Genomic DNA, 71,695 nt, shown 5'->3' with positions numbered 1-71,695 from the left:
TGTGTGTGAGTATACATACTTTTTATTTAGTTTTCGGCTATGAGAGTGTATAGAAAAAGATTTGCTCCCTGACCTATGCAAACCTTTGAACTGTGTAGTATGACAGTGAAAGAATTTAATATACATGATCCTGAATAAATGGATCCAGCTCTGAAGCAGTATAAATTATGCTTATATCAGCTCTTACAGGGGTTCAGAATAAGGCTCTCGGGTAAGTGATGGGAAGCACAGCCCGGCTGGCTTTGGGAGTGGTTTGGGGGGCTTGATGTGCCTGCATTTCAAAGGAATTAACAGAGCAGCTCTGAACTGTAAATATGCAAATCTTTTTAACATTTGTGTTAAGAGATTCATCCTTGTTTGCATACAGAGAAGGAAGCAAAAGTTTTGAGTGATTCCAAGTGGCAACGTTTAAAAATGAGTCTGCTGCAGCCTGGGTTAAGTCACAGCTGTGTTGTTTCTCAGTGCAAAAAGTTGACTTAAAGTAGCATGGCAAGGGCTTTTTTGCATGCAAGGCTGGGTCAGACACATCATCCCCTTCTTTTCTTCTTCATTTTACAAAGCTGAAGAAGGATGCTTTGAGTATTCGAGTGTGGGGAAAGAACGGAGGCAAGCATGGGGCATCAGCTTCTGGGCCAGTTGAAAATGATATATTTTCCCTTTTTTTTTTTAAAAAAAAAAAAAAAAAAAAGGGGAGGGGGGACAGATGTTATGTCCCAGAGTGTTTTCTGGGAAGAGGAGGACAAATGAAAGGACAGGAATAAAAAGATGTAGTGAGGGAGAGCTTGTCAGTCGAAAGCATGCCTGTGCTACAAGGGAGGAGTGTGGGAAAGATGTTAGCTTGGGTTAAAATAGAACTGCAACCGGACAGCCTGGGTTTTAACTCTGCCTAACATGAAATTATCCCAAACTCCCCCACCAGCTTGAACTCGAGACGCTAATCTAAGTAAACCGCTCCCCTTGACAAAGCTACCTTGATTTTATTGGTATTTTACCCCCAGGCGAGGTACCCACGATAGCTTGCCTGGCTTACAAATTAAATAGTCTGTAGTGTAGAAGATTTTGTGCTAGAGAAAGATGGGATCGCGGGCACAGCAGCAGGAAGCAGCTTGCTTTAAACAGGGGGAGAGCAGAGGAATAAAGCCGGCTTTTCACCAGCAAGGAGCCGCTGCCGGTAGCCTGAGCAGTAAACTGCAGGTCCGAGCTTGCCTGGTGCCATGGGACGGTGGGTTCAGGTCTAGGGGCAGGGTTGCTGGGTGGAAAAAACAAAGGTGCTTTAATTTAAAATAGGAAACATGCTGCTCATTTTTGTGCTTAGCCCAAATAGCTCTTAATATTTTTTTTTTTTTTGGGGGTGCTGAGCAGCCTCGGTGCTTCTTGGCTAGGAATGTAGTAGGATTGACACTAGGGAAAATGGGCAAAAATTATCAGCTTGAAAATATTCAAGGAAAAAGGAATTCTTTGACAAAAAACAAAAATCAGAAAAATACAGCGAAGGATCCTCAACTTTCAGGGTTGTATAAAAGCTTGTTGAATATCTATTTGATCTTTTGCCTTAGTATGTACTTAATGCAGTATATCTGATATCTTGCTGTTTTCATAACTGCCTAAGAAATCACAAAGAATAGCAGGGGGCAGGGAGGGGGGACCCAGCCCCAAGAGTATGACATTTTATTTTACCATTGGGCATGACATGGATTTAATTTTCCTTTCCAAGAAGCAAAATGCAGTATCGTACATCGGTACTAAATGGTCTAATTGCTAATATTTGAAGTATTTGTGCACTTCTAACCGAATAGCTGATTGATCAAGGGAGGGATGTTTGACTTTTTGGTGGAGGACATGGTAATTAAGTAGAAACAAAATACTTCACAAAAAATAAAACAATCCCAGGAACAGACCACATAATCGTAGGTTCCAGCTCAGCCCAACACTATACAATTTCATATTTGATTTATTATGTTTTAGCCTGGGAGCTTCAAAAGTGTCTAAGAGTTTGATAGGCAAACCCCAATGAGATTCTCCTGGCTCCTTTGAAAATGGCAGGAATTTTCTATTTACAGCATCACTAGTGATCAATGGAATTTTTGGGACAGTTCAAGAAATATTAAACAGGCTGAGTTTGCTCTTTATGAATTAGTCTAGTGTTTATTCAGCAGCTCATTTTTCATCGAAGCACAGTATTAAAGTTTCACTTGTTTGTTATAGGGTTGTCAGAATGAAATCTATTTCCAAAAATATACATTTCCATCTTCTTGTACCCTTTTTTTCCTGCTGTAGCTAAGGTTATGTCAACACTCCCAATGTAAACCCCCTCATTTCAAAGATTAGTAATGCTGGCATCATCAGTCCAGACTCGAGCACAGCAAAACCATAAAATAACCCCTGTAGGAGCACATTTTGAAATGATTGTTTTCAATGCCTTTGCCTTTTGTGTTAAGCATCCTTCTGTACAGAAAGCAATTGTGTTCAGCCTCTGTTGCAAAGTTACCGTTAAAAGAAGGAAAGTGTGTAGGCCTTGGTATTGTCATTATACCCTTAAACTTCTGAGATGCAAATGCTTTAAACTAGCTGCCCTGCTAAGATTTAAAAATCAGCCCCTACTCAAGCTCAGTAACTTTTTCCATAGCGTTGTTTACCGTGCATTACCGTGGTAACATTACAGGGCTCTTGGATGGTGTACTCTTCTCACTTGTTGCCATCTTTTGGGTCATCCTATAATATATACATTTAAAACAAGTATACAGCTGTATATTTGCTTAATCTGGAAATGTTTTGGCATCTCCCATGGAAAAATAAGAGCCAAATCCTGGATGAGGCTTAGGAATGCCAGTGTGGTGCTGCAGAGTTCATCATTCATTCCTCCTTCCCTATCTGTCTAGTTTCCCATCATCAAATTGGGCTGAGCTGGAACAAGATGGAGATTGGCATTAGCTGTGCCCCCTTTTTGGTACCAGTTAAGTGCCAGAGAAAGCAGCTCTCAAAGCATTGCAGAGGTGCTGAAAGGATTATCTTCATAAAGCACTGTTGTACATGCAAATTTTTTTTGCAAGCTGGAGAGCTCAAGGCTGGGCTATCCAGCATGCCCTGGGGTTGCCTCCCGTTATAGGTGACAAAATTGGTTCACAACACAGCTCAGCTTGGTTTACACGTAAGATTGCGTCTTAACTTCCATGCTCAACAATAAAGCACCATTCTTCCCTGCCTGACAGCAGCAACTTCTCCTTGGCCTATGGGCTGAAGGAGGTCTTCTACAGGCAGAGAGCCTGGAGGCTGGGAGGGTGGAAGTAAATATGGCATGGTGACAAATAGGTCAATGACTTCTAATGCTTCTGTTGCCCTAATTACCAACTAGCTGGGGGTCATACCATTAGTGCAACAAGAGCTAGGGTGAGGAACACCAGATGATGGTACAGACGTGCCTTGACAAGACAATAGAGGCAATTCAGCAAACTTTCATGGACCTCATAACCAGATCCGGTTATGGCACTAATGTCTGGGCCACCAGGTCTTCCTCTTGCAGCCCCCAGCATAAAATAAGATAATAGGCTGGTTAAAGACTGTTTCACAAGCTGGTTTTAAAGGAAGAAGCAGGGAATCATAGAATCGTCAAGGCTGGAAAAGACCCTTAAGATCATTGAGTCCAACCGTTAACCTATCACTGCCGAGTCCATCTATACCATGTCCTCAAGCACCACATCTATCCGTTCTTTAAATACCTCCAGGGATGGAGACTCAACCACCTCCCTGGGTAGCCTGTTCCAATGCTTGACCACCCTTTCGGTGAAGAAGTTTTTCCCAATATCTAACCTAAACCTCCCCTGGCGCAGCTTGAGGCCGTTTCCTCTTGTCATAGGGGATGATAGAGTGGCCTCTGGTGCCATCAGCGAGGCTTGAAGAGGAGAGTGGTACAGAGAAAATGACACTTCACGTCAGAGGATGGCTAAGCCCACCAGACAATCCTGATCTTGAATACATCTAATCAGCCATACTCGGGGAAAAACAATGGAAACTGCAGATGAGGCCTCTGAAATGCAAAACTTTCTTGGGAGTGAGGAGGCAGGAACAGATATTTCAGGGTGAAATGGGAATGTGTAATCATGTAGCTCTAAAAGCTAGTGCTGCAGGAAAATAAAACCTTGTTGAATACCTGGAGGCTCAGAGAAAAATAATCATAGGAGTTGGCAGTTCTGAGCCTGATTAACTTGTATGGGGCCTTTGGTTTACATGAAATTCCCTTTTAGGTGGCTTGGCTCTCTAATCTGAGGAAAGACAGGGAGGGCAGAAGCAGCCACCTCTGAGATTTGCCACCAAGGAGCCAAGCAGGGTGGCACTTCGTAGTCCTGCCTCTATAGGCACTGGACTGAGCCCGCCAGCTCATACAAACGTGTTTCTGAATGCCTGTTTGCTCTCCTTTCTTTTGTTATTATTGTATTAAGTCGAGGATGCCATTTCTAGATGTTCTTGACTGATGCATACCCAGTGTTTTGTACACCGTGCCTGGAGTCTCTGTGATTTTTGCATGACAACAGGATTACATTTATACAATTAATTAACGTTTGCTTGACCACTTTTATCCAATTTCTTTCTCCAGCACATAAAAGAGAACCTGACATAAATTTCTCTTTCAAAACAATTGACTTAGCAACTGCTGACCTTCTGTTCTGTCATTTCGAGGATTGATTGGATATTGTTGAATTGTTTCATTCTGTAGTAATTAAACATAAAATTAATTATGCTAGTAACCTATTATTTCTTTGAACCAAGGACTAAGTCATTTGTTTTTTGCTTGGTTACTCTGTGGGTTCTGACATCAGACAGCAAAACCTTGCTGTTACAAACAAACTAAACAGTATAAAGGGAGCAATTTAATAACCAAAATATAATATAAAGACTTCTAATTTCCGTATGGCTGGCCTATTGCATTAGGTTAATATAATTTGATCTATAAATCTTTTAAACCTTATGATTTTGTAATTTAAACATTTCCTGGATGGCTAATCACGCAGGGAAAGAATAATAATAATAATAAACCCCCCCAACCTAAAACAAAACATGAGCCAAAAATATACCTTAAAAGTAGATTAAAAAGATTAGATAGGAGGAGCATTTGTAGAAGACTTGGTGAGCCCTAGTATGGTTGAATATTTCTGGAGCTTGCTGCTTATACAAGTCTGTCTGCATTCAGTCTGGTGCTGATGCAGAATTTCCTTTGTTATGATGAAAGCGTTGTTAGATATGTTTACATTGCTAGTATTTGGTGTAGAAAGGAACATCAGAATGACAAGTTGATATTATCAAAATGTATGTGCTCATGGACACCAAAATAGTATTTTGTGGTTTTCATTAGCATGGGCCATATTAATTTAATTAACATGATTGAAAGTTGTATCATACCATGAGGCAGATACTGAGCCCTGGCTTATTACTCACCCATGGGCTATAAAACGCTACAGCTGACAAAAGGGGTGCATGTATGTGTGTGCGTTCCTCGTTACAAATTCACCTATGCGCTTTGCCCCGAAGCTGGTGGGGATGGTGTGATGACAATCATGTAAAAGTCAGAATGGGGGGGGAAATAGAAATGGGCAACCAGCCGGCTCCAGCAGAAGGTGGGCTTTTCCCAGGGCCAGGTACCAAGGTCCCTGCGGGTGGTGGTTGTCCTCTTCCAGGCTCACCAGCCTCTTCCTGGGACTCTGCCTCCAGCACCAGCATCACCTGGAGTTTTTACATTCCAGGTTGTAGCACTACAAACAGAGAACTTCTGATTGTGGCTACCAATGAGTCCTGGAGGTGGCTTTGAAGACTGGCACTTTACATCCCTGACTCCAGTTGCCACCAATGGGGCCATCAGCCAGGCTTTGCTGTCATGCAGGGGGAAGGACACCTGGGGAAATGCTCCTGTGCCTTTGTCTCCCTGTCGTTTTAGGCAGCTGCCTGCTTTGCTTGTACCCAGAGCCAGTTCTGATGGAGCTCTTGTAACATCTCCAGGTTGTTCTGTGTACGTGTCTCTCTTTTTCCTCTCTTTTTTTCACCTTGGAGTGATTCTTGCTGGTAGCCATCTTTTCACAATGCTCGAATCTCTCTGGTGTAGAGCTAAACTCTTCTGCTGTGACAAGGCATACGTCAGAGATGTGGAAATCTTGAACATAAATGACTTTTTAATTGTATGACTCCACATAGCCCGTTGCTGAAAGATGTGGTGGGCAAGAGAGAGCAATACTTTACAGACCAAACACAGATACCAATATATGAGCCCTTTGTTCTCATTCCCCTGCCCTAAGGCAAGTAATACACTCAGGTCTGTGGACATCAAGCCTAATTTGATCTCATTTACCCCAGTGAAACTATATTGACTTCGGTGGAGACACTGCTTTCCACTGATATAAATGAGAGCTAACTAGTTCTTCAGGCCAGTAGCTATTACCACTTGGGTTAAGAGCGGCATACAGCAGCAACGGCTGCCTGTCCATCATCGGCTGAGAAATGACTGCTTTGTGGGTATGTCTTTCAAGGCTCATTTTCCACCTTGGTGTGGGGGAATTTTGGCTAACAAGTTTTGTTTTGAGTGTCTTAGCATTTCTGCGGGAGTGGTTTGATGAAGTCCTGCCACTAGCTCGTGGTTCAAGTGTGCAGTCTCATTGCCTGCAGGAGCAATGTGGAAAACTTTCTGGAGGATTCTGTTCCCTAATAATCTGGCTTTTTTTCAAGACTTTGACCTGTGCTGACTCTGGGTGACATCAGTCATCCCCATCTGTACTGAAAGGTCTTTGGTCCTCTCTGAGCTCTGTCTGCTCCCATCCATTCCAGTCCCTGAGCTACGTGTGTGCGTATGCACTTGCTCTCTGCTTTTTAACCTTACGGCTTTATTTGCAGCCACCTCTTCAGGGTAGCCTCAGAGATGATGTTACTCTGTAACTCCCCATTTGTGATTTTTCTGTGGAAAAGCTGTCCTGGACTCTTTTTCTGTCTGCCTGCAAAGTCACTGTTATAATTTAATTCAAGAAATTAGATTCTCAAGCTTTATCCTTACCAAGAGAGAATTGCAGGGACCTTTTCTAGCGTCTTTGGTGGACATAGGTATCCACGTTTTTTCCTCAGAGGCTTTAAGTATTTTTTTAACTTGGTGTCTCCTCCTGCAAGTAGGAAAGCTGGAAGCCCCTTGATTACTGTTTAAGCAATGTTTTTGGAGATATGATTGATGAGGAAAATATTCCACAGCTTTTGCATCTTCAGTCTCAAGAGCCATCTCTTATGCCTAGAAAACCTCTTACATGACCAAGCTTTGCAGCATGCGGTTGTGATGGTCTACATGTTCTTTTCCCAGAGTAGCCTGGGTAGTGGTTTTCTTGCTGTATTTGCAGTCTCTGGCCTTGGCATCTTGAAGGGTACGGCCCTGATGATCTCTTCTGTGCTACCTCAAGTAATTAACCAGAAGGGTATACAGAAATGAATATTGTGTATCCTTGTGCCCACCTGCCCTGTATGTTCTGTTCCACACCAGTCTGCTCCAGCTGCATGTAAACAGCTTAGCTATGAGTTTTGCTTTCCAGCTGACTACTGCTGGTTGCAAACCTTGAGTTATTTTCCTGGCCAAACCTTCCAAAGCTGCTCTTGGTCTTACTTGACGGGAGGAAGAAAATGTGTTAGAAGTTTCCTCACAAGGAGTCATTTGCTGCTCCTTATGGAGCCCTTATGGCTTTTATCCTAAAAGTCCTGACTCTGCTGCTGATCTGGCCCTGATTAGAGGGGCTACTCTGGATCCTCTGGAGCTCTTCCAGGAGGCAAAGCTTGAATGAAGGCACACACATTGCCGAAGTCAGAAATGGAGGAGGACACAGACCACAAACTGTTTTTTGGCAAATATAGATCAAAGTAGGCCTAGGTAATAGTGCATACAATTCAATTCAAAGGAATTGATTGAAATCAGCAAGAAGAAAAGGAATAATGTCTACTAAAGTGAAAACTACCTCTTGTTTTCCCAGTCTTCCTGAGTTTTATATGGCAAACTTCTGCATCTTTGATTGGCCAATGCCTTGAGGAGAACTTTGCCCATATCTCATCTCTCCCAGAGAGGGTGGACTGGGAGAGTGCATGGGGAAAGTGTTGCTGCTGTCCTACACTTCTGCCCTTCCCTGGCCAACCATTTCTGATTACTGCTGGCCAGGCAGACTTTTGATCTCACCCTCTTGGGGCTGTGTTTTTACCACTGACTGAAATTGGGATAGGGCAATTAAAGCTGATGCTGGCAACACAGTAGGAAAAGTAAGTGGTAGGAGAGCAGTAGTAATAGGAGGAATGGTTGAAGAGCAAGTAAGTAGTAATTTCTATAACTTTTCTAGCACAAATTGGGACTTGATGATTGTAGATTAAACGATAGCAGGAAAATACTGGCCATGATGAGAGCTGAGTTTTACGTAAGAATGATCTCTACAGATAGGCGTTGTGGTCAAGCTTAGACTTCTTTATTGCACCGGGTTACAACAGCGCAATCCTCTTCAGGTGTTTTGCTTTCTTACTTTCTTGACCCAATTTGCTTCCTCGTACTGGTGGGAATGCATGTTGCAGTTAACTTGAAGCTGCTGTCTCTTCTAGCCTGATGTCTGGAGCATGCAGTCAACAACTTGGGCAAACAGCTGCTGCATCCCTCCTCATGGTTCTCATGATGGAAAAGCTCACCTTATGTTTTACCACCCATGTTTATGGAGGTGAAAAACTATGCCAGTTTGTTCTCTTCTTGCTTTGTATTTAGTTTCTCATTTGGAATGAAAACATAAGGAAGAAAAATTACTTGGACAGACCTGCTCTGAGAACAAAGCACCTGGGATTTCCCCTCTGATAATAGGCTTCTGCAGAAAAAGTTAGCTCCAAATCAAACATTAATGTGAACAGCGCTCTATGGTGGACAAAAAGAGACCTCAGTGTTACCATGTGGCGTTGGCGTTTTCAGATTAAGACAGGGGGATTAAGGAATTTTACTCAGCAATTTGAGATGCTTTGTTAAGAACGGAGGAGATTTGAGCTGCTTTGTTCTCAAACCACATGTTAGTGAAAAAGCAAACAGGCACTTAATCCTGACAGACAGCAGAACTTGACATCAGTTTGTCCCTGGAGAGGTGACCAGGAGTTCCCCCACGCCCAGCTAAAATGGTCATTCCTTCCTTTTTTAGGAGCCCCATACCACTCCTCAAACACAGGGCTGCACACCTCCATGCACCATGCCTAACCACTGCGGGTCTCTGCTGGGGCCTTACGCTCCCCAGGAAGGGTTAGCGTTTAAAAACATGCACAAGGTGCCAAAATGGTTACTGAACAGAGCTAAAATATGTTCTAACTTAAGGTCATGCCTTTAGTCTTAAACAGGACCATGCCAAAAAAAAAAAAAAAAAGGAGCTGGTGATTTTCCTGTTTGGGACTTTGGCTGGTTTCCTGTAACAATAAAAAATATAGCAGTCGACATATAGACAGCTGAGTATATACATGCTTGTATACTGCCCTCTGACACAAACATTAATGTCTTATATAGGTCTTTGAGGTTCTTTTAAACATCTAGTTACATTTTAAGGTCGTCCTCAGAGGTCATTGATGTAAATGTATTTGTAGAAAGAAACAAACAGCTCATTGAATTTGGTTTCCCATTTTAACATACATCAGTTAAATTACATACGCAATGTTATAATGTCTGGCAACAAACTCATTTTCTGATGTATAAAATTTGACTTTTCCCCTCTGTGTTTATGTCATAGCTAATACACAAAGATAAAGTGCATACACTATACTCTGCATATTTACTGAACTTTGGCAAGTCACTAAGAGCCAGTACTCAAATCAAATTAGAACCACCCAATTTATAAAACACCCATCTAAACTAATCTTATTATATTAAAAAGGAACTCTAGGCTGATACAAAGCCAATCAATAACTCATGCTTCCCACTGTGGAGCAAATATCAGCTATCCCCTTCTAATCTTTGTGTTTTGTCACCATTGCAAACCTGTTGTGAAAAGCTGCCCTGGCGTATTACTTAAATAAACAGTGTAAATGCACCCAAACAAGAATAATCTTGGTGCGTGCTTATTTTCTCTGCAGGTGCTGAGTATCAGGGGGTCTTAGTTTTGTAAAGGGATCTACTCCAGCTAATACAATTGATATTCCAATTTGTTTATATTCCATTTGTAGCAGGCATTAAATTTTTTGGCATGATTCTGCAGTCACCTACTAACCCGTATGCCTCAATTTCAGTGAAAGGATTACTTATGTTGGGAAAGCAGGGTTGGCCTTTGTTTAAATTTTTATATTCTGAAAAGATCTCCCATCTTCCTTCCAAAACTGTGTGTTTGGGAATAGTCCATAACCCGTGCAGGGCTGATGAAATGCTTTTTGCTCTTTGAAGTTTCTGGAGAGCAATAAGAAAAATTAGTTCAGTTTTGGGGGCTAGGAGGCTCAAAGAAAAACTTGACCCCCCTCTTTTAAATTATCATATGGAAAATTAAATTGGTGATATATAACTTCAAGAGTCTTATTGGTATCACCATTCTTTCCTTGTAAACAGCATGGGAAACCTGGCAGTGGTATGGTAGGTTCCAAATAAGAGAATAGCAATTTACTAATTCCCTTTTAAAGACTAACAGAGTTCCCAAACACAGCTTTGGCATGCTGCTTAATTCAGTTGCTCCATGCTTCTATGAAGGTTTATTGACTATATAAGGATCAAATAAGGGGTGAGCTGAAATCAGAAACACAGTATTCATTCATTTAACTCTGCTATAGTAGAGCAAATTCAGGGTGACTCAAGGGACACAATGTCTTGTAAAACATATGTACTTAATATAAGGGTCATAAAACTTATTAAATTAAAAGCTAGGTTAAAAATAGGAAGAAAATTTATGCTGCTGTCTAAAATAGCAATAATTTCCCTTTGGCCTTTCCCTTTCCTACTAATATGGGTTCTAGTTTTCTAAAAAAATAGTCAACTGGTAAAATCTTCATTCTTCACAAGTGAATGCAAGTCACTCTACCAGGTGAATTGTATGACTAATAATATAGCACAATAAATAGAGAAGGAGGGCTGCTGCCAGCTGGGAGGATATATTGCATCATTGTTGACCACACATGAAAACCCGTAGGCACCCATTTACTATTTGGGAAGGAACAGTGGGTTGCTCTTGGCCAACAGAGCACAATGGAAAGCCTTTTTGGCCATGAACGAAGGCTGAGAAAAGCAAAAATTCCCTTTCATCGCTCCACAAAGATGCCCCGTTGCTGGTGGGATGCCAGCCAAGACCCTCTTTCCCTGGCAATTCAGTCATGGGAGGTGTAAGACGACCTTCTTGTGTGAATGTGGAAGGGTTACTTGAGCAAGTGCTCCAGGGGCTGTGAGACACCAAGAAATCCCCTCCTGTCCTTGACAGATGGATCAGCAAAACCAAAGTGGTTGGATGAAGTCAATGTAATTATCCTGCAGTCCTGCAGAATGACAGCAGAATTTAGCTCCTTCGATCAAGGCAACCATTTTCTATTAGAGATGTTGGGGGGTGGTGGTGGTGGAAATAAAGCATTGTGACCTAAATCCTCCTCTCTAACCTCTAAGAAATCAAAGCGATGCTGGGCCATCCTTGACTCATGACACTATCCAGACCATTCCTAGCTGAGAGCCCGTGTAATGTTTGCTCAATGGCATAAGTTGTTAAGGATGCGAAAAGCTCGTGTGCTGGAATTTAATGCTTTTTTTTCAGTCCCTTCTGGTTTCTGAAACCACATCATCATGGTTTTTCTGTTGTTTTCTGAATTAAAAAGAAATAAATTCCAGAATGCCAAAATTGTTTACTTTTTAGCTACCACTTTTTCTGTCTTGGCCAAGGTGAGCTTTTTCTTCCCCCATGCCTATCTGTTTTGTTGTAGTTCCCCATCCTCTCTTGCCTTGCTGTTTGAGTGGGCACTCATCAGGACAAAGGCCACCCTTTTAGGGGTGTTTTTACACCACAGGGTAACACAACCAGCCTTGATTCCCATCCCCTGTGTGCTATGAACATTTTTTTTTTTTTTTGCATGCTGTTTAAACAGTTCTGTGCCCAAATCTGTCACCCGTGACCTCATTAAGTTGCATTTAATCACATGGGGATGCCCATCAGGCCTAACCCCATCATTTCCTGAGGAATTTTCCCCTGATTTACTTAATAGCTCTCAAGTGCTAAGCGGGAGACCTCCGGGTGCTGTTCCCTGTGCATGTTGGGTTACTGGCATTTATACTGAGTTTTAAATAAACAGTGTTTTGCAGGCATGCTTGTTTTGAAAAATAAACTTCTAGGCAGAAGGAGCTAGTTCGCATCTGAGCCAGACTGGTAGCGATTTGGCTTTTGCCAGCAGATGGGAAGAGGTCAGGCTATTTTTTTTTTGGGGGGGGGGGAGGGGAGGGAAGGGGAGAAAGTCATCTTTCCCCAAATAATAGCTAGGATTTCACACCCCCCAGGGAGAAGAAAAGCCTGAAACCAAAGTGCTGGCTCTTCGCAGGGGTGTTTTGGGAAAGGAGGCATGGTAGGACACCTGCAACATGGTCCTGGGACACCTCAAAGAGTGTCCCCTGCTTACCATGGTCTCTAGTGCCAGGGAGTGTGGCTTGGTCTCTTCCTCACTCCTGTCTTCTGCTGGGGAAACTTCGTTCCACCTTCCTTCACGTGTCAAAAAGCTTTCAGAGTGGTAACAGCACTGCCTTTTTTCCTGCCTATCCTGCCAGCTTGGTTGCCGACTCCGCTGCCCACAAAAATGTTTAACTTCTGGGATGGGAACCATGAAAAGGTGAGGGAGGTTCCTGTCCTCTTGGGAAAGGGTCTTCTGCGTGATTCAATATTTTTTTCTCCCTAAATTGAGGTTGTTTTTAGAGAGGCGAAGATAGGAAGGCTAGCCTTGGGTGTCCTCTGTTTCTTTCTAGGACTTCCTATGTGGTTATCATAAATCATTAAACACTGGCAGTAATGAGGCCCCTTTGACTGCAAGCCCCGCGATGGGCTAACCAAGGATGGCCATGGGCAGTGGTGACAGTTTGCTGGGGCAGCAGCGGGACAGCTAACTTCAAGGTTGCTGCAGTGTCCTAGTAATACTGGGCTGGATTGGGGCTGCCTGAGGTGGAGCTACCCTGCCAGAAGGAAAGCCTGAGCAAATCTGTGAAGTGGAATTTACAAAATGGTTGTCTGAGGAGCATGAAGATCCTTTGCGCTTGATGTGACCAGGTATGACTTTGTGCATATATATCAAAATATATACGCCTGTGTTTGTTGCCCAGTGGTTTGCTGCCATTTAGGGGAAGTGTGGTGGGGGAAGGTTCTTCTACTTTTAGAACCACCGTTGTGTCCTAGTGCTGTATCCTCGGTTTTCCATTTGTTCTTCCATGAAAGCCACTAAGCTTGGTAGCACAGTGTGCAGCCAGTGAAATTAATGCAGGTATTTTAGAGAGGGAAACATTCCCACCATGCACTGTCTTGCACATTATGCTACCTTCCTCTGAGATGCTCAGCACCTTGTCCTAACATTTTCAGGAGGATGTATTTTAGATCTGACCTTTCAGTCCTGCTGGTAGGATCACAACACATTCACTTGCGCTGTGTTCGGTGCTGTTTCTTTCTCTTTTCTCTGTTACGGAGTTAGGCCACTGCGGTGGAGAATGGGAGCCCTCCCCTATCCGCCACATCACTGCCCCCTCTGAAATGATGGAAACCATTTATTAGGTGGGTGAGATGAAACAACATCCAGTTGTTTCATTCTCTTTAGTTGTTCTCAATAGCCAGCATTGTCTAAAATTGCTACTGAAGTCATGCCTGCCCCGTGGTACCTCGGGAGGAGGTTTGTAATGATGGTCCTGGTGAAGCCAGGTGGGTGGTGTGGGTGCTTTCATGTTTATTGGATCAGAGGTGGCGTGTCAAAACAAGGTGTTCAAACTTCTGCAAAGATGGTCCTTTGAGAGCCCTGGGGCTGGGCTACAATATGAATCATTTGTCCATGGGAAGGGTCACCAATTAATTAGCAGTTTTATTTAAAAAAAAAAAAAAAATTGAACTGGCAGCCCTTCTGAAATTTAAGCACATTGTTCATGGTGTAATTACAGATGAAATATTAGAGAAGTGGACTAATTACACACAATGCACTTGAGCCCAATTAAAATAGCATCTGCAGTGAACGTAGGGGTATTCTCTTTCACTAATAAGAAATACTTTCTTAACAACAGAAAATAAAATAGCTAAATTGGATATGCAGTTGAGATTATAAATATCCTATTAGCATATAAAATGAGGATTAACCTTATTTAATCACTGCTTGCTTGATCATCAAAAGTCATGTTTCACCTCTATAATGTAGCTGTATCCTCTCTGAAAAAAAAAAAAAGCAGCATATTAATAAATTTAGCTAATTAGGTGCTTTTTCTCATCTGCTCAATGGAGCTGGTGGAGTAAACTGGCTGCCCCTAACCACTTGGCTCTTCCTCATCTTATGTGAAGTTTAAGCTTATTTCCAGGCGAGACTTACTGGTGAAGATGTAGGGCTTACAGTATAGATTTATATATGAGGTTCCGGCCTGTATGGCTTGGTGAGAGCAATCTTATCAAAGGGGACTTTGAGTTGTGAAGCTGATGGGGAGGAGAAAAGAGATGGGGAAGAAGAAAAGGATTTAAAATATGGATTTTATGCCCTGTAAAGTAAAATTCTGCCTAAATATCACCATATGAGGGCCCATTTGAATTTCAGCTCAGTGACTCTGGGGGTCAGGCCGACTTGGTTTACTGTGGGTCTCTCACTGCTGGTGTCCCCGAAAGCCAGCTGGTGCTCAGAGGATGCTGCGCTCCCGGCGCGGCGGGGAGAGGTGCTACCTGCCAGCTGGAGACCTGGCCGTGCGAAAGCCGGCCAAGGGGGCCGGAGCAGTGAATGAAACGATCTGACCTCCAACCTTTTCTATAAATATTCAGCTGATCTGGTATGCACAAAAGGAGAGGGGCTGTAAGTAAGAAGAGGGCTTCGAATTGATTATTTTGGAATGTTTTTGACCAAGCCCTGTAGGAAACGAGCCCTGTGGTATACTGCCTGCTGTATTCAAGGATCTTATTTACAGAGCAGTTTCAGCTCTGGCTCCATCACACTGCCCCTCCGCCGTGTCTCTGTGTGGCAGAAAACAGAGGCAAAGCAAAGTGGGACAGGAGCAATCCTATGAAATACGTGCACGGTTTGATCTAAACCCACGCAGCTCTGCTCCCTGGCTGTGTCCTGTTTCCATTAACATCCATGTGAGTTTTCCTGGCATGAAGGCCGGTGGCTGATAGCTTGCAGAAGCTGAGTTTTAAATGTGCCTGTTGAAGTATTCCCAGAGGAAAGGCTTGTGCAATATCATCCTCGCTGGGCTGAAGCGGGGCCCTGCAGCAGAGGGCATGCGTTCAAGGGCTGGTAGCTGTAATATGGGCTCTTGGTTCCTTGGCTTAAGGTGAATGTTACCCCCATGACCTGCTTCAGCATTACCACAGCTCAAGGGACCACTTTGCCTTTGCTTTGACTGTGTGTGTTTGGCTATGGGCATTGCTATAGGGGGGAAAAAAAAAAACAAAACCAAAACCAAAATCCAACTTAAAATGAGCCCTAGCCCAATCTCTCAAAATACTTGATATGGCAATGCTTACAATGAATAAAGTGGTTGTCTCAGCCATAGCAATTGTGCAAATGGGGATGGAGGCAGAGGAAGTCCCATATTTATTTGCAGCTCCTCTTTATGAATTGTTCCCACTGAGCTACATTGAAGCATCAGCTGGCTGCTGTCCTGACCCTGGGCAGAAGTGCGAATTTTCCCCTCGCTTCCACAAATGCTAGTCAAGTGCACCGAGGGATGGTGGTTTTATTTATCGTATTCAAGGAGCCACAATCGGATGTTTCGCAACAAACTGGGCTCAGCCTGTGATTTACAGTAATGGGGAAGAACGCTCTGCTGGCATGGCCCTGGTGTTGCCAAGTCTTGTGATGGTTGCAATGATTTTTCCTTACTGCCACAGTGCCTGGAGCAAAGTGTTCATAAGTGTTTCAGCTTTTTTTTTGTTGGTGGTGGCAGTGGAGGGCTTTGTTTTCTTGTATTAAGAGCAGCTTTCCATCCCTTAGGGCAGAACAAAAGAGCTTGGAAGCATGTTCTCAGTGTCCCCACAAAGACTCAAAAGGCAGCAGGATTTTTTTAAATTTTTTTTATTTTTTTTTTAAAGGAACCCCCAATTTGTTTTCCCACAATTGGTTTAAGTCACTCTGGCGTGAGTCCATTCACTTTCTTGCCTGATTCATGGATGCTGGAGATGGGCAAGAGCATCAGAAGCAGCAGCAGCTACCTCCCTGCAGCTCCTGCTGAGCTCTCCAGGACAGGAGGTGGGGGGATGCTACTGAATTAAGTCCGCAGAGGGGTTTGGGCTGATGCGGTAGACGTAGACCTTTTGTTGCTGCTGTTCTCATCTTTAAATCTCATTTACTACTTATGGGGTTAGGATTTAATATCAATTTTTCTCTTACCTGGTAGAATAGTGTTAAGGGAACTGAAGTGTGAATGTAGCTCGAAATATGAAAATCAAGCTCACGGTCCTATTTCAGTTCTCTTCAGAACTCCCACTTCCAGGTACTCCTGGCAGTGGCACAGGCCACCTTCTCATTTGTGGCCTGCCACTTTCCTCCTCCCTTGCTTTTGGTCCTAGAAATCACATTCAACTAAACCCTTCAGAGAAACACCAGAGGCAAATTGAAAGTGACTGGGAATAAAATAGACTTTGCCACGCGGGGGGATTTGAGGTGTTGTACTGTCAGGGAGGGCTGTGGGTGAAGTGACTGAATCCAGAAACATACGGAGAACGGAAAGGTCTGTGGGTGATCGTAACATCAAAAAACATGAAATAAAGTCAGCTGCCCACACTAGAAATGCAAGTTCAGGGACTCCGCTGCAAAGAAACGAAGGGAAATACAAAAGGGAATGTGAAATATTTTTCTGGCTTTCATGGCTATTCATACAGCGAGAAATTTCTCTTCAGACTCCGGTTTTAAATTGTTTGTTGTATTTTACTGCTGCTATACCCTTAAATCATGGTAATATTCCTGAGCATAGAAAAGACAACTTGGGGGACTGTAGTTTCAGTGGCAGGAGAGTTAAATGCTGCTTTGAGCATAGCTGCAGCCAAAATCCCTCCCTTTTTTTCCCCCATCCTGAGCACTGATGTGTTAGGCAAACTCAATGTTAGTAACAGCTTCTTGCCTCATCAAGTGGGCCAAAGAGTTAAACCAAAACAAAGCTGGCAGTTGACTTTTGTCCACTTACATCCAATTAAGAGGAACACTGCTCCTCATGAGTTGTTATTCCCTGCAAAGAGAGAAAGTTTGGAAAACAAAAATCCCCAAGTGCCACAAAAATGTTAGGTTTGGGTTTGACCTCCCAACAAATGGCAGCATTCCCTTCAAAGAGATTATTCATCTTTCTTCCCACTTAGCCATCAAAAATGAAGGGGCCAGATTTCCAGAAGCGCTTGGCAGCCAGCAGCTCCCTTTGAGATCCTTTCTCCTGTGTGCTCAGACCCTGGAGCAAGAGGAGCTGCTGCCCCTTCTGCGCTTTAGGGGAGGAAAAAATTTGACATTAAGATGCTTAAGTCGGGCTTGGATTCATTTCCAAGCCTGGCCCTGGCCATCGTGGTTGGTCGTCATTTCTGATCATCCCCTCCAATTCTTCCAGGGAGGTTTACACAGCAATTCAGCTTTACCTTGGAGTTGCTACATGATGGGCGAAGGGTCCTGTTGCGACACAGGGTCTTTTTTATGGGGGAAAGCAGGAACTGAGATGCTTTGGTGGTGGAGGGGAGAGGAATAGATCTTTCCTGAGGAGATCAAAGGAGCGGAGAGGAGGGGACTGACTTTTGTCGAGAGGAGAACAGGGCTCATCTCGCTGCCTCCACGCTGTAATTCATGGCTTGTTTTTGAGACCCATCATACGATTTCTTCTATAACGGGGGGGGGGGGGGGGGGGGGGGGGAGGACGAGGACTTGGTTAAATTGTAAATGAGTATTACTTCAAGCACTCCGAGGAAATATGTTCTTTCCCCATAGAGCCCATACATTATTTCCACATAGTTACGGGGCTTTGCATTTCCTGGAACTATCATCCAGACCTTAATTCTCCTCACACGACATCCCTTTAAAATTGCGAAGCTCTCTTAATCAACCTTTGTATCAGCGGCAAATTTGCAGTATGACCTAATTTGAAAGATGTCTCAAAGTGCTGACTCAAAGGGTTGGTGAATAAAGGCCAGTCGTTGCTGCTGTGACACTAATGCGATGCAAAACAAAATCGAGTTGCATCAGCTGAACGTTAGTTTGCAAAAAATATTAGTGATTGAAGCACCTCGCTGGTCATCTATTATTTATACTTATGAGATTTATACTTTTGGGGGTCTGAAACGGCTCTAAAACCAGCTTCTGGAGAAGAGGCACGAAGAGAGTCTTTAATGGTGAAAAATCCCAGTCGGATCTATACATCTAAGCTGCATCATTTGCACTTCATAATCTCCTCTCTTTCACAGAGCAGGAGGCAGACACATTATTTTAGAACTTTTATTAAAATATTTATACAGCAACAGATGAAAATTCTCATCCTAGTATGTCACTTTGCATTTTTCGGTTATGTTCCAAGTCTTTATCTTTTTTCCTTCTCTAATTGAAACGCAGCCGATACTCCTTCATTCTCTGGATAAGTAACTGTCTTAAAACAACTAGAAATTACTTCGGCACTCAGAGAAATAAAAAGGAAAGAGGGGATTTGGGCCAGAAAGTTTATGGGGAAGAAAAGTCCCTCAAAAAGAAAACAAACAAACAAACAACAACCCATCATAGTTTTATTTAACTTCTCCAAAAAGAAAAGGTGAGCATAAATTACTGAGGTTTTTTGCTAGGATTTTATTGGGGGTATCTTTTAAATTCTTTTTTTCTTTAACTTCTCTTTTTCATGCTTTCTTAAGGAAAATTATTGGAACTAGAACAACCTGGCTAGAGATGAGCAGAGTGCGTTTCTTAGTTGGTTTGTCAAATATTGGCTGCTAATTAACACTCAGAAGAGTTACTTAAGAATCAGGGGTCTAGGGATGAACCAACTCAGCAGGAACTATTTTTCCCTATGCCTCTCTTTTTATTTTTTAAATTGAAATGTCAATAATGCAAATCATCTAATACATGCTGATAAAATGTCTATGACTTTGCACTGAAGTGGCTGAAAACCAGACACACACATGCACACACAGAACAAGGGAGACAGGCCATTAATTTAAAATTTAGAGGACCAATAAGTTTTTGATAGCAATGGGTTACTGTGCTAATGATTATTTAACTTGGTTCATGTTGGGTTAAGTATGTATGGCTATGTAAAGTGTAACGCCTTATTGAAGTGCGACAATGAGACTTTTGCCTCTGAAATGTTATATTCAAAGGTGGGGGGGAAGCAGCGAGATTATAAAAAGCAGTTACTATATGATAGCGCATTTCAAGCAGTTGTGAAGCAGAAGCTGCTACAGTTAAAGAAGTAAATTTTGCTACTGCAGGAAAAAACCCCATACACAAACCCAAAATACTTCTGTGTTTCCCCTCTGTTCCTTCTTAGCCTGTTATTTTAGCATGGCTGTTTTTATTGATGGTTGCAAGCACAGAGAGGGGAGCATGGCTGATGTTTTACTTGCTGGTTAGTCTCCTAATTTTTTTTATCCTTTTTATTTATTTTATTCTATTTATTTATTTTATGTATTTATTTTATTTATTTATTTATTTAATTTATTTATTTTATTTATTCTTGAGGTGTGTATTTCCACGATAAGATAGTGTGGGGTTTGGCATTTATTTGTCTTTTGAGCTTGAAGGGACATCTGTTCCCATATTCAATAAAATACTGATCATCCTTTTTCAAGTAAAAGGCAATGCCATGTCTAAGTAAGGAGAGCAAGAAAAAAAAAAAGTAAGAATAGCAATAAATGTTTGATTCCCTGTAAATGATTTGCAGACCTTTTTTTACTCCATCTTTCTTCAACTACAGTACTGGTTTTTTTGTTTTTTCTGGTTGTTTTTTTTTTTTTTTTTTAATTTCGTCTTTCCAAAGGGATTGCACTTGCTAAACATTTCGGGTTGTTAGTGCTTTATGTGGTGCATTCCTTAGCAGAAGTATGTAAGTGCTGCCATTTGTGAATATTTTGTGTCCTTCAGCCCTCCTAGGAAGGTGTAGGTAGGAATGCTCTAAACCTTGTAATAGCTGCCTATGAGGAGAGGATGGCAAAGTAATGGCTAATGATCTGGAAGCTAGCTGAAATTCGGGGACAAATGCTAAACATAATCTATATATATATATATATATAAAAAAAAGAGATTTTTTCTTTTTTCCTAAAAAGGAAGGAAAAAAAATGCAATGAAAATTTATGACCTTAACATTCCTTCAGGGTCAAGCAATTTATCAAATTCTCTCACTTTCTGGTTTCAATTACACAGCTATTGTGGAAGGAACTTATTTTAGCAGGTTCATTTGCCTCAGTAGGGAATACAGGACTTTGGCCTAATGCTTCACCTTTAGTGCAGGCCATTTGAGCCTTAGAACAAATACCAATCATCACTCTTTGGGAAAAAAAAAAAAAAATCTGCATCGGCATGGCCTATTGGAATGGGGTTTCTGTCAAGGTAAACGGTTGTCGGCAATGACTGTGGTAGAGTGGCGATAAATCCCATTTTATTGCTGAAAAATTCCAGCTTCTCTCCATGCCTGACAGCTCCCCACATTCTCGTACCCATTTGGGCAATTTCTGCACTATGTCCATCTGGTTCTTATTACCTCTCAACCTGCCAGTGTCTGATCCAGAAAAAGTGCAGGTCAAAAACAGGGGAAAGAAACCAAGGTGATGGACAAAACAGAAAGAGAGTGATTGAGAGACCGAGCTGTGCTCCCCGTTCCTCCCTCCCCAGCCGAAAAAAAAAAAAAAGGGTTTGGGGGGAATAAACAAATTTAAGGGAGGTTACTAGTTTAATTATGAAGTTGCCAGCAATGTCCTTACAATAGAAAACTAAATAGGTAATAATCCACATGCTCCAAGCTTCGATAATGCCACTGAATATCTGATATTTGCCCAGGACACTAGTGACACCTGCCTAAATAAAACCTTTCAGAATTGGGAAAAGTTCAAGACTCCAAACCCTCAGTTATAGGTGTGCCCATTCCTTTGGCTTTCAGGAGGGCAACATTTGCTTCCGAAGGACCGCTTTGGGTTACAAATCATTGCAGGAGGTCAGCCAAAGTACAATTAAAATGTAATTTGGGGGGAAAAAAAAAAAAGTTAGGCTAGCTTCATGTGACAGAAAAATGAACAGAAAGAAAAATCTTTATTTCCATGCAACTTTTTTGCACACTGCTGAATCCAGACCTACTTTAGGAAGTTCAGTTTCTTCTCAAAACCCCCTGTAAGAAGTAGAGGGAATGTTTGGCCATTTTTTAAAATTTAAAAAACAAACAAATTGTCCCAGGACAACTGAACTGTTATTAAGTCAAAACAAAATAACCCACGAGCACTTCTCGTTCCCTCTTCTCCCAGTAAAAACTGTATCACGTGGTATTTGTCAAGGACCCGCTAGTGCTATTGGGAGACATGCCTTGATCCATTCCCTTCAAGGGAGTCTGGTGAGTTTAATTGCAATTCCCATATTTATTCTACCCAAAACACCACATATTCCACCTGAAACGCTGCTCGCTGTATCTTTTTCCCCAGTAGAAGATCACTGCTCTGACCCTGTGGTCTCGCCTTAGCTTTACAGTCTCTTCCCCCATTTCCTGAAGATGCAAGGCAAATGAAAACCAACTTTTCAGAGCTGTCTCCTATCCCAAAGGTCTGACAGAATTCCCAACAGCAGGAAATTTGGATCATGCCCTACAGTCTGCTTTGGTGATCCTTGGTGAAGCAGGGCTCTTGAGCATCCCATGGTGGGCATCTCATCTATGGTAAGACATGCTGGTGGGTGTAATGGTCTGATCTAGCACCGAAAGACTGGAAATTGTGATTGTGGCGTTACGTTAGGAATTACGTCCCCATGGCTTGTAGGAACCCATTGGCTCCCAGAAGCTCAAACTGGGGCTCCAGCAGTGAAACAGCAAATGGGGGTACAGTTTCTAGTGGAACTGCAGGCTCTTGTTGGCATTGAACAAGGAGATAGGACAGAAGATGAGTAGGAAGCAAAAGGTGGGGAGAGTTTAAGTTCCTACTCCAGAATGGATCACCTAAAAATGCCACGTGTAAAACGCAACATCCACCTGTCCTTGCAACTTCTCCCTCCGCTGTTGGTGCGTCCATTTAAAATAAGAAATTGGGGGTTTTTGCTTTGATGGGAAAAGTTTTCCTCCCTGTTACCTTTTGGTGTCAGTAATGGTACTGAGAAATCTATGGTTAGTATTTGTTTACATTTCTCATGCATTATAGAATTAGATTTTTTTTAAAGTATTATTTTCCGCACACCTTTTCTTTATTCAGTTGCGGGGGGGAGACGCTATATGGATTTATATGCCAAGTTCTAAGAGCGTGGTTTAAGACACCTACAAAAGCCTTTGCTGGATGAACGGCTCTCAACCACCTCGTTCGATTTGCTTGCGAAGCCATTGAAAACAAAAGAGGCTGACGACAGGGGAAGCCCCAACTTCGACAATAAAAATATGTCAGCATGAAAATGGTTAACGGTGAGTATTATAGCTTCAAAAGAGCCCATTGGCTACCCCTAAAGGATGCCTTGCAATTGTTAAACTCATCAGATGCAACTACCCCTCCTCAGCTAGCCCTTACGTTTGTCTGGCTAACAGTAAAAAAAAAAAAATACTATAATAAATCGGTAACATATGTTGCTAGACAAGAAAAAGTGATATAAATAAAGAGTCAAGAGACATAGCCCCTCAAGAACAATGTGTAAAGATTTAAACTTTCAATGTATTAGTTAAGCTAGGAACATTTCAGGAGTAACTTGAAAGCGGTGTACTGTTTGTTTATATCATTCCTCCTTTTTTTTGCTTCTCTTCAGATTGCATTTTAAATCAAAATGTTCTCCATGACTGACTGCTTTGCAGCACTAGGGTAAGTCCCATTTTTCCACAGCTTAAACAGAAATATGCCTAAGAAATCTATGCCAGAAAGGCATTTTGTTGGGTTTTGGTTTAGGAAATAAGCACAATGTTGTTGGGAAGACAGCCTCCTTTTTTTTTTTTTTTTTTTCTTCCTTTTTTTTTTTTTTTTGTCCAAATATGTGAAATTGTGCATTTGCAAACAGAGCTACTATCAAGAAAGCCAATTCTTTGTAAAGGTGACAAGTCTCCAAAGTTGTAATAAATTAGCAGCAGCAGCATTAAAAAAGAAAGTATAAACCAAAATATGCTTTGAGATTGCCTGGATATTTTATTTATCTTTTTCTTTTATTGAGACATCCTTTGAAAAATGGCATAAAATAAATAGTTTTACAAAGCAACAATATAATCAATCTCTAAACGAGAAGATAAATCAAGGATTTCATTAACTGCTGGTAGCCAGTTTAAATTGTAGTCTTGTCCATAATGTCTATCTATCTATGTATGTCCAAGTTATATTAAAAACCTTTAAATGGCTTTGTAATATCAGCTACATCTAGCTATTATAATAATTAATGATACTGTTTTATAAATCAATATATGTATTCTTGATAAATTCATATCCAGTTAATGGTGTAATTTAAATAAAAAATTAATGTAATAAAGGACATACTGGAATAGGCAGGAAATCTTTAAAGGTTAAGAGGCAAATTTGTCTAAATTCTTTTCTTTGTACCTATTTTTGAGAAAGCCTCCATTGAAATTCAGCTGATAGCAGGCTGGCTCTTCAGACCGCACGCTCACCATTAGTTTTGTATTAACAGCGCTCGCTGAGTTTTTGCAGCCAAAGGAAAGGGGAAAGCTCCTTCAGCGAAACGAATACTTTCCTCCCTGGTTTCTCATCCTGCTGCAAACAACAAAAAAAAAATCACTCCAGCTTTTGGCCAGGAACAGAAATGGTAAAAATGCCCCTTTTTCCCATTCCCTATTGATTCCATGTTTGTGTTATTACAAGGATATTTTGCTTATTCTATACAGTGTCATTAAAAAAGCTAAAATATGAATACTTTGTTCCAGGCATGAAGTGCATTCAGAGGAGCATGGAAAGCCTGCAGACTGCTCAGTGTAATAAAAAGCTGTTCTTTATCTCTTGTTTTAAATACAGTTAATCCCGTTTATTCAGCAAACACATCTAAGAGCAACTTGGAGGGGAAAAAAAAAGGAAAAAGCTGGAAATTGCCTTTTTATATTTGCAGGGGTGAGAAACCGTGGCTCTGTTCCTTTGCTTTTATTTACAGTCAGTAACCACAAAATGTATCTCTAACAATAACAGGGGATTTTAATAGGCAATATTAATTGTTCTTCCCCTAACTTTTGATCTTAAATGTTTCAAACAAAAGCCCGCTGCCTGTTTATACACCAAATTTGTTTGAAGAATATCTTTTCGAAATGATGCAAAACATGACGCTTTGTCATCCATACTGACATGGTACAGAAATGTCATTTTAATCCATTGAGAGATTTTTTTTTTTTGGGGGGGGAGGTTTTTTTCTGAACATTGCTCTGCCTTATTTAGAGCAGCAGCGATCTGCGCAGTTTCTTTTGACACTGATGGGTATTTCAAACCCCTTACGCCGAGGGGAGGGAGGGAGAAAAAGGAATTTGCTGCCAGTCACTGCGGCGATCCAGCTCCATAAGCCATCGCTTATTTGCTAAAAGTTTACATTTCAAACGAGCTTGAAATTTAAAGGTGGGTTATCCGGACGCTGGGGCTGCGTTTAGGAACGGAGGGAGAAAATAGAGGGAGGACGATTACGCTCGTGTGTTAAAGTCTAACGGAGTATCGGTAATATAGCCATTTAAAATGTATTTTGTTTTTCGATGCAGCGAGGAGCAGGAGATACACAGCTGTTCCTAGGAGGCTTAATTTAGGCTTTATAGGAAAAACATCAAACAGCAGCTTACAGTAACACGCTGGAATACATTACACATTTTAAATATCTTCATTTGGAAACGTGCATTATTTCTCCCCCCCCCCCCCCCGGCATTACTAACATGCCTCTCGCCAGACAAAGCAAGGACAAGCCCCATCCTTAAAAATTATCTGCCTTACAGATCACATTCCCAGGCATGTTCCCCGCTTTTTATTACCGCGGATAACCTCTTAATGCTATCACAATTTTATACTTGTTAAGTGGACATCTTCCGTATATTTAACTGCAAACAAAGTGACTTCATTTCGGGGGGTGGGAGGAAGGAGAAATGCTTTGGGATGATTAGAAACATAAGTTTCTATCTTCTGTCACACCAGCCTATCAATTATTCAAAACTCTACTAAATTTAGATGTCTGTTCCTAAAACGTTGTTTGCACTCGTTCCCTGGGAAGATGGAGGCGGCTGATAATTTGGCTAAATTATGCGTTTGAACCGAATGGTTACAAATGAAAGACTGGAATTCGGCAGATTTATTCGCCGCTGATGAAATTTCTCGGCGGCAACGATTCGGACCGACTCCTTCAGGGAGCAAATCAAGGGGCGAGGCGGCGCCCGCAGGTATTTATGTGGACCAAACCGCGTCGTTACAGTTAATAAAATGATGCATCGGTGACATGGTGGGAGGTTTTGCTGATCGGATAGGGACTGGCTCCGGGGGGGGTGTGAGGGGCCTAAAGCAGCCCCCAAGGTGCTTCGTGCCCGAGGTAGTCATCACCTGAGTGTAAAGACCAATAAAGGGGAAATTATTGCTGTTATAAGATGAGCTGTGAAGGATGCGGGGTGGACGGCTCTGGGTCGGGCAGGCTGTAATGTGCTCGCCCCAAACCTGTGCTTCGAGCATCCCTGAAATGCTGGGGTGAGCAAAGCCTTTCTCAGTGGTGTCAGGGTGTGATTGGCAGCAATTCTCCACCACGCGTGGGTGTTCTCCCATGCACACCAGCCACAGGACGCAAAGGGGGGGAGTTTTTGTAATTTTTTTCTTTTTTTTTTTTTTTAAATAGATAGGCTCTGACAAATAACGCCGCCTCTTTGCAAAGCCTTGTTAGTAGCAGTCCTTCACAGCAGCAAAACAACCTCCGTTTGCTTTATCAGTGGCAGAACCTCTGTTCCTACAGGAAATAATATTTTTGGTGAAGATAATTCGGCTGATACTGCAATAGCTCAAGGGGGCAAAAAGCAGGCGCAGAGGCAGAGGCATGCCTCCAGCAGCCCTGTGCATGGGGCATCAGCGACTGCTGCACCGGGAGGGTTTCACGGTGCTGGGCACGAGAGCAAGAGAAGAAGAGTTGAAAGAAATGCTGCTGACTATAAAAAAGAAGAAAAATTAAAATCCACCCATCAGAGACACCACCCTTTGGTGATTGCCAAAACACAGACAGCCTTAGGGGAAAAAAAAAAAATTAATTTATATTTAGAAACCAAAACATTTCAGGCAAACAGAAAGCAAATTGCACAAGCCCTTGTGTCGTTGTCCCCCCTGTGCTGCCTCTGAAGTCACACCACTAAGAAATGTATTCCCATTTTTACAACTCTGACATAAAGGCAGGCAAGTGGGGATGGGGAGGAAAAAAAACCCACCACCCAAAAAACCTGAAACAAAGGACGTGCGAGTGCTTTCATTTATTTTGATAATCCTCCTCCTGCTCCAGAGCGTTTTGCTGTCTTTGTCAAAGTGAATGACAACAATTTGGCCAACTCTCTCTGAGCTGCACTCAACAGTGACAGGCAAATTATCAGAGGCCCTGCACTCCTTATTATCAGAGGAGAAGTCATCAGGAGGACGTGCGGAGGATCCCTCTCCCCTGTCACTATTTGTCAGTGGGACAAGGGCCACTGCTATGGGTAGCTGACAGGTAATTTCAACAATAACAATTACTCCTATTACTGGTGTCATAAACAATTCGCCCAAGGCATGACAATAGCAAAGCTTTATAATTCAATGCCATATAAATAAATGCCAGCAGGTAACAAGTAATTTAGCTCCAATCAGGCCTTGGCCCTGGCATTAATATTGTTATTGCAAGAAAATGGAAAATTGAAAAAATTCAATATGTTAATGAATTAAGAGGAGTTCAAAGGCTAAGGGAGGGGAGGAGTGATCCAGGGGAGGGAGGAAAAAAACAAAAGCAAAAGAGACAAATTCATGCTTTCAGAACCAGCACAATACTTGTGTTCGTACAACCTTATAACTAGTTTTTTATATAAAACGCGGTCTTGCTACACTGCCTTTCAGGTCAGGGCAAAACGCATGCAGGAACGTGAATCCCACCCCTTGCCTCCACGTACCACGCGGCGAACAATGCGCGTGAAAAAAAAAGAAACTGAATTTAGTGGCTTTATTATAAACAGAATTGTATTTGAAATGTTATGCAAGACATAGATTTAACAAAGGTTAAAGGTTTATTTGCAACTCCATTGCTTTATTGTCCACTTCTTGCATTCCTTTAATCTTTTTTAAACAAGCTCTGTTAAATCATTGATTCTTATTTATCAAGAAGCAGCATTTTATTGTACTTTTTCTCTCCCCGAATGCCCTTCATAGGCCACAACACCCCCAACCCTCCTATGAAAATGATGATCGGCAGCAAAGGAGCCAGAGTCCAATATCTCCAAGTCCAACTTCTCGATCAACCCAATTTGCAATTTTACTATTTGTCCAGCAAGACAATGTGGCATCAGGCTGACAGCAGTAAAAGAATTTGAAAATCTCTAATTAGGAGAGCTGCGGAGCAATTAACGCATGTCAAATTTCACTTCATCAAGTGCCACTCTAATTTTCCCACTAAAAATTAATGGACTTTTTTTGTGTGTGTGTGTGTGTGTGTCCCCTCAAGGCAATGTTGATTCAAATCTGCTCAAGATGCAGCGTTGCACAGCTAAGCATCTTCTTGATTACAACCCGCCACACTTCTAACTGCTTTCATTCTCACTGCCACAGATACTTTGTCAACAGTCAAATTACGCCATGCTGATAACAATGCATAATGGTCTTCCTCAAAGGAGGCTCCTGTCATGGAGCAGCCTTTCATAAAAACCGACCGGCTTCTTCTCTGGGAAATAGATCTGGCTGAAAAAATGAAGTTTTTGTTGTTTCAGCATTGGTTACAATGTAATTTTTTTTGTTTGTGTGTTATTTTTTTTTCCTTCTTTTTGCCCCCTTCTCCCCCCGCCCTCCCCCCCCCCCCCCCCGCTATAATTTATTTATTTTTGAGCTCATCTGAAATTACGGCAGGGAACTGTTTGAAGAGCTATACAGAATGGAAAATATTTATAGTCGCTGTTTGTACAGGCTTTGCTTAACCACTTTGCTCCAAGACATTTTCAAGAGCAACATCCTCCTTCCAATACCACTAATTTCTTTTTTTTCTTTCTCTCCTTTTTTTTTTTTTTTCTTTTAAGAAGGTGCAGGGCAGCATCCTGCACTCTTTGCATAAGCACGAGCCCCGCTGACGTCAATGGGAGTTTTGCCGGAGCGAGGGCCGCGCGCCTTGGCCCGCTGCTATAAACACATTGGGACTTTCTCTTTTAATGGATGGTATTTAGATTCTGCGCAGGGCTTGTTTAACATGCACGTTTGCCAGAGTCCTCAAACATCACAGGGCACGCAAGACAAATTGCCTTTTTGTCGGAGCAGCGTGGAGGGCAGGAAAAAAGCACTGAGCTATCCCAGCTAGTTTTTACCTTCCACTCCCTGCTCCCCCCTTTTTCTGGGAGATCAATAACAGCAAAAGCCAGAGGTTGTCATGGGGCAGGATTTCCAACAAGTAGAAGTGGAATTAATAAGAATAACATACTTCAAAGATACTTTTTGCCTTTAAGTTTCAGAGTTTAAATATGCTTCTCTGCTCAGAAACTTGGGGAGAAGGGGGGTTAGCACACGCAGCCTTTTCTGTTGCTGGACTTACTCCTACTAACAGAGAAAACCCACCCCAATGGTACAGATAGGGCACGTACACCTTCGTGTGCGTGTGTCTATGTATGCTATAAAACAAAGCCAAAAACCACACATTGCCTTTTATCTGAGCCATCTTTCCATCAATAACTTCTTTCTTGCTGCAGATAAACGACGGACGCTGCAGCGCCAGGTGACGCGGGCCCTGCTCCACCCGGTACTTTCCTATATCCTCCCCGTTTCTAGCCGCCCCCTCTCCTCCAGGCATTAACATTTTGCAATTAACTCTCTCTGGCATATTTAGAAATCTGAAATTTGCGGTATTTGGTTACTGAAGTCTGGATGTTCCCCTCTTTGTGTCCTCCAGCTGGGACAGAGAAATGAGTCTTCCCTTAACGACACAGCCCCGTGCACGCACGGTCCTCGAGCATCCCCAGACCGACGGCACGGCAGCCACCGGGCCTGCAGGTTAATACACGTGTAAGTGCACTTTTTTTTGTTCGTGTCCTTCCCTAAGCTTTAAAAATCATCGTGCTGCTTTTAAACAAAGCAGAGATTATATACTTTGCCTCAACACCCCTGCCCTGTTTATTTGGGGGGTGGGGGGAGACACCAGAAAAATGCTGTCATAAAAATAATAGGCAGGGCCGTAAATTAAAGAAAGAAAGAAAGAAAAATGTGATTATATAATGCATCCTGCAGTAATCAATTTTACCTCCAATATCTGCTTTTGTTTTCAAAATGCTAAATAAACAATACATAATGCATCCCTCATCAGCCAAAACCATGAGGGCTCTGTGCTCAAATAACAGGAAACATATTCAATTTTCCTAACAGAAGACAGTTCATTAAGCTGTGCCACATCAAATAAAACTTTAATTTCTCCAGCATCAGAGTCGCAATGAAAGCAATTGAGGAAGATGAGCCATATGGTACTTCTATCAGCAAACACATATTGCTCATTCCCCCAAAGTTTTCTAATTCTGCTCCCCAGACCTGTGTAATATAGATAATGTGCTCTGAGCGCAGCAACCATGAGCTATCTGGTGTACACTTCTAATACTGTATTTAATGGGAAATAATGAATCATAAAAGCCTGCAGAAGACGGCTTTTGCTAACCTAAATCTCAGCTGTAATTTCATTGTTCTGTGCCTAAGATGCTGTTTGCCCTTTTCAAACAACAGCAGTTGAACATAATTATGCTGCTACAAACCTGGGCTGCAAAAAAAAACCCTGCTACAAACCTGGGCTGCCTTCCTAATATAACCAAGTTTTTATTAACTCTTGAAATCCTGCGCTTAGGGCAACTGCGGGCTGCCAGAGAGCTGCCTGTCAGGTTTTAGGGTTCATTAAAGCACACGTATATCCTGATTTCTAGCACGTAGCCCCACAAATTAAATTGATGACTCTCACGTCGGGCCAAAAATGCAACAGGAGAAGTCTATGAAAAATTAGGAAATCTGCTTGACGTTGGGAAATCCGACACTTGTCTGCTCTAACATCTGCAAGTGCCAAACCCATATAACCTAGTGAGAGGGGGACTTTTTTTTTTTTAAAAAAAAGGTAAGTCTATTTTTGTTCTTCTTGCCAGATATAAAAATTGTGGTTAGTGCCTTGAGTAAAGGGCCCTCTAAACTTTATAGTGTTTATCCTTCGTTTATAAATCCGTAATGATCTATTTAATGATATCATAAGGTTAGAAGTTAAAGTCCTGTATTTTCTCTGCCTTTTTCTCCTCTGCCTCTCGGAAAGTAACCTGTGTATCTCCGAGAGAGGATCTGGGTTGTTGTCTGAAGAAGCCTATAGGTAAAGAGACATCCCTACATTCACATGGGAGAATTCACAAAGGCAGGGACGAGAATATAAAGGTATTATTCTGACGTGACGAGCCTTGCTTGGAGAATGTCTTCAACTCATTCGAAGTAAGCCTCTTTCTTTCCTCCCCCCCGCCCCCAAAATACGGGGCTAATTTAAAACACTGTCTAGATATGCTACTTATACATATTGAAAACATATTTTAATGGCTGTGTTTGTTTTGGCAATATATGAACCAAAAAAAACCCAATTAAATTAAAAAGAGCGACTTTTAAAAGTTAGAGATTGCCTTTTAAAAGCTTATTAAAATCAGCATGTTAGATGTCTGTCTTTGAATTAGCTCAGAGGCTTGATTGCTTTCATTAAAGCTGCCTGTTTGGGTGCTGCTTGGTGAATGTTCAAGTCTGTTTTTTTCTCCCCTTCTCCCCCCCGCCCCGAGCTGCTTCTCGCTACTTGTCAACTTGGATTTTTCCCTCCAAATTTTGAAAGCAAAACTCAGATTTTTTTTTTTTTTTTTTTTAGCGAAAAGAGATGACCACCCCCCCCTGCAAAACATCACGACAAAAACCACCAGCAACTCAAGCCAGAGAGAGACCAACAGGTAAAAAAAATATTTTAAAATTAGCCAAAAAAAAAAAAGATATCCCCAAAACACCCACCCTGACCAAACCAAACCCCCCCCCCCCCCCCCCCCACCCCCCCCAAAAAAACCAAGCCACCCCATTGCTCATAGCCTATGAATGCCTTAAAAACAAATGTTTAAACAGGTTTTTGTTTTTTTTTTTTTTTTTTGAAGCGGCGGCAGAAAACCTCTGCATGCTCCGATGGGTTACAATAACAATGCTCTATTGCAATGTAAAACAAGCTGGAGGAGAAAAAGGTGCTTTTTGTTACCATTTTATCAAAGCTGTTCATCTTCTAGCTGCAGGCAGCATTTTGCTGGAATTGCAGATATTTCTCTGTCCGGGCTCCTTTGTTTGTGCATCTCATTTGCATATATTTATCTCCAGCTGAGGGTGCTTTCAGCTCATTAAGGCCTCCCCTCGCATTATTTCATAAGCCAGCTGCTAGGAGGGATTTCACCTGTGGTGACTGAGAAAAGAGGGGTGAAAAAACCAAATTCTTCATAAAAAAAAAAAAAAAAAAGAAAACAACAACCAAGGAAATCTTCTGACTCTCTTCCCCTATAAATGGGCACCATTTGTGTTAAACAGCCTCTTGTCATGATAGATGCCTCCTGGGGTCAGGGGGGAAAGTTGATTTGAAGGTCAGCAGTAAAACAACAGACAAACCAGACGCCAAACTGGTTCCTTAGCTGTCGGTGGGAGCAGCGGTACAACCAGGTCTTGAACCTTTTTCAACCTCTAATAAAACAGGGGAAGAATCTGAAGTGGAGCAACCAGGCCCCGGAGGAAAAAAACCCACAAATAATATCAATATCGAGCAGCAACGGGAAACAACGGGGCAGCTCTCGTCGTTACGGGCATGCCGCTATTGTTTCAAGAGCCGGGGAATTAATTCCACTTATTTATTTAAGGCGTGTCAACTCGCTGCCTAAACCTGTTTCGGTGTCAAGATGAATAAAACTTTTATGGCTCATAAAATAGAGCCATTCATCTCAATGGTCTTTGTGGTGCCTGGGTTGGTTTTTTTTTCCCCCTCTCCTCCTGGCAGGCTGAGCTGGGCCGAAATCTTGGCGTCCCAGCGCTACCAGCTCACGCGTAGGAGCGAAGAAAATTTGGACGGGGCATCGCAAGCTAAACTTCTGGGTTTGATTACAGATGGTAAATGTTAATTCATCATAATCACGTGCAAACCCGCCCCCCCTTTATCCCCATCCTAAAACCTACAATGAATTTACGTCATCTATATGGAGCTTTGGACCAACAGGTAATAAAATACAATAAAGTGCGCTTTTTATCAGGAAAAAAAAAAATCCCATTAATTATAGTTCATGACTACTCTAAACCAAATGTTCAAATAGTAGTTGGAAATGATGCATAAAATCTCAGCATGTTCTGATAGGTTATAGAGTCAGTGGTTTATTGCAATGTAAAACAAGCCACAGGAAGAGAGGGTGGTTTTGTTTACCATTTTCATCAAAGCTGTTCATCATGTTGATATACTTATGCTATACTGTGACCCCTACATACGTTGCATTTCATTTATTTATTTTGCAGGTTGTTGCCACTTTTGCTGCCTTCGCCTCGGAGAAGTCGAGTAATTCTCTGGCCCCTTTGAAATATGTCTCGTCTACACCGAATTTCTGCCGACAAACCAACCGATAGATACGGACGTAAGAAATATTTATTATCGTCGAGTAAGGTTTTCTTTTTACTTAATCTGAAGCAATTAGTACCTGAATAAACACAAAGTAATCTACCTCCTCAAAAGGTAATTAGACTTAAAAAGAGCTGTTCGGCTCTACCCAAGGAAAGCACAGCTCTAATCAAAACGCTTTGGAGATTCGCTTTCATCCCTCTTCCCTTTTGCCCTGGAAAACCTTTTATGAAATCCCTATAACTTTTAATTTCTCCCCATGCCAAAGCTGGGGCCGTTGCCGCCCTCTTCCCACCCCCCCCCCCAAATCTTTAACCCCGCTTCTCATTTTTCTCTGCCTCTAATCTAATCACTAATTCCTTGGCTTGGCCAAATAGTTAAAAATGTTAAGTGCTGCTCGCAATTCCTGCTGCCTCCCCCTCGTATCTGTCTCTGTTTATGGAATGGGCCCTGGTTTCCTCCTGCTCTTGTTCAGCTGTAGGTCTGCAGGTCAGGAGACTGTAAATACACACAGCGCTGCCCCAACCCATAAATCTGAGCAAAGGGCAGCCTTATATATTCAGATAAGGGATGCAAGGGAGGAGGGGAAGGAAAAAAAAAATAAAAAGAAGAGAACAGGCAGACTCTGTGGCGAAGGAGGTGCTTTGCTAGAGACAAAACCCGAGGTGCCAGCAGGCGCTGGGGTAACCCTGCGGGCGGAGGGAGGGAAGCTCCTGCTACCTCGCAGGATGTGCCAGTGAGAAATGAATCTGAAACGTTTGCCCTTCTCCCGCCCCTCCTTGTTTATCTATAAATCATTACAAAATGCATTTTATTACCTTTGGGGCAGCGAAATTAAACAAGAGATTTCGATGGCTTTCTCCCCTCCAAACCTTTGTTGGTCTATTTTCTCTCCCCCCCATTTTATTTCCAGCACCTCCGAAGCTTTCAAGGGAACAGTCCCCCCTGTTATTGCTTCTCTGTTCCAAGGTCTTAGAATAAATAACATTGTTATTACTCACTTCACCAATTTCCAAGAAGAAATATTGCTGCAGCAAATGCGAGCAGCACTAATATTTGCAAAGTGATAAATGGATTGTTACATACCTTCCCGTCTGTGTGGCCTCCAGCCATCCTCCGGCCAGCTTCATCCCTCCTCGGGGCGGGAGGGAGGGTGCCTTTGAACTTAGCGGGGTCCAGACACTTAGTGCCTTGCATGAGAGCCTGCCCCCGGCCCCCTCCCTCACCCTCAGATGGAGAGATAATTTTTAATGGCAAGACCACGCCGGAGATCGTACTGGGACTGGAGAGAGCAGGAGCCACGTACCAGTACCAAGCAGCCAAGTGAAGATGCTTTTGGCTGTCCTGCCCCTGTGGGCACAATCATTTTGGTGGGTTTTGTTTGTTTTGGGTGCTGCAGGGAGAGGGGCGAGAGGCTTGGGACATCCCCGGGGCACGGCAGCTGCCCTGCTGCCCTCCCCAGCCCCTCCTGGTGCTGGCACAGCTGCTCCGGTGTGGGGTGCCACATCCCCGGTGTCACAACAACAGCCACCAGAGGTGTGAAAAGTGGACAGAAAAAGGCTTGCAGAGTAGAAAAATTATTTTTCAAATTCCCCCGACTCTGCCTGCAAAATGTCCCCAGTGCCTGAATGGGAACCACAATGAATACCTGAGGTACCAGGGGTACAGATGCTCGGTGGGGTGAGAACTGGAAAGACGTATTCCCAGTCGCCACCTCCCTCGCTGTTCATTAAATCTCATTAATTTGCATGAAATTCTCAGCAAAGTTTCTTAACCAAGGCTGAGGTTAGGGAGGTGCTGAGGCAGGGAGCAGTCTGCAGGCCTCCTCACCCCAAATCTGGTGGCTCACCGTATCATTGCTGAGCTTAAAAAGTGGTGGCAATCAGAAAATTTACACTGAATAAATAAAACCCAATAAAACTGCAGATTTCTTTTTTTAAGCAGCAATTTTATCTAGCTCTAAGACATGGTTTGGGCTTCTCAATTTCATTTAAAACAAAATCTCCAAATCAAATTATTCCTGGGATGCAAGTCATGCTGAAAAACACTCTGAATGTGTGGTAATTTTAACTAAAGAAAACTATGTTGCTGCAGACCCATGAAGAGTAACCTGCTGACATTTCTTGGATGGAGCCTGTTGTGTTTCCAGGCTGCGGTCCACAGGTTAGGGGCTGGGAGGGTAGGTTAGGGGCTGGGAGGGTTTGGTTGGCTGGTTTGAATTCCTTGGCTGGGGTGAACACCTCCACCTGAGGTTATCCAGGCACCAGAGGTGATGTAAAAACTTGTTCTTCCTGCACAGAGCAAAATTCAAATGCTCTGGGAGCATCATCCCCTTTCCCCTAGTGCTGGTGTGGCATCGTCTGTGTGGCTGGGGTACCCCCAGGAGAAGGGGCTAAAGCATCCTCCATCACACTGCCCTCCCAGGCTTTTTCTCTTCATACAGCCCCGGGAATTAGCTGAGCCCACACTTTACTTCTTAAAAGGCTGGCAGAAGCCCTAGGAGATACTCACCGGTGTGGGCAGGTCTCACGTGGAGGTTAAGCTCGGTGTTATCAGCATCTACGTGGTGCCAGCTCGAGATGGGAGGAGGTGAAGGATGCTTGCAAAAGTTTCAGCCACCCAGGGTGAAGGTGTTGGCACAGTCTGGTAGTGCTGGTACACGGATAAGTCTGTGCCCAAGGGGATGGGGAAGGTGGTAGGCTGAAAGGCTGGGGCTATATATTTGGTTGTTTCTTTCCTAAGGGGTACCTTGATCCATAAAATAAAAAACAGAGCACTAACTCAAGGACTGCAGAAAGAGAATCACCCAGAAACTGCGGGCAGAGGTACGAAAGGGACAGTCAGAAGAGGTGGCAAAAGTATATCTGACAGTTTGTCCTCCTGACCAAGGTAAATATTTTTTTAATAAGATGAGAAAAATTGAAAGGAAGGCCATATATAAGGATAGAAAGTCCTTTGGGATGGGTTCTTATGCAAAATACAGGCAGTTCAATAGTATTAATAAAGAGTGATAGTCTGTATTGGTTTCTAATCAAAGAATTAATATACAAACCATCCACAATACTCTCTCATAAATGTATATGTCTGTGTGTACCTTTATACAGCTGTAAATACGCATGTAATTATTTGTACACGTGTGTGTACATATATACATACACATGTGTACATATGCACATGTATACATATGTGTATATATATAGTTGATGCCTATTTAGAGCTGTACAAATATACACACTAATATGCACACATGTACACACAAGTACACTCACATACACAAATGTCCACACACAAATGTATACATGCACATATACACATACATGGTATATACACACCCACCCCTAAAAGCCTAGCTTGCCACAACTGAAAAATAACAAGGGTTGCAAACTTATTTAAAGAAAAATGTGATGAAAGCAGATGAGAGCCAGGGCAGTGGTGTTGTGGGAGCTACCTACTGTTCGAGAACATCCAGAAATCTCCCTGAACATTTACCAGCACGTTTCCTAACTCCAGGAGCGGGGCCGGGAGTGCCTCGAGACCATGCTTTCTTGAGCGATTCCTGCCGGGCAGGAAACCCTGTGAGAGCAGCGTTTCTTGTGCGGCTCCGCTGCCAGCCCCAGGAAGCACAGAGGTAAGAAGAAAAATCAAAATAATTGAATATATACAAAACATCTACATTTGTACAAACAGCAAGCTTTGAAAGGGGAAAAAAAAAAATCAGGTCTTCATTTTTTATTATTTCTTTTCCTCAAACCTCAAAAAAAAAAAAATGTCAAGGCAGTTCTTATTTTATCCAGACCAGTTCATAAATCCCAAGTCATAAATCCACATGATATCCCGGGCTGCTGGATTTTGCATTTGGAGCTCTGAAAGACTGATAGCTGAAAGATTTATAAAATCCCAGGTAGCCGGAGTGCTCCCTATTGGCTCCACATCTGAGGGCTCCCCGCGTCCTGCTTCGCCCAGTGAGCTGGATGTATGGGATATATTGTGCTCCGGCAGCAGGCTCCCCCATCTCCTATTTTCAGCCGTGGCGAGGGCTAAAATTTGGTCATTTGGGGTGGCCAGGCCCCATTTAGGGACTTTTCTGCGCAGGTGTGGGGACAGCCACAAGCTGGGGATGCTAGGAGCCTGCTGGTGCCTCCTGCAAAATTATACCATGGGTTGCGTCCTAGATGTATGATTTAGCTTGTGTGGGAGACCTGACCATTAACGGTAGAATTGTTTCAGCTATATTGAATATACACTTAATTTTGATCCTTGCAACATCATTTAATAGGAGTGACTGTTCTGTAAGAATGGGGTATCACTGCTGGGGTCAGAAGATGATGATACTTAGCGGCGAACAGGACCAGCCCCTTAGCAAGAAAATGGAAGCCGAGTTTCCCTCGGTGGAAGCACATGCTGCAAAAAATTTAGCCAGCAAAGCAGCATGTTCACATTCCCCGAAAAGCACTGAAGCGTTTTTTTTCTTTTCCATAGGTTCAGTGGATGTTGCATGTGAGCCCATGGGACGAAAGTCCCCCCAGAAGAGACCCTCTGAAGAGTGACATGTACTATTTGTCTCCATCCATAGGCTACTGAAAATACCCTTAAAGCCTTCCCTCCATTACTTTCCTCTGTCCTTCCTTGATGACCTTATTCGAGCCTAATATTTTTGTCCAGACTTGCAGTGACAGACATTTTTAATATGCTTCTGTTGCATTAATAAAAGAGATATCTAGATTAAAAATATATATAAATCCTCTTCTGTAGTTACAGTAGTTCCTTTATAGCTGTAAGGATATTAACTAACATCTTTGTTACTGAGAAACAAAATTATTTGCTTTGTATTTCAGATATTTATATTCATGGGTCTGAATCCATTGAAGTCCATGTGGAAAATTCTCCTTCACCCTCCCACGGAAGGACGGTGGACTCAACCTGAGGTCAGCTCTGCCTGTTTGGCATTTTATTAGAAGCACATGGTCTAGCTAAATTTAGATTATTTTTATGATTTTGTTGTTGTTGTTTGTCTGCTTGTATTAGTGGAAATTAAAGCATTGCAAGGGTTTATGCTTCCTGCATGTTGCGAGCATCTCTGCCTTTGACCAGCCACCTTAGGGAAGCGAGCAGCTCGGCTTGCACGCCACAGATAGCTGCCTGCTTCCAGCACGCCTTCTCCCCATCAAAATCCCCAGGTTCATTAGAAACAGTTACTCATTTAAGAGGTCAAACTAAACCAGACGCAAACAGACCGAAGCATTTACATGAGGACTATGTCAGACTCAAGGCAGGAGAGATTTTCCCAGTTACTCTTGAAATCCAAAGCTTTCCCAAGCCTGTTCATGGCTCTCACGAGGTATCCCAAGCAGAAAATATTTCTTTTTAAACCTCAAACTCCCGTGGACTATGTTTATGCCATATTTCATCTTTTCTTCCTGCTTCTTTACTCTTTATCCCTCTTTCAGCCGGGTTTGAGTCACCCTGAGCTCACGGCGGTTGAGTGCAAGGCGGCGTGGCTGGGGATGGGGTTAGCAGGGCTGCCCGGACCCCTCACTGCCCAACCCACCCAGGATCTGGGCTGCGCCGCTATTTAAACTGGCCTGGTCTGGACAGGCCAGGTAGGCCCTGTTCTGCTGCAGGAGGGTGAATTTGCTACGCTTTGCATTTGCATCTTCAGCATTTCTAGCATCGTAGTTTTGGGAGCTTTGCTTTTCTGTACATGCCCAAATCCCCTGACTTTATCAGGGCCATTCATCTTGAAATGCTAAGGTGGGCTTTGCTGGTTGCTCATCAAGGAGATTGGGCTGAAATTAATCCCCCGGTGCAGAAGAGCTACCGGACCAGAGTGAAGGGCAAACACTCACTCGTGTCTATTGATCAGCCCCTTCCACCTGCGCTTCCACTTGCAGCGGGTTTGGAACCAGGAGATTTCTTTCTCTTTCCAAACAGAGACTTGGGATGTAGAATCTGACCAAACATGAATTTTTTACCGTTTTTAAATGTGCAAGTAATCTTAAAGTTTCCTTTTATTAAAAGCATCCACAGAAGCTCTTTTCTTCCTCCTTTTCTTCCAATTCTGTTACCATTTCGCTAATTAAAAATGCTGTACAAGGACTAGTATCGAGCTATAGAAATGAAAGGTCAATACATGAACAACACTTCATTTGTAAATAATACGGCTCTGTAATCAATTATCTCATTTTCACAGAAGACATATTAATCTAAAAGCAAAGGATGGAGACATTTAAAGGATGTACAGAGGGGATCTTTAAATGTTAAATGTTCTTTAGCATGTGCTAAATAAAGGGTTTGGTGGAGTGAAAATGTAGCGTGCAGCACTGACACTCCAGGGAGAGTCTTTAGGTCAAGTGATTTGTACCTTCAAAATAGTTCTCCGTAGCACTGTAAGCCGTTGGTAGCAGCGAGATGGGTTAGCGTTATTTAGGATGATAACTGTAGCAGGGTAAAATACCGCAAAAAGAATAAAAAAAAGGTCATCTGCAAAAAAAAAAGCACATATTTTAATAGGTGAATCAGCCCTGTTCGCACTGTTATTTGCTTTCCATGAGCAGTGGGAAGCGAGCTTTCCTACCCCTCCTTCTCCATAAAAACAGGCTTCTGGACTGCAGGCTGGAGCTGAGACGCGCTTGTGTGAGAAGCTGTGTGGCCAAGTGCCCTTGGTGCCCTGGGCACAGGCAGGGAAGCGCCGCTTCGGGTAACAGCATCCCGCCGGAGCCCACGTGGGATTGTTTCCTCTTCCACGGGTCACAGTGGGAATCCACGTAAGGGTCTAAAAATATAATGTTTCCTGGCTGTTGTAGATCCTGTGCGTGACTTTTAGACATCATTAGAGGAAATTACAAGAAAATACATTCCCCGACCTAAAAAACAGCGCAGGTTTTCATTGCACTCCCATCAAACGGTAAGGAAAGGCTCTTGCCAGCTCTACTGGGAGCTGGGTTACCTTGTACGCTTGTTTACCAAGTTTGACAACATAGAGACGGTAGAAAGGGGGGGATGGATGTAATTTCATTTTCATTTTTGCTGTTTGCATTGGATTTGCTGTATGTCAGTCCCACGCTCGCCCCAGACATCCAACTTAAAATTTCTATCTATCTAACATATGTTGCAGCTTAAGGGACCCCCCTCCTCCAACTCTCCCCACCCCCAGTTCTCGCCATTTGGTTGACCTCATCCCATCCCCTGCGTCGCCCTCCTGTCCATCGCTGGGTGGGAGGAGCGAGGAGCGGGCCAGTGGGGAGAGCCCCACCAATGCGAGCCCTTGCGCAAGGGGAGGCTCTCCCTCCCACTCCCCTCTGCCACAGTCCCCTCTCCCCTGCTCCCACACCTCCCGCCGGCCAAATCCATTGCCTAGGCTAGGAGAAAGCTAAAAAAGTACCCAAAGAAAAAAAAAATGAAAAAAACCAAAAATGGACATTGCTGTCAGCAGGTTTCACAAGCCAAACCAGCTCCTGGGGGGCTGGTGAGTGCCCTCCCATGGAGGGAAGGTGGGAGGAGATGCCCCTCTTGGCATCAGTGGGGCTTATGGTTGGCTCCAACGTTTTGCCTCACTCCCCTCTGTATTCTTTTTTTTCACAAACAGAAATACACCCTTGGCACAGGATGATTGAGCAAGGCACCATCCCAGCTCCCTCCCAGCCGGCCAGGGTGACCGGAGCAAAGAGCCAAGACAGCCAGCACCACCAGTGTGAAGGAGGTGAGGGCAAGCCAGGGTGTAGGGGGGCTTGATTGCTCTCTCTGCTGGCTGACACCACGGGTAAATCGCCTGCAAGGGTGAAATCCTTGCGAAAACCTTTTTTGGCTCACGTGGCAGGAGAGCTGGTTATGGGATTGGCATTGCCGAAGGAATGGCGGACTGGCGAGGCGGCGAGCCAGGAGCCCCGTCTGCATCACAGCGGATATGGCGGTTAAGTGTGAAGGTATCCACTTCTTTCTTTAAAAACAGAACTTAGGTTAGGATGAAAAAAAAAAAGACCCCCGGAGTGATTCCCAAGGTAAACCTAAATATTTCCAGGTTTGCTCACCCCTGTGGGTTCAGCGTATGCTGTAGCTGCTCGACCCAGAGGGCCTTTCAAAGCGCTCCGCAAGCCTCCGTGCCAAAATAAATGTTACTTTACCATCAAGCAGGCAGAAGAATGAAAGCCGTAAGATGTGTGAGTGAGAAAAAAAGAGCCCAAACAGGAAAACCCCTTTCTTCTGATTTTAAAGTCCTGGATGATCAAGGCTGTTCTGCTCACTCTGATGTAATCAGTTTGCAGATTCCCAAATACACGTCCAGCCATGGAAAGTGCTCTCTCTTTGATTCCAGCAAAATCCTTTCTAATTCTCTTTAAATGTTCCAGGGCTTTTTGAAATGATTGCTATCAATGCCAACCAAATGCTTTAGATCTTTTTTTTTTTTTGCCTGTCTTTAAATACTTGGCTTATTTTTATGCAGCCCAGTTACTGCTGTACATGGAAAAAGTATCTAGAAAAGAGATCTGGTTTGCTTTAGCCTTTATACCATATAGAGTTAGACACTTTAACCTTCTTTGTATTTACTTAGTCGCTTTAATATGATTTCTGTAACCCCTAGACTTTCTTTTTTTCCATATAACTTATTAAATATTTATAATACAGTAGCCCATACACATCACATAGGTCAGGCTTTTATTACATTAGGCTCGCCATAGCTATCTAGTAAATCATAAGTCACGTTCCCCCTAAAAGTTAAAAACCAGGATTGTTCAGGTGAGCTTGGACCGAGTTTGTGAAGGACCAGCTTAAAAAGCTGGGTAAAACAATAGATAGACTTGTTTAACCAGAAAATAATAGATCCCCTAAGGCAACAGATCTGCAGCATTTACCATGGGTAGGAACGCTGCTGGATGGTCTGTTATTCTCTCTGCGTTCTTCAGTTGCTCTGAGGTGGGTATGTGACGATCACTCAGAGCATTTTTCCATTGCTGTGCTGCCTCTTCCAGCCCAACTTTAAACAGGCCACGAGATGAGATCTTCAAGTCCTCTCCAAATCCATGAGATTAAAAGACAGCAAGATTCGGGGCAGCTTTCAGGCTTTGGGATACGTTATTCCTCTTTATTTTTAAAATTTTTTAGGATTTTTTTTTTTTTCTGAACCAGTAGGGTCGGGACTCAACATTTTCCTGGAAACTGTTTTTCTCCCTTAATTTTAAGATGTCAGGAGCAGAATCTAGAAGAAAAAACACCAACAGACATGTGACTCATAAGAAAGCCCTGATGCCTGCCATGTAGTTGGACGTTTCACCTTGCAGTTAGCCACACAATCTTAGAAGCAAGTAAAACATTTTTTTCCCCAGATATTTTATTCAATGCCTTTTGGATCTCACCAGCTTTCATTGCAAGCCAATGCTGCTTCTTCACGGTGTACAGTTTGAACAGATGGTGTCCCAAACAGGACTGACGGGAAGAAGACTCCTCCACACTATGCCCCACCACTGCGCCTTTGTCTGATATAGGGACACAAGCGATAAGACCCAGTGCAGCAGCCAAGGGCTGTGGGTGCTGGCGACCCTGCTCATGCCAGGGCACGGCCAACAGCTTCTGCAGCGGTGAGGACGGTGCCTCTGTTTCTTCCATGGCCGTGTCTCCATTCAGTCCATCCCCTTGCAGAGCCATGACTGTGCATCATTTCTCCCCACCATGGGCCCCCATCCCTCGCTGTGGCTCCAGTGCCCCATGCACCCCATCCTAGCATGACATGGGAAAAAAAAAACCCACTCCCCAGCCAAGTCCACCCCACTTCGGTGGGGCTGCCTCGAGTGACGGCGAGACCTCCAGTGCCTGAGCCCTTCTGTCCTTGAGCAGGTTTGCACAGATGTGTGCCGGGTTCCCAGCCCTGGTGTCAAGTTTAGAAAGAAAAACCTCTTCCAAGCTTCCTTCCCAACGGGATCATTTTTGCGGCTAATGTTCCTTCATGCACTATCTGTTATGCCGTTATTAAAGCACAGCTTGCCGACAACTGGGGAAGAAATACGCTCCCCACACCGTGATGCTTCCTCCACCCAGCTCGGGAGCAGGAACCAGGCGGCTGGGGCTGAGGGTGGCTGCCTCTCGCCTGCCTTCCTCCAGATAAACTTTCCCTGTAGAATGAAAAATGGTCATTTGTGTTTCAGCAGACCATAAAAACCCCGTTTGAAAACTTTTCAAGCCTTTTCCAAGCTGGAACCGCCTTGAAAGACTTCAGACCACATTGCCATATGGTTCGGTGGCATATGGTTTAATGCACGCCATGCTGCTGTTCCCGCACCGCCGCCGCCCTCCCCTTGCATGACGGGACCAGCAATGCTGCAGGCGTGCTCCTTAACATCTCCTTGCACTTTCTCCAGCTGAACACTGCAGCTTTCTTCAGTCGTTTTTGCCATGGCATTTCACTTGTGGTTATGCTCCCAACGAGCTGGTGGACACTGCCTGCATCTCTAGGGACAGGCAGCTCAGTACACACAGAAACAAGTGTCGTCTCCCCCACCCCAACACACACAATTGGTTTTCCCTCCTTGTCCAAAAACTTCCACAGGAAGCATTTTGAAGCAAACAAAATGCGTACTCTGCTTCAGCTGGGAACTTTTGCTTCATTTCTTTGTTGTGAACCAAAACTTTTTGGGTATTTGATTTTTTCCTTCTCTTTCTTCTTGCTCTCAACACCGCTCAGAGTGCTAGAATGACAGACATTCATGTTTTGTTTTGTTTTGTTTTGTTTTTATCTTTTAAACTCTTGTTCCTCTCCTTCCCCACTCTCCTTTTTTTTCCTAGCTCCCTTAATTTTACATTGCCTTTTCCCTTCTGGAAAAAACATATATGCAACTATATATGAATCTCTATAATTGCCTCTCTGCATGGTTTCAAAAATAGAGCCAGGACTAATTGAAAAAGATGGTGAAACACTTCATTTAGGAGGAAGGCGGGAAGAATTCTTCTTTGTCTCTTGCGATTCTCTCTTGGCTATAGGGCTGTGGTTTTTTTTTTTCGCTTCCCCAGTTAATTTTCAGAGTTAATGCTGGTATTTGAACACGCCGAGTTGCGTGTCCGAGGTATGCCTGCTCCGGTTTCATGACTCAGGCTGCAAAGCATCGGGGCTCCATGGCACTGAGGTCCTCCAGGACCACGGCTGGCATGAAAGCCCATGTCACGATGTCACCTGTGTGGAACAGGGAACACGAAAGTGCCAGTATACAGTATCACAGCGCAGGTATACACAGATATAGACAAACTGCGTGTTAAGTATCTCCATCTGCCCTCAGTTTCTGCAGTTCATCTGCTACAGGTGTCAAAGCAAGAGTAAGTTTTGAAGGGGGGATTTAAAGAGGAGAAGAGCAATAGCTTCATAGATCCAGCCGGCTTTTTTTGCAAAAGGCAGCAGCGATGGCTTTTGCTCAGGGGCTGCAGAAATGCTTGAAAGAAAATCCGTCCAGCTGTGGGGTCCAGCCCAAGCAGTACCTTCCCTCTGTGCTTCTCGTGGTGGAGATACGGCCAAGTGGGTGACCAACACTTTGTTTCACGGTGCCCGCTGCAAGGCCTAGGCATGATTTAGGAGCCATGTCATGGTTCCCCTGCAGAGAGCATCCCCGCACACGGTGATACATCATCGGACTGGTGCCTCCTTCCATGTGGCCTGGAAACTGCGGGTGACCATCTCTTGTTTTTTTCTTTTAACTAGTCAGATGAAAACCAGCAAGAATAGAATATTCATCCAAGCTACCTGTGCAAATGTTTACCTTTAAAAAAAAACCAACCCAAAATCAGCCTGAAAAAGAGATGCTTTTTTGGGCTGTTCTAGGCTACCCTTATCTTTTGAAAAGTTGGTCTTCTCTGTGGTCTGCTTTTAAAGAAGATTTGTGTTTAACTGGAATTCCGAGTCTCTGCTGAAAGATGATTCCGGTGGAAAATTTCTGGCCTGCACCTGGCAGCAGAGGTTGTCACTGGGAGAGCACCTGCACGACACGTCTTTGGGACACCAAAAAAACCAAAGGATGCTGAGGTCGGGTGCCGGCCTGTCATTGTTTCTGTATCACACACCTTTTCCCAAACTGTGCCACGATGTCACGGGTGAAGCTACACTAGCCTTGAAAAAAAGAGTATCCTTGTTTGCCTTTTTTAAAATTTTCATCAGCTAACATCCATAACGTCATGCAGAAATTGTAGACCACGGTCCAGCTCCCCACATTTTTGCTGTGAGCTGCCCAAATGCTGCATGCAAACAGCCTGTGAGAGTACAAGACATTTATACCCAAGGGATTGAACACAATATTGATCTGAGAGAAACCTGTGCTCTGCAAGTGCAATTGTTCAGTTAAGTAACTTATGCAGATGTAAAGATGGGGCAGCCAGACTGAAAAAGAATAAAGATTATGAGCGTTAATAATAGTAACAGCAACAACCACCACCGGGAACCCTCATCAACCGGACATCAAGGTGAAATGATGCCAGACAAGCCTAGTCTACAGGGAGATTGTCTTTCAGCACGATTTCTATTGAAGTTAAGGTTGAAATCTCCCTGCCCTGTCCAAGCCATAGGACAGTTTTATTTAGAAAGATGCCTTTGGCCATGCCTCAGGTAGCCCTGAGCACCATGGGTGTAAGCAAGATGTCAGCAACGTTCACGGGACACGGCCTGAGGCTGGGATGTGCCATGGGAGAGGTGGGTGGGCAGCAGGGAGGATGGTCACGAAGCTCTTGGAGGAACAAGACAGACCCTCAGCTGGCTTCATCACGCTTGCTCCAGCCAAGGAGTAGTGTAATGGCACTACGTCAGGTAATCAGCAATGGGAAAAACCCAGAAACCAAAATTTCATGTTGAAAGGCAAGAAGGACATTGCAATTTCTTCCACCGTCCCCTTACTGGGCATGGGAAGCAGCTATGTCCCAGAGCTCTCCTTCTCCACTCATAATGAATACACTTTTTTTGCACTCATAAAACCAGTACTTCAGCAGACAAATCACAAGCTGAAGATAAAATTAATAAGATGACATTAAAAAAAAAGTCCTTCCAAGGCTGTTTCTCACAGGTTAAGAAGGACTTGTCCTTCTTGTACAAGATAGATACACTCATGTCCCACACATGAACCTTGTTGCTCATGTTTTGCACCAACATCCAAATGCTGTATGTGAAGCTCTCCTGCCTCTTTTCCTCCTCCCCTTTTCTTCATCCCCCTCTTTTTTTTTTAATAATTTTGTTTAGTTTGGGGAAGAGGGAACATGGGCGATCTTCCACTGAAATCCCCACTGACTGTTGCGACGTGTGGTTCTGACAGCAGAGCTCCCTGCCGCAGGCTCACGGCCCCATCAGAAGTCCTGGGATTGAGACCAACGGGAACTTCTGGACCACCTTTGCCTCCAGCTTTTTGCTGCAACAGGTCATCGGCGTGTTACCCACTCACGGGTAATATATGGCACTGCACTTGAACCTGACTGGAGCACAGATTTCCACGGCATAACACACAAAGAATAAACAGGCGCTCTCTGTTTTCAAAACCTTCAGAAGAGGCTGAATGTCTCTTTAGTGTCCACATACCATTCTCTCCTCGCTTTCATGCTGCTAATGTCCTTCCCTCTTATATCTTATGGACCCCCACTAAAAAAATGATGATAAGAGAGGGTCTATATGGGTGATGCATCACTCCTTTAAAATTTATCAGACCAGAGGTTTAAAAAAAAAAAGCCTTTTTTTCCCAACTAAAAGGGGATTTTTACATCCAAAGACACAAAGGTAATACTCACTGCATTGTAGCTTCAATCTTTTTTTTTTTTTTTCCCCAACAATGGTGAAAAGATGTGATTTTTACAAGCGAATAGGAAGAAAAAGCCTGAACACACCCTGGGAACACGTTTAAGAAGTTGATTTATGTTTCATGCTGAGCCTTACACCTGCAGTTCAAGCAAAACTCAACTTTGCCGCCCCACAGAGTCTAGTTTATTAGGTATCAAGGAGTCACAAGAAGCCATGTAATTAAAACTGTAATTAACTGGAAAAGGAAAGTGCCACCTGAGTTTTGAGAGGCTGTCAATTTTATTTCCATTACAGCTCTCCTTCTGCTTCTTTTGTCTATAGGGTGGGTTTTTTTTCCCCGTCATCTTGATAAGGAAAAACAAAGGGTTTTTTTTTTTCTTTTTATTAACTAAAGAAGCCACCAAATTCTCTTATGTCTTTACTCTCGGGAAAAGTATCAAGCCACTTAGTTTTGAGCTTGGACGCAGGTTTCTTTCAGCGGCATTTGCAGCCATGTTTGCCAACAGGTGTCAAGTATGGTCCGAGCAGAAAAAAAACCCTGAAATATCCTACCGGCAAAGGGTCAGCTGAGTTCAAAGCCCATTTTAACAAAACATAATCAATGCCCTTTAAAAAGGGGATCGGCGGTACCTTGTTAAAATGCATGACCTTGTTGCAGCGGGCGAGCCAAGCGCCAGGCGTCCCTGGATCCGGCATGTCCCTCCGAAGGCTGCCGGATCCTGCCAGAGACCACCGCGGTATTTCTGCAGGCAGGACAAGGCCACACGCGGCAAGACAAAAACACATCTGGGAGAAATATGAGGCGACGTGATGAACCTTGTTAACCAGAGAAATTAAAAGCGAAAAGGGGCCTGATCCCCTGGAAAACAAAATAAATCTCCTGAAGAGCTGGGTGGGACGTGCTGCCAGCTCCATCCTCCCTCTGCCTCGTGCATCCACCAGAAGTAAATTCCTGAGGGATCAGAAAGGGGTGCTGGAATAAAGAGAAAATTATTTAATAAGGTTTAAAGAAGCAAAGACTTAGGTAAACGTGACGCAGGAAAGAAAGTCGTCGTAAAATATAGTTAAAGAGTAATTACCTAAAAGGGTAAATGATGAGAACAAAGATAGGATCTATCTTTGAGGTCATTACAAAGGAGATTTATGAATATATATAAATTTTTGTAGAGGAGATGTTTGTCTTAGATGGGTGTGTGAAAGGGGGGATTGACATTCTTCCTTCTCCATTTAACAGGTGACAAAAACCCGTCAAGTGAAGTACCAGCCTTGAGACGGGAAGTTATTATCGTAAAAAGCAATTTTCCTTTGGTGCCGTTCTGATAGGCTTGGTTTTTTTTTCTTTTTCCCCAGCCTCTTCTCTCCCAAAACAGCCCCAGCTTGCAAAGCACAGGTCTCGCGACCCTCCGGGTTTGAAGGCAGATCTTGATCAGTGCTACTTTGGGGAAGTGAGCCGCTGGTACTCGCAGCAGATGACACGCAGGGCTCAGCCTCTTATTCAGCTATAAGTCAGCAGGGGCACCCCCTGACCATCTGTGGTCTATAAATTACAGTAACACCGGCACACACTGCTTGTAAATCACCAATGAACAGGCTTTACCTTGTGACACACTACATGAACCCTGTTGGATATTCCAATAAACTCCCATAAACAATCCGATATAAACTCTGGATTATGTTTCTTTGGGGGGCAGGAGAAAACCTGGACTTTTCTGCACTTGCACAAAGTTCTTATGGGTGAAATGAAGATGTGCCCTGATCTGTGTTGTGTGTTTATGATGTACCATGTTTTCTTATGAAAGTGATTTCCCCCACCCACCATCATTATTACCTTACATATTTCACTTTCCAAGAGTGCATCGGCTTGAGGTAAACAGGGTTGTTGCTCTCCTGCAAAAAAAAAAGACACCAGTCATTTGAAAAATGCAATTATTTAATGTAAGCCTGCATGACCTGTCCTCCATCCTTGCTGCACCAAGCACAGGCCCATAACAGGAGAGGCTAACCCATGTCCTTTGCTTTTGGAGGAGCAAGACCCAACCTGACATCAAGTCAGCCATACCCCCTACAAAGTGAAAAATACGCCACTATTTCTCACCACCTCTGTATCCTCAGGACTAAAGCTGAGGCTTGCCGTCTCTAGGAGGGCAGACCATCCCATAAGAGCTCCTCACTTGCTTGTTTTTCCCTGTGAAGTGGCTTTTTTACCCCAGCCTGGTAACAGGGTGGAAGGCTCTGTGATCTGACACCATCAAACCCCCAAGAGCTGTACTCCTGCCACCCAACTTGGTTTCGATAGCTCTCACCTCCTGTGATGTTCCATGGAAGCCACATCTGCAAGGAGATACTATGATTAGAAGTCTCAGCACGTGGCCGTATACTCAGTATGTGGCTGGCTGGGGCCACAGACGCTGCTCTGCTGAGAAACCAGGTGCTTGACTTCAAACTTTCTCCTGAGACTCGTCAAAGGACCACTTTTGTTAATTATATTAGTAAGCCCTGCGCCTAGCTTGTCATCTGGGTAAAAAAAAACATGGTAAAATAAGTTCATCAGATTGTGTGGAATATGCCAAGTAAATAATCTGATAAATGTTATTTGACCAGCTTTTTTTGCTGACCACAAACAAATGTGGGCTGTAGCGTAGACAGCCAGCAACGGCTGCGTCACAACTCCTTGGCACGTTCCTTAATTGAATCTGAAAACCTGACCCCTTGCAGGAGGCAGCGGGAGCCTTGCAGTCATCTTACTCACGCATAGCATAAGCTTCCTAAGGCAACGTTATTTTTATCTGGGTTTCTTAAGGCTATAGGGGCTGGCTTCTCATCACGCTCTGTGTGGATGTACGGGTGTGTGGGTGCACGCCTGCGTCAACACATGCTTTTAAACCCATTGGGTGACTGCAGTCAAACTGGACAGATGTTCCCACCTCAGGGAGACAGGGAACCAAGGCAACCATGGCTGCCTCCCGCGATGACAAAGGTTGTGGGATGAACTCAGCCATCAGTAGACATCAGAGAATCCACATCTGCGAGAGCAATCCAAGGGAAAATACCCTCCGTTGCTCCCTCCGGTCATGAGCATACAGTTAATTAATACTCATGAATACTGCTCTTTTTTATTACAGCACAGTATCCAGGCTCCAACCAAAACTGATGCTTCCCTGCCTCAGAGATACACACCAGAAAACATCTAGTCTAATCAGAAAAAACAGGTAAAAGCAGTGAGTACGTGTTCCAGAGATACCAGGACCACCCACATCACATGATCCCAGTGTTACCCAGCAAGACTGCACCTGACTGAATCACTTTGAACAGCCTCAGGACTGTTTAACTAATTTTTAACTCACCAGAAATGCACGTTCAAAGCGTTTATTGAATCTAGGTTGAGCCTCTCCAGTCAGTTTAGTTTCACAAAAAAAAAAAGTGAATAAAATAAAGTTGATTTTTCAATCTATTTTTCTCAGGAAAAAGAAACCTATTTCAATGTTACTTCAAATTTTCCTGGAAAAAAAAAGGATAGTTTAAAATTTAAACATAACTAATCCACATCAGCTCAGAAAAATACCCTGTGATTTTGGGGCAGGGAATTTTTGCTTCATAAACTTTTAAAACTGCAGGTAACTTAAAAGGAGCATCTTTGCAGCGCTTTTCCATCCAGCGAGTGAACCAAAATCCCTGCTTTTCACAGCAAGGCAGCGGGAAGCCCCAGATCAGGTCTGGGCATCGTGACACCGAGGCTCTACCGAGCTCACCCATGAAGATCTCCCCACCTCCCAGCCAGTCAACCTCTTCCTCTACCTTTACACTGCCCTCTCCATTTGCCCCTTTCTGTGCACTCCGACAAGAAGAAGTGATAGCGCTATTTCTGGTTTTTAACAAGATTTGGAAAGCGTTCAAGTGCCTGACTAAGTGGTTGGAAACAAGGAAGCAGAAGGATGTTTTGGCATCCTGCGATGTGTGCGTGAAGAGCATAGACACAAACACACTGAATGCACATACTGTAAAACAAGATTACAAGGAGAGTACGAACTAATAAAAGCCTATTAAAACATCATGGACGCTATTGCTGCTCGCGTGCATGCCTATGTATTAAAATAACAAATATTTCACGTGAACGTGCAGTTTGAACATGACTGATCACAGATATAACTTTCAGCAACCTTTAAATACATAATGCCATCCTGTAATTAATGTAGCCTATCCTGAAATTTGAGGGATTTATTGATACTGGCAGCAACACTTGCAAATAACTTGGGGAAGTTCATGACATACCTTCTATCTCAAGGGATTTCATTCATTTTTCCCCCTTTTTTTCCAGCTACCATCAATAAATTCATTCAGAGCCCTTACCATACGACAACAAATGCAGTTGGAAATCCTCAATAGAAAGTTTGAAGAAATTATCAACGTGGAGAAAGAGCCTCGTTGTGGTTTTATTTGTTTTGTTCTCTTTCACTTACAGCGAAATATATATAACCACGTCCGAGGGGATTGCTTTTGAGGTCTGCAGTGAAAAAAAAGCAAAAGCAGGCCATAGGCAAAGCAAGCTGCTAAAGGATTTTACCCAAATTCCTCGGGAAAAAAAACATGGCCAAGCACGAGATAGGCTGCCAGCGCTGAAACGTTATGTATCGGTACAGAGCAGGCACACATGTACAGAGAGGTTACGTCTTTTATAAGGCCAACTGATATAGCTGGGGAAAAAAATGTGTCAACACAGCTCTTTCCTGGAGGAATTAAGATGTCAACACCCTCAGCTTCGGCAAGGTGTTGTTTTTTTGGGTGGCCAAAGAAGAAGAGACGAATCCCAATGTTGTGGTGCACATTCCTCACATTCTACAATCACTACAATTATGACACTTGACCCTGACCCTGCAGACACGTATTTAAAATTTATGCACTAACAAGGACAAGAAATATCCCATCATTTTGCTAGGAGAGGGTTTCCATACCCGAGGTCTGCACTGTGCCAGCGCACGGTCACAGCATCTGGAGCATCAGATGGCAGGTTATTTTGCTGTTACCAAGCGGCATCTAAGTAGGTTAGCGGAGCAGACTCGCACATGTTTCCCCTCGCTTGATCTTCACATTCCTGCATCGTTTCTCTAAATATTGTAAAGCCTTTCTTGTGTGGGACTACTTTATCATCAGGAGGTATTTTTGCCTTTGAGTGCATATATTTGTACACACTTACATATATGGACAAAGATAGTAAGACAAAAGATAACATTTCTTTTAGAAAATCGTTCAATTTTTTTAAACAATCTTTTTTTTGTCTTTTTCTTTCTAGGGCCTCAATTTGAGGTACTGATCTCATATGACAAGCGATCACCCATTTGAACAAAAAAAAGGCCAACAATACCTGAAAAATACCCCAAAATGTGCTTCTGAGCTACTTGTTTCATTGACTTGGATGCGTTGGCTAGGTTTCAAACAGCAAGCAGAGCCAGGCCGGGGTATGAATGGCTGCACATCAAAAATACTGGGGGTGCCTCAGCCCTCCCCATGGCTTCTCAATCCAGCCCACCCACTTCCCACCATACTGCATTGAGCGCCCCAATGTCTCCTCACGCTTTACTCTCCTACATCATCAAACATTTCCAATAAAGCAGTGTCTCCAACTCAACATCCATAAGCCCCTGCTCCAGTAAACTGGGGCTTTATTTTTTTGCGAAATAGAGCCACTTTAGGTTCTACCATGCTGTGATTCCTGCTACCTGTAGGGAGAGAGAAGGTAGGTGCCAGCTAAATGAAAAAGGGCACTTTTTTCCTCCAAGAAGAAATTGTGCATCTGGAACGTAAGTGGTCCTTACTGACTCCTGTCTGGCTGTGGTGGGTACTGACCAAAATGGGCATCCCTCTTACTGCGAGTGGCAGGAGGGTTCCTGGCTGTCCTGGGGGAAATGGGAGAGCTGTGCTGATGCTGAGAGATTGGGGAGGGTTGATCCCACCAGCGAGGAGTTCCCCCAAAAAATGGGCACGGGAAGCTGCCAGAGGAAGCATCAAGGGTTGAGATCTTCCACCTCTCAAGGGAAAATCAGCCAGGATGGAAGAAAAAATGGGGTTTAGCTTCCCACCTTCTCTTTTATCTTTTTATCTTTTTTTTTTTAATCCTTTTCTCTTTTATCTGCTTTTATATAATTCAGTGCATTCACAGATAATGGTGAAAAAATAATTAAGGTGCATTAATCCACTTCTTGAGCTTGTTTAGGTGCCCACCTTCAGGATGCTGCCTTCAGGGTGAAGCAGGGTGCCAGGGGTGTGAACTGAAGCTGCCATCCAAGGTGCCTGCAGAGGACCAACAGCAAATGGGATCCACCAGCTCAGCGTCCTCCCTTCCTACTGCTTTTACATGAAAGACGTTCTTTTCTGGCAAGGGCATGGATAAAACTGATGCCGCTGCAGGGAAGAGAAAAAAAATCAGCTGAACAAAACCAGCAACGGGCATTTCTGTTGCAGGAAAGCCCAATATCTTGCCCATTGGGAGTGGAGCTCCATCCTCCAGCCCAGCTTTCTTCCAGCCTCCGTCCCCGCAGTGCCCAGGAGAGCCATGCCGGGGCCCCGAAACCCCCAGGAGCAGCGTGAGGAGCCTGTCGTGCTGCTGCCGGAGGACCAAAGTTGTCAGCTGCGAGGATGAAGAATTTGAGGTTGGCTGTCAGAGTGCTCCAAGCTCAGGAGGGGTTTGGAGGAATGCAAGCTGGGGTTACATAAAACACTGACTCATGCTGAGAAATCACGAGTTTTGAAAGATTCAGCTGAGGAACGAGCAAACCTCAAGCTGCACGTCGCTTACAAGTCAACAGGAACTGGGGAATGCTGGGGACCTCTGAAAAGCAGGCCTTGGCGTGGGGTTTTTTTTGAAGTCCTGCCACGGCTCTCAGGAGGAACCGAGAGCCATGTACGTCTGTTGTGGGGGAAAAAAATCTGTCCCTTCGTTATTTCAAGGAAAGTCGGTGTAGGCATTTCAGCTTTAGTCATTGGAAAGAACTGCCTGAGATGGAGTAAATGGAAGTTTTTTGGTGTTTTTTTTTTTTCCTTTTTTTTTCTTTTTTTGTGCTACCGCATATAATATTTAACAGAATGTCATGCAGAATATTTACTTTTTGTTGGGATATCTGAGCGTGCATATGTTTGTGGTTTCTTTTACCAGGTAAAACTGGTTGTGGATTTTGGCAGCCTGAGCTGGTCTATGGTTTCTGTGAACACCTGGATGCGGTTCTTCCCAGAGCTTTATGGGTTACTCAAATCATGTCCCATTATACAGGTAATTTGCGTGCCGTGAAGATGGTGTGTGCGAGGGGTACGTATGCAAAAGCAGTAGAAGACACGGGACTTCCCGCCATGCATTAGAAACACTGACCAAAACCATTTACACTTTGATATTTAAATCAGACTTCGAAAATCCATGCTCAGAGACATAGCCAAGTAGTTGATTTTTGGATCCCTTACAATTTTCTTTCTCTCCTCTTATTTACAGTAGGTACTCAGCATCTCATACAGTTAAATTATTCAAGCGCTTAAATAAAGATATAGTTGCCTGACTGTGTTTGTCCAAATTTAAAAAAATGTTGCCTGCTTTTAAGTTTTATTTCTCTTTCCCCTCAATCACAGTCCCGCTCTCTCCCCCTGAAACGCACTGATGGAAAAATGAAGATGTACAGATGGGCTGTTCATTTTCAGTCAGGTTGCTGGGTAAATATGGCATCAGGGAAAGAAGAGTGTTAGAAACACAGATGTACGCAAGGCATCCCAACTATCACGTTTGGGCTGCCTCTGCATCACTCAAGCATGCATCATCCAGCCCAAGCAGAGCCATATGAGGCCAGAGGGAAATGTAGCTAACGGAGAACAAACTATTGGTAAATCACACGCCTTTCAACCTTGCACAACGGGATAAAATAAATATGGATTAGTGCCGGGGTCAAAGTTTTTATTATGTGAAGTACTAGATGTGCAAGTGCCTGAGTTTCTGATGTTAAAAAAAAAGTACTAACTGTACAAATACACACATACGGATGCATATATGTATATACATACAAAATATTTATATATATCTATATTTATTTTGGTTTTTTGTTTTGCAAAGCTCCCTTCAACATGTTCCCAGCTAATTTCTCAGCCTCTGCGTTGCAATTGCTAACAATTTAATCACCTTGTAAACTTCTGCAGTGACTAACGCCGCATCTATGCTTTTGGCACACCACGGTCAGAAGTTGTTTTAGCAACAGCGGTATGTAAAGCAGACGCGCTATTTGTGAGGCTCAGAGCCCTTAAAAATCATTCCTTTCTCTCTGGGCTATCGACATTCCTGAGCGCTCACGATGCAGCTGCCGAGCCGCTGGACAGCCCACATATGGCTGTGCGCTGAACAATAGCGACTCGCTGTTGTTCTTGTTATATGCATCACCATATGTGTTTATTAGAAACAGCAATAAAACGATGACGGGCTTCTTCAGCTATCCCCGCTGCTTGGGGAAAAGAAAAGCGAGGGAGTAAGCGGGATGAAATCAGAGAGTTCTCCACAGCTCTGGGGGAGCTGGACAGCGGGGTGGTGCAGTGCCACTCTTTAGGGGCTGTTTATTTATTGGTAATATTGCCAAATTAATACTGCTTCTATAATTGGACACCAAGCCTAAGTTTCTTCTCGTTCCCTTTTATTAGGGAATTGCTGGAAACCTGGAAAAACTGAATCCTGAAGGTGTTGGCATCCAAAATGCTGTTCCACCAGGTCTCACCTGTGTGCAGCCTGCCCTGAGCTATCTGGGAGAAACCACCTAGTATTTCAAGGAGCCTTGGATCAGGACCACACTTGGCGTGTACTTCCATCATGAGCACAACCAGCTAGTGCGGGATCACCTTCAGCGTTGGGCTGCCTTGAAACAACTTCCAAATTGCAGAAATTTGGGCTGGGGACTCAGGGTTTTTTAGATGGAGGGGCTGAGGTGGGCATCAAGAGCCCAAAAGAAACACAGAAACGGTTTAAGGCTGGTTTGCCATCGGTGTTAAGACAAGGCAGAAATGAGTCCCAGGGAAGGGGAAGAGGAACCAGTGTTCAAAGTGAAAAGAGGAGGCAACTAAGACTGTCGAACTGAACATCTGAATCTACGTGTGCTCCTAGTTCTGTATCATTTCCCTCCGTTTCCAGTATTTGCTATATTTTAAAGAAAAAGAGGGAAAAATAAACTTCGGGAGCAAAATCAGCAGAGTTAGAAATACGATGTATCTGAATATGTAACAGAATGTAATTTTGATATCCTTGAGTGATATAAACTGTCTTCAGACACATGGAAATCAACGGGAGTGAGTACTTACATCCAAAGGCAGACACGAGCCTCTGCATACGTGATCCGTATTTTTTCATGCTCACATCTTGATTTTTCTTGATAATAAATAGAGTTTCCATGTTGTTGTCTTTTTGTGACCAAAGTAACAAACCTCAGCCACTGTAAAAAAAAACAAAAAACCCACAACCAAAATCAGTTTTAAATATGAGTTTGCAATGTTGAGTTATATCAGTTTGACTGCGACCTTCCGACGGTGGTAAGAATGCCATTTCCACTCTTAATTCACTTCTTTTTTACTTCCTACCCATAAAAGTAAACAATTCAAGACGATGTTTTACATCCTTGAAAAGTTCCCAAAACAGGATTTTCCACTGAGGCTGCAACTCCCTTGGCTTGCCTTTTCTTTTCTTCTTTTTTTTTTTTTTTGTAGCACAAATCAATTTGGTGACTATATTGAAACTACGATGCTGAATTCTGTTATCTTTAATTATGTTGCTAACAGAAAGGATCATGTAGCTACTTAAAAAAGTAAGCTAGTGCTTTTAGGACATGGCCATTACCCCAGCAAAGTCCCTGCCTTATTCCCCATCTGCATGTAAGCTCCTTTTTACAGGCTATTGTTTTCTCCCTACAAAAATCCAAACTTTTTTTTTTTTTTAACGAACCCATCCACGACTTCTCCGCTTATCAGCTTGGAAATGTAGCTGTATTGGTTTCACACAGTGTGATAACTTTGTCTTGAATGGATCTTTGTCTTGGCTTATTTTGTCAGAAGAAGTTGTTTTTCAACAAGCCCCTTTAATTCTGTTTCCTTTCGGTTATTGTCTCCTGAAATATAAACACGTGGGTTAAAAATAATCTGACTACACCTTTTGAAGAGCAACTTATTGTACCACTTATTTATTATCAGTAATCCCCATCCCGCACCCATGAAAGACAATCAGGGCTTTGCCATTGAGTGAAATAAAAGCAGGATGAGACCATATGGTTCTTGTTAAACGAGCCTCATCTTCCTATTGTTAATGCTTATCTCCAAAATAAAGTATTTCTGCAGAAAGCATATTCCCATAGCATGTTCTCTTTCCAATGACCAGCTGGTTGCCAGTTTGTTATTTGCACTGCAGTAGACCACTTTCATCTATTTCTATTCCAGTCCAAGAACACCATTTGTACATTGTCCAACTTGGAAATGTTAATCTGACACCATTGGTCACGGGCCTTTTAACTTGAAGTGGCAAACTTCCAGCTAGCTGCCAGTTAAGTATTTACACTGGAATCTTTCTTAGCCCAGAAATAAACTATTTGTTCGCCATAAACATCAGCAACACGCCAATAATTTCTGCAACACACATGTAGGAAGGTACAGCCCACCACACTTTGCTGTTGGCTTCTCAATAACCTCCTAAGTAGCTCCTTGGGGAGATGCTGCTTGTCTTGAGCCAAGATAAATGCATCTATTTCCCCCTCCATGCGTGTACATAACTTTTATTTACATTCATGGGAGTTACACATGCATACTGAAAGGCAAGGAGAGGGACCAAAATTAGGATGGTTGGGCAGGAGTCTGACAGCTTCTCCTGAGACCCAGGACTGCCCATAAGGGCCAAAACACCAGGAAAACCCTAATGCAAAAAGATCTGGTTGCTTTGGCATCATCCGCAGCTCCCTGTGCGCGACCATGAGCGCAGCGCTCGGGACGACCGCTGGGAAAGAAGCAACGCTGGACGTACTTGAATGCAGCTTTTCAGAAAGCAGAGTGGCGTGAGTCCTACGGGATTTTGCTTAGGAGATTGCTATTACTTCCAGCAATACGATTTATGCTTCCTGAAAGAATATTATACTTTGGTCTCTTTTCAATGAAATAAAAGACCAAGGGGGAAAAGGAAAAAAAAAGGTTACGCTGGGTTCTGTGATTTAACTTAAGGAATGTTATGCAGTGGCAAGGGTGTGTTTCATGTACTGTGTTCGACTCTGTTAAAATAAAACATTTCCTTTTTACATATTCCTGCGGTGACCTGCGGATGGGAGAGGCCAAAGACAGACTTTAGTGAGTTCAAAACGTAAACTTCAGGAATGGAAACCCCCTCTTGCAAAGAAAAAAGAATAATAACAACAATGTCTTGTTCTCCCCTTTGCTTTTCCCATTTAGTCAGATAATGTACCCGTCACCTTTTGTGTTACCTTGGTTGTTCCAAGGGGAAAAAAAAAAAAAAATCAGGTTAGAGGAGAACTGACCCTACAGAAACACTTTAGCAAAAACTCAGAGGACCATTTGGGATGTATAGCTGATCTTATTATTTATGGACCTCTTAGCACCTACCTGTGCCTTTAGTTCAGCATCCCCGTCCACCCGCACCTCACAACCACCAGGAAAATGCTGGTCAAAGTGCAAATACTGGCCAGCATGAAAAGCAGGATCCTGCAAATGCACATTATATGAGCTAAGAGGAGGTGTGCATCCCACAGCAGGCTGGACACCGGGACTTGATGAATGCCCCAACCAAACCAGGACACTGTCCAGGCACAAACTACAGGGAACGGCAGCTCATAGTCCCCTGCTCCCCTATGGACAGCAATTTTTGACCAAAGCCCAGCAACTTAATTTGCAGGTTTAAATCCTCTGCCCTGGCTTTGCACTGGAAGAAAGTAGGATTTGCATCGCCAGCGAGTGAGCACCTGAGTTTTGGTGGCTCTCGCTGACCTGTCTAGGCAATGAAGTGCCCAAACAGCAGCTGCACACATTCTCTCCAAGCCTCCCAGACTCTCCTCCAGAATGCAACTCGTAAGAGGGAATATTTTCGGTGTTAGGGACATGACTTACAATGTGATTTGGCTCAGATGCTTAAAAAATTCCCCTTTGCTTGTAGAAGTCATGTGAAAAAAGTGCATTGCCTATCCACCTACAGTGGCTGACAGAAGGATGATAAGAGACACTCACTGTTGCTAGATACTCCAGTACCTTGGGCAAAAAGGTGAAACCGAGGACTCCTCTTTCCAGTGCTACAGCTCGCTTGCTCCTGCAGTCAATGAGATTTCTATACAAGACGTCTCAATTTTAATTCTGACCTTTGCTAACTTCCCACTGCTTGATTTTTGTGCACCCTCAGCATTCCTTCAATTTGGGAGTATGAAATACATACAAATACGTAGCCATCTACCGTGCACCAAAATTTTGATAAACATACATTTTTCTTACCTCACCTAAGGCTCCTCTTGCAATCGAATGAAGGCAAACAAAATATTTTGACGTCTCGAAATACATTCTCTTTTCCAGGAAGGCAAATAAATAGACCTGACATAAAATAATGTCATAACAATCAGCAACTACAACTCGATTCTCTCTGCTGTAACTTGAAACGCATAAGAGAAGGTTAAAGTAACCCAAGTCTGAATTCCCGACCACTAAAAAAGAATCCACTCCTTTTGCATTGGGTTTTTCTGTATGGCTAATCCGATTTGGGGCAACCTCTGAGCTAGGTAAAACAGCAAAGTATTTCCCCAAAATGCTTAAGGAAATTTGACAATTTGAAATCAGCCTCCTTGACTGCAGCCAAGCAATAAGAAACTGGAGCAGGCAGAATTGCAGACCAAGGAAGGGCGCCTGGACTCCAAGGGAAGAAAAAAATCAAGCCCCTTTCAGAAGAAATCCGGTTACCAGGGGAAAAGTAGGACTCTGCAAAAGGGTAACGGGCCTGAGAAGAGCGATGGGCAGACTGGGACAGAACCCCAGGCTGCCAGAGAAAAAAGTTGAGCAGTTGAAGAAAGACTCGGAGAACTTAAAAAGAGAGGCCTGGGGCTAATCTTTCTGCTGGTTTATTTTTTCCCCCTGTTTGTTTATTTGCTACAAGTCAGATTTTGGAGCAATTAGTAAAATATCATGCAAATATTCCCTGTGTGACTGCACATGAATAACTTTAATTTCGCTAAACATTTGTCTCATCGTTCCGAAATACATCTGCTGTTTGCATTAAGATAATCTGCTAAAATATTGGGAAGTAAATTACGAATTTTATAAGATATTTATGAAACAACTTCTTATTTGTATATTAAATATCTCTGACTATCGCGGCCTGGTTTTTTGGCTGACGTCTGCCTTCCCTGGGAGCATCCGTGCCCTGTTTCAGTTACAGACTGGGCTGAATACCATCTTGTGGAAAAGCTCCAACTGGCTGGGTATGGCTCAGCGTACACTCGTAACAGCTGAGGCAATAGTACCAGATCTGCCAGCAGCCTACGACAAAAAAAACCCAAAACAAAATACAAGGTTGCACGTATGCATAAATCACACAGTACATGCAGAAATTCTGGCATGACACCGCAGGAGTGTGTGACACTTCGCTCGGACAGGCTGCTGCAATAAGTGCCCCTATGGAGGAACGATAAGGCTTGGAGGCTGCTCCCAATCCCTGCTTGGTGACCAAACACCATACTGGGAAGTACATTAAAAGTGTTTTTGACTGTTTCATCCTCTCAGGGTTGTCCCATTCTCTTTGCATGCAGCAAAGTCCTAAGGGGTTGGGGAGAGATGCGTTGGTTAGTATTGCCGCAGCCCAGATAAGCTCATGTGTAGTCCTGTTTCCAAGTTTTCAAAGGAGATGCGGAAAATCAGCGCTGACGTTTGGGGCAGGACCGGTACGATAACCCTAAGGGCTGCACCCCACGGGAGGGAGACAGGATGGTTGAGGAAGGTGGAGGATGGAAAGCAAACAGATCTACATGCTAGAGGACCTAGAGAACGTTGCTGCTGCTACAATCAGGGACATATCTGCACTAACTTCAAGCATGGGTAGATACAGCTGTGGGAGCTCAATGAAAGCCTCCTGAGATGCAGGTAAATCCTAGATCATGACCATAGCTTGCTCTACACAGGATTTACATGGCTGGCAGCACCCAAACCACTTCAATTAAAGTTAGCTCACATGTAGCTGCATGAGCTCTAGCCACATGAGCATGGACACATCTGTAATATTAAAGGTTACGCCTACGTCCCTGTTAAAACCCAGCCTAGAGTGCTCAGGAGTTGCCATGGCCCCACAGACAATGTGTAGCTGGGCTGCGCGGGGTCTATGAAGCCACTGAGGAGTTGATTGACCCTCCAACCTTCTTTGACTATCTGGGACCCCGTGTCCTTTCGTGGATAGGCACCAGCTGCAGATTTCTTGTCCAGACACACAGCGTATCTGGCTTGGAGGGTTTTGAGGGTTCAGTTCAGAGATGCTGGCAGCGGAGTTTGGGTGTGCAAATCACAGAGTAGGTACTTCTGAGCTACCTCGCTCAGAGTGCCCCCTTCATGATTAGCATCGTCTCGCTTTACATTCCCTGCAAAGCTGCTCCATCCCTAGTCCACAGGCTGAAACTGAATGCCCATTTTAAAAGCAAATGGGGTGAAATGAGAAGAGGGAAGAAGAGGAAACCCAAAGCAATATTTCATCTTCTGGATGAAGTAGTCTGGGAAAGAGATGAGGAGATTGAAACGCTTTAACACTGCTTACCATCTTAAGCCACAAATCGCTCTCTGGTATTAACATTACCTACATGGAGTCCAGCTTAAAAAATAATAAAAGGGTGGTATAAGCCAGCTTGCCCTCATCTTGCTTGTGCCCCACGCAGCATCTGTACCACTGCTTGTACGGCCACATGCCGCATTGGCCCAGGGACCCTCAAACTGATGCAACAGGGTGGGGAAGCATGTAGGGGAGGGTGTATTTTAGCATGGATCAGTCCCCCAATGCTCACAGCAAAATAATCACAGCCTGGGGCTGCTTGGCCGGGTTCGGGCTGCCTTGCCGAGGTATATCGGTACCCATGTGCCATGCTGAGCCCTGCCTGCTGTCCCAGCTTCATGTACTGAAGGGCTCTGGCAGAGACCACACTGGCAATTGTGCAACCCTGCTCAGCCGCAGATTTCCTCTGGCACTGGCAGTACAATAGCGGGCCTGTTGGTAAACAGGAATTGTTTTCCCGCCACAATAGGCCTGGGGATGAAATCACTCCGATACCAGGCAGCCTCGACGTGCCTCCTTCACTCCCCACCCCAGTTTAGATGGTAGCGCATTCCTGCTCCCTATGGGCCTCGAGTGCCTCATAAAAAAACAACACAATAAAACAAAATAATAATGGAATCCATATAAGGCTCGATGTCTTCATCGCTCCTTTGAAAAAGCACCAAGGGAGCTTCGCCTGAATACGGGCAGCAGGTTCCCGGCATCAGCAAGCATTTTTTAAGGGGAGGAAAGGACATTTTTCAAGACCAGGATACCAGTATCCATCTTGCCCATCCTCAGCTGTACACCTCCAATGGAGAGAGACAGGTAGTTATGGGAGATGAATCCCTGGGTCTGGCAGATATATACAGATTTAAGTTCACCTTAACATCTGTGGGCTGTGTGGGAAGGGAGATGACTCCTGAGAGCCCCACCAGGGAGGCTTCAGCCAAGGCTGGCCCGCTCCTGGCACCCCCCTTCCCGGCATCATCGGGGACCGCCAGGCCCTTGCAGAACATTTCGTGGTCGGGGTAATTGCATTGTGTTGTCTTAAAACTGTCGAGGCGTGCCCCTAAATAAAACCAGACCCCCGGCCTCACTCCAAGCACAGCAGCCCCCAGCTCCCTGCGCACACGGTCTGACGCACGGCCCCATCCAGCCTCCTTGCGCTGCTTTCATTTCGAGCGCATGGTTATTAATGAATTTGCAATGGCATAGGGGGAAAAAAGATAAACATATGATTCGGGACAAATATATACATGTCATGAATATATATATACACCTACACACACATTCTCTCTCTCTCTCATATCTCTATATATTTTTTGGTCAATGGTGTCCTAGAACCCAAATGCATCATTTAATTATTTGTGCTGGGAGTGCCAAAGGAACCTACCATTTATTTATACAGTTAAATCAGCTGCAGATGTGTGTGTGCTTTTTCCTTCGTTCTTTCTTTCCTTCAGTGTTGGCATTTTTTTTCTCTCTCATTCAATGAGGGCATCTGAAAAGCATTGGGAAATGGCTCGCTGCTCCCTCCCTGGTCCTGTCCGCAGGGGCAGGCATCCCACATTGCTCTCACAGGGCTGTGCTTTCCTCCTGCCCCAAAGCAAGGGCTTGACAAATTAAGACCTCAAACACCAGGAACTGAGGGGAAAAGGAAAGTTTCCTGCGCCGCACGGGCCCAGGAGAGCTCCTCTGGTGAAGGAGCATCACGCTGTTTCCTGAGAAGCCCAGCATAATTTTGGGCCTTATTAACAAGCTTCCCCTCTCTATTTTTTTGAGCCTGTAAGACATTATAAGCAACCTCTGCTTTTCATTTTTCGGAGCAGGGAGAGTATGGAGCATCTGTCTGAGCTGGGCTTTGGCAAAACCTGCTGCCTTGGAGGGCTCTGCCTGGGCTGTCGCTGCGACTTGCTTGCATCAGCCTTGTTTGGTGGTTTGGGTTTATCCCCATAAAAACTCAGCTCAGCATTAGCTTTCAGCATTAGGCAGGTGACACAGCTGAAGGCAGAGATGCCCATTTGATTTTCAGAAGCACTATCAATTTTCTCACGATTTTTTCCCTCCCTATTATCATGTTTCTTTTCTTGAGTGAAATTCAGAGGAGCAGGGCACCAGCCACTCCAAGCAGCATGCCAACGATTGCCAGCAGAAACTGGGACAAATATTGCTCTACCCCTTCTGGCAGGAGAAGGCAATCTCTTTCTGCTTTACCTGGAAGACAGTCACCAAGGCTTAGTAGCCCTGGGAAGCAACTTAATGCTGAGGCCAGAAAATGCACTTCAGATTCTTTTGGCAAGAGACTGATGTTTCCTAGTATCACTCTGGATGCTTAAATGATGTGATAATAAGAGTATTAGAAGCATTTAGGAGATAGGACTATTAGCAAATGATGATTCATTTTTAAACTATCAAACGTACCTAAAACTGATGTTCACATGCTGAAACCCCACTTGCTGTCAGAGAGCTGGAGGGTGAGCGATGCGGTGGGTGTCGGGCGCTGGCTGCACCCCCGGCGCTGCTCCCGACAGTCCCTTCCACCCCACCGAGGCAGCCTGGCCACTTTTTAAAGCCAAAGACCATAATTCCAAGGACATTTCCAAGCACCACTTGCAGAAATCCTTTTGGGGAATCCGGTCACGATGCCACTGAGGAAGTCTCTTTAAATTCACGCATATATGAGAAGGATAACTTGGTTGCTCTGATTTGCTTTGTAGCAATCAACCACTATGAACGTTCTATAATCTGGCTCATCCTATATTATCTGAAAAGGTACAATACCTATAAAACTGTTTCATATATACATTTGCATACATGCAAAACCTCAAGATGTACTTAAATATGTATATTCATTATATTTTTAATGTATCTACCTTACATAGCTTTTTCTTTTTTTTATGTTTTATCTCATAAAAATGTATAGAAGCCCAACCACACATGCATATGTATGTACGCATACATAGGTACAGCATGTATATTCAATAATATGCAGTTTGTCTATAAATGTATATGTACACACATATGCATATATGTGTATACAGATTTATATATATGTATGTATGTGTATCTATCTACCTATCTGTATGTATGGGCACATGCTGGGTGTATAAAGACGACTGACTACCAGAACACGGTTCCAAGGCACGCTGACTCCCACGACACAGACTATGAGGCTTCACAACAGCTCCCAAGCTAGACACGTAAGCAAGTCCACTTAGGCAAAACAGCACTCTCCCTCTTACGCATTATGAGCTGCTTTCATTAAAATTCAACACTTCTTTTAAGAGGCTTTTCTTGCAGCCACTACTCACGAGCCCTGTTTCTCTCCTGCTCGCAGTAAAGTGATCCTCCTCTCCGCCTGGCCGCCAACTTCTCCTGGGGCAAGGGCAGCGTAGCCAAACCAGATTTGGTTAGTTGGTATAAAGCACTGATTGCTGGCTTTATTGCCATTGAGCTGGCATACCCAGAAGACCTGAAATATTCTAAAATTATCTCTAAAATGACTTTTTATGTCTTACTCTCCAGCAGGCATATTGCAAACAGCATGCAGGTTCTCCAGCAGTTCACCGAGCCAACTAAACTATGTGGTTTTGGTGAGTTTTGAATGTATAAACCAGTTTGTCTGGTAGCTGATGATGGCCTTGCTCTGCAGTGCTTTGGCACCTCCCCAGCGTGGCCGCGCTCGCCGAAGGGCTGCGCTCCGGCTGAATGCCTCGGCACTGCGAAAAGCGCTGGAGGCTGCTGGGGAAAGGGGCCCGGACCGCAGTGCTGCGAGGCACCGCAGTGCCATTTTGAATCAAAATACGTATTCCTGACATTTTGCAAGAGGGGAAGCAAAAAAAGGAGGAAAAAAAGCAAAAGCTGGCCATAATTCAAAGTCTCTGCAAAGTCACTGGGAATCTTCCAAAAGACTTCAGCGAGAGCAGGATTAGCTCCCCCCATATATATATAAAATTGGTTGTCTTTTGCATATTAAAGTGGTGAGGTCTCTGTTCTCTTCAGCTATTGCTTTTAAGTGCGCTATAAACAGAGCGTTATCTGTCCAGAAAAAAAAGGCTTTGACAAGGAAGACTAGCTCAGATGCTGAGACAAATTTGGCCACGTTCCTGCAGCAAGAGCAACGCCAATAAAGATGTGGGCTGGTCTCTAGATGCCGTTGATAATGTGATTTGGACGGTTGTTCGAAAACTCTTGCTATGTCCCTGTTGTTGTTTACACTAATAAACCCTTCATCATCCTCTCCTCTCCACCCTCACCCTCCCTCCCACGTGTGCTGGGTGCCATATTGCAGCCAGGGTGGGACAGGCTGAAACAGCTCCATGTTTCTCCCAGCCACAGCAGCAGACACTAAAGAATCTACAAAAGCAAGAAAAAATAAGTTGGCAAAAGGAAAACTTCCGAAGCCTGCTGGTTAAACTGAGCAGCTTCACTCAACTCCACTTCTTCAAATTCCACCTTCATCTCCCTTGTATTTTCCTTTCTGTAGACCAGATAGGACTTTACGTACTGTGTAATTTCTGTGGATTTTTTTGCAGCCCTCCTCTCTTCTGGGGAGTTGCTCACCGATGCCTGTATATCCCATTAACATGTTAAATCTGCTGGAAATCTGGTCAGTAATTAGGCTGATGAGACAACCTATTAAAAGGACCTGAGCGCAGCCAGTTCACCCACTGCACCATGAGCTTCTCATGACCAGAGGAGCAGAAGCGGTAAAAACCGATGGCCCTCATCCCCCAAATTCTCTTTTCTCAGCAATTTGAGCATATGTTGCTCCAAATACGTGCAAGAAACCTGCATGCTGTATCAGAAAAAGGCACATTTATGAAGTAGGGGCTTAGGATAGGACTGAACCAGAGAGTCAATGCCAGAGGGGGTGAAGCTGCAGGGGTCGCTGGTTTGGCCATGTCCAGGCTGCGCGGTGATATCAACAGTGGTGAAACCAGAGCAGATGATGCTTCCCAAAAAATGGCACACATATATTCATATATACGTAAACACGTAGGCACATATAAAAAACCACCGTGAATCTACTAAAACCCTAAGGATGCGCACAGGCTGGTCTTCATTAGCATTTGGACAGAAAAAAAAAAAACGCTTCCTCATCTTGTTTCCGGACACTGAAAAACATCAGCGCTTTTTTGCAACTTCTTGAAATATTTTCAGCAGGTGCTGGCCCAGCTTTCCTCTGCGCCCAGGGAATTATGGAAATACTGAAGACTGATGGAGCTGCCAGAGAGAGCAGTGGCACGGTTATGCCCAGGCCAGCAAACAGAAAAGCGTTTCCAGTGTACGCTGAAAATTCAGATTCTGTCCAAGTCTTTGGAGAGCAGATGTCAATTATGAATCACATGATTACTCTGCCATATTTTTCCTGGTTATGCTCATTGACTTAGATAAGGTATCATTTTTCACCTACAAAATATGTTGCATATACAATAAATAATATGCACAGTACCATAATAAATATTCAGTATATATGGTGTGTGCATTATAGTGGTCCTGGTAGAGTTATAGCAGAACAGTCAAGGCTGAATTGGCATTTTCATTATAATGGCTGATAATTCAAGATCAGTAGCAAAAGACAATGAAATACCATCTGCTCACACGCAAACAGCTTTTACAGAGGGGGTTTAAGGTCTTGATGCGAGCAGTTCTGCATAGAGGGCAAACAAGAGAGAGCTCCTGAGACACTACCTCTCACCATCAAAACTCTTCACCTGATTTTGTTCCTACTTAGATGGCAGTTGATGCTTTTCCTAAATCTCTGGCTTCTGGGGCCAGAAGATATTGTAAGCATCAGTGTTGTCGTAGGAGATATAAAGGGGCATTTTCTAGACTTTCTGGCACAAGAGAAAAGTTTGCCAATGTGAACTCTGCAACTCAACAACCACCATACAGACGGGGTAGCTGTAGTTTTAAAAAGTTTTCTCTGGCACACTTGGACTTCTTAACACCAAGGAGGAGCAACGAACGCTCAGCACTTGCTGAAGGCCAGGATGGTTTGGGATGGGGCCGGTGCCGGTGCTGACCTCTCTCAGTGGTACCAAGTTCAGTAACCGGCATCAGGTCTGCATCTGCTCCCTTACAGTGGCCCCCTAGGCTAGTTCAGGCATGGCATATCACATACTTCCAACAATCTGGCCTCTTTATACCAAAAATTATTGTCTCTCTAACCACTGCCACCTCTTCTACCTTCAATGCTATTTCTGCTGCAGCTTGACCAGAATTCAATGAAACACTCCTGACCCAGCCATATGACTGGCTTATACAAAGTCTTCACAGCGTTTTTGGTAACTCAGGCCAACCTTTATGTCCCCGCTCAGCTTCCTTCCGATGGCTGCAGCCCATCAGGCAGAGGTTTGCACAGGAATGGCCTCATCTCAGCAGGAGGGTTGTGGATCATGGTCTGGAGGTGCTGGAAATGGGGCTGGCTGGACCCAGGCGAGCGGCTTTGCTGGTGGGGAGGAGGAGGCGGCGTTTTCCAGCAGAGGGTGTTAAAGAACAAGTGGGAGGTCTGGTGGTAGGTGGCAACCTCTTCCTTCAGCACAGCTGCTTGCAGAGGGCATGTCTGTTTACACCTTGAACTAATCACAGTGACAACCAGCAGTGAAAACCTGGATGCGGGGAAATCCATGGGAATTTTGCCCAGACTTTTCCCTTGAGCTGTTACACTCGTGGTTCAAATGTATTTCTTCCAGTACGTGGTACCTTTCCCTTCAGCAACAAAATTCATGCAGATTTTTTAGCTTGTACCCAGCAGGCACCGAAGCATCCTCACCGTGCTAGTGCAGTAAAAGAAGGACAGTGATACTACAGGGTGTAAATACAGGTAAGTGGAAGGACCTACCTCTGACCGCGTAGCATCTCGCTGTCCGTCCTGACACATCAAACAGGTGAATTCGCCCGGTTTTGTCATTCCCTGCTTCGCTGCCTGGCTCTGTATTGATGATAAGTATTATTCGCACATCATCGCAGCCTCAGTTCAGCAGCTCTTCGAGCCTGTTTCCAAAAGAAGCTGCCACAGACAATAAACACCAAAGTAACCCCACTTCCAATTTAATTGTTTTCTCAAAATATCACTAGCAATTAGACTATATTAGCAACAGATTGTTTGCAGTAGTTCACTCTCTGGGTCAAAACTGGTTTCTTTCTCTTTTACAATCACAGAAAACATCTGAAACTAGAAAGTACCTAGGGCTTTTTTTTCAGAGTCAGAATCAAGTAAACAACCAATGTTACTTCTACAAAAACCAAAGTGTCTGGAAAATGCAGGAGAAAACTATGGGATCGCTGGAATGTTTTTCTATGTTTACAAATTTATGGTGAAAGTTTTAAGAAAATACAGTGACAGCATTGCCTGCAGTACAGTAGGGAATGACAGTCAATAAATAAAACTAAAGGACTGCAATAAATAGATACAAGACTAATATAATATGTTTGTAGTGGGCTGATCAGTTTTAATTCCTCTACCTAAGGCTGAATTTTACAATAAACAAACCACGCCTGCATGGTTTTCTCCATCAGTGCTGGGTGAGCCCATTTATTTATGGTTGGGCTCCCCTTCTTGCTCCCACACGCACTTTTTGCCCATCTCAGTTTTCACCCTTTTTAAAAAAAAAATAAAAATCAAAGCAGAATTTAACATTGCCCAGAGGTAAGGTACACCTACGCTCTTACTGACGTGGCATCTAGGCTCTACCAAGATGCGCTGCGTCGGTGGAGCATTACCATGTGTACACCCATGCTGACAGTAGCCAGCCCCTTCCTTATTTCATATACATGCCCTTCGCTGAAGCAAGCTGGGCTGCATGTGTCAAAATGTGTCCCACGGTGTCCCCGGGGATTTTTTTCTGAGCCCGACTTAGCCAAGTGACCACACATCTTTTTATTACCTTTGGTGGAAAACATTAGCCCTTTCTTTTAAGCGGCGCTGCACGGTCGAGAGGGCTTGGAGGGCTCCAGACAAGCGTCTGCAAAACCATCTCTGGCTCAGTGGCTGTGATCACGGGCTAGGTAATTTGTTTGATTAGAGCATCCGTCTAAGACAAAGAAAGTGTAGTGGAGTGAGTCGGGCTCTGGTCTCATTTACAGGTCTGGAGATGCATGGAGAAGCTATTACAAGTGACCTGCGACCTGGCCCACCCTCAGGTGAAACGGCTTTGCCCAGTCACCTCCTGTTAGCCTCAGCCAAATGATAGGCTTTGGGGAGCCCAGGACGCGGCGACGGTTCATCAGACAGACAATATCAGACCCATGGGCCCAGCCCCGAGCTATGCAGATGCAAAAGCAGATGAATTTAAAAAAAAAATAATGGGTTTTCAAACTTATTATGGTGATAGTGTTACTTACAACAAATCTGTCTGCAGTTCTGGGGCTGCAGAGATAAAAGCCCTCAGGAAAAATGTCAGTGGCTTGAGTTTATTTATATGTAAGGTAACCATGAAAAATGTCGGCATACCACTAATTGTAGGGCATATTTATTCTGCACAAGTTGTTTTCCACATTAGCACAGTTGTTAAAATGCAGTTTTGCCTCAGGAATATTATAACTTTATCTTCTCTAATTATAAATGTGGATGTTGCTGGGGAACTATATACATTGAAGAAGAAACGTAAGAAATGGGCACTGCAAGGAGGAAAACAAATATAATTAAAAATGTAATGTAGTAATTATATGAAACATACTCGGGAAGTGGAGACCCACGGATAAGATAGCAAAGAAGATATGGTGCGTTAGATCCTGGTTTTAGATTTGTATGCCTTCTCACTTCAAATTTCTCCCACGGTTTTTCGCTCAAACCAACTAACAAGGACCAGTTGGCAAGGCAAGCATTTATGTGCAGCAGCACGTTATTCTGCGCTGTGCAGTCATTATAGTGTACGAGCAATTTTACTATGAGAAACTGAACCCCAGAACCTAGAATGTAACAGCACGTTGTAGTTATCATACAGCAAATGTTTCATGAATGACAGTATAAGAGCATCGTCTGACAGGGCAGGGAATATTTTCATAAATATCCAGTATTAGGCAAAATACCTAACGTCATTGATAAAATCATAACTCTGTATGCATGAAGCAGAGGACAGTAAGGGTTGCTGACTTGCTGTGTGATACAGGTAACACACAAGGTGCACGGACACCTATTTCCTTGAGAAACACCTGGCAGATAAAATGTGAACTTTTCCTCATGGTGCTAGGAGGCAAAATTCAGGCACGATTTGCTTGTCTGGAGTAAACGCCCAGCTTGCCCAGGAGTTTTCTGAAGAAGGTTATCGCTGAGAGCGGGGCTACGGTGGTGACCGCAGCCGCAAGAGCAGAGGGCGAGCATGTGCATCGCACCGCTTCCACTTTTCCCTTCGGGTTAAGTGCACGCCAGGCACGCTGCTTCCACGACACACAAACAATGGATGCACACATACACATATTTATATACTGGGACCAAGAATCTACTTCTTTCCCAGGGGAGGGACCATTTAATGGTGCACGAAAGCACATGGTACCATTTCAAGGTTTTCAGGTTTTGTTTGTTTTACCGATTCTTTACTTTTATATCAAACCATGGATCATGCCATCCTGAGTTTAAAAAATAGATAATACCAAATTTCTGTGCAGGGGCCAAGCAGAAACGTATTTATTATAGCCCTACTATTCACCTACAGTTATTAGCAAAGGCTCCATAACATGGGCATTATTAGACACCAGTCAGGTATAAACAAACCCAAGACTTTCGGTATGGTCTGGAGGTCTGTCAACCAAAATTCTGGAGCATTTCCTTCCGGCTCCCCCTTGAACACCCTGTCCCATCTCTCATCTACCAGGGTTTCCTTTTTTTCCCCTCCAAGGACACCTACTGCCCTCTAAAGGCTCCTTGTACTTCAGCGTCCTTTCTCCCTCCGCATCATTTCCCCCCATGTCCGTCCCTTCTTACGTCTCCTCTAGGTTTTGGCAATCTCCTGTTCAGCTCAATGGTGCAAATGAGACACTCCAACCTCTCCCACCTTTTCACTCAGCGGTATCTGTGGCAAACCAGAAAGCCGTGCAGTGTTGTACCCTGAAAGTTCATCAGAAAAACAAGGAGATGGTCCATTGAAAGA

At 43.7% G+C, this 71,695-nt stretch overlaps 5 long non-coding RNA genes across 5 annotated transcripts; 4 read left to right on the top strand and 1 right to left on the bottom strand.

Moving 5' to 3' along the window:
• Positions 1-21,882: 21,882 nt before the first annotated feature.
• Positions 21,883-24,401, top strand: LOC148053099 (uncharacterized). The gene is made up of 5 exons (XR_015708981.1): positions 21,883-22,000; positions 22,527-22,729; positions 23,065-23,117; positions 23,929-24,063; positions 24,182-24,401. It is a non-coding gene; the product is annotated as an uncharacterized LOC148053099 (long non-coding RNA).
• Positions 24,402-30,750: 6,349 nt separating this feature from the next.
• LOC148053098 (uncharacterized) lies at positions 30,751-33,178 on the top strand. Its single transcript, XR_015708713.1, has 3 exons — positions 30,751-30,914; positions 31,330-31,408; positions 32,988-33,178. It is a non-coding gene; the product is annotated as an uncharacterized LOC148053098 (long non-coding RNA).
• A 2,520-nt stretch (positions 33,179-35,698) lies between these two features.
• Positions 35,699-38,013, top strand: LOC148053097 (uncharacterized). The gene is made up of 4 exons (XR_015708714.1): positions 35,699-35,976; positions 36,598-36,715; positions 37,567-37,637; positions 37,923-38,013. It is a non-coding gene; the product is annotated as an uncharacterized LOC148053097 (long non-coding RNA).
• Positions 38,014-39,690: 1,677 nt separating this feature from the next.
• LOC148053096 (uncharacterized) lies at positions 39,691-40,960 on the top strand. The gene is made up of 3 exons (XR_015708715.1): positions 39,691-39,851; positions 40,673-40,786; positions 40,904-40,960. It is a non-coding gene; the product is annotated as an uncharacterized LOC148053096 (long non-coding RNA).
• Positions 40,961-51,270: 10,310 nt separating this feature from the next.
• Positions 51,271-56,248, bottom strand: LOC148053095 (uncharacterized). Its single transcript, XR_015708716.1, has 3 exons — positions 56,144-56,248; positions 53,051-53,230; positions 51,271-51,335 (listed from the first exon to the last, which is right to left on the bottom strand). It is a non-coding gene; the product is annotated as an uncharacterized LOC148053095 (long non-coding RNA).
• Between the last annotated feature and the right edge of the window lie 15,447 nt (positions 56,249-71,695).

Source organism: Nipponia nippon, unplaced genomic scaffold, assembly GCF_047370975.1.
Source record: "Nipponia nippon isolate SJK-2023a ecotype South Korea unplaced genomic scaffold, ASM4737097v1 scaffold_4, whole genome shotgun sequence".
Taxonomy (NCBI): domain Eukaryota; kingdom Metazoa; phylum Chordata; class Aves; order Pelecaniformes; family Threskiornithidae; genus Nipponia; species Nipponia nippon.
This window is presented reverse-complemented; position numbering and strand designations above follow the sequence as displayed.